Source organism: Spinacia oleracea, chromosome 5 (genome assembly GCF_020520425.1).
Source record: "Spinacia oleracea cultivar Varoflay chromosome 5, BTI_SOV_V1, whole genome shotgun sequence".
Lineage (NCBI taxonomy): Eukaryota > Viridiplantae > Streptophyta > Magnoliopsida > Caryophyllales > Amaranthaceae > Spinacia > Spinacia oleracea.
This window is the reverse complement of record NC_079491.1, coordinates 18,027,902-18,093,223: the sequence shown is the minus strand read 5'-3', so window position 1 is coordinate 18,093,223 and position 65,322 is coordinate 18,027,902. Positions and strand designations below refer to the sequence as shown.

The following is a 65,322-nucleotide window of genomic DNA, read 5'->3' as shown; positions in this document are numbered from 1 at the left end:
TGCTAATTGGCAAATTTCTAACACAACCATTTATTAGTTTCCCTGAAATTTTCATCTTTTTATCTTTGTTCTCTTTCTTAATCTCTATTTTTATTTTTTATATCACAGTTATCTGTTCTATTACATAGTACTGGAATGTATTACCTAGAGTAGGATCTCGGCTTCTAAGAAGTCCATTCAATCAGTGGCTCTAGTGATGCGCTTGCTTAATTCCCGGGGTTAAGGGATCAACTATACCGCATTACAGTCTTATTAGACCTTGATTTGGATGGGGGCCCATGAGGCATACTAATTCTTTAAAATGCTTTTATAGTCTATCACTTCCAGGTTTGTTAGTATGCTCCCTAATTATTTTACTGTTGCATAGAAAATTTACGGTGGATTGAAATAATGTGTTTTGTTTCTCTCATATCATATGATTAGCATTATTAGGGTGGGGGGTGGGGAGAGGGTAAATTTTAAGGGTTAGGAATTCCTGGAGGATATGTATAGTGGAGTAGAATTTTCTTACTTCAAGTTTGCAGTAATTTTTCCTTGACCTCCTCGCTCCATTTCCCTCTGTCTTCTCTCACCTCCCTCAGTCCCTCCTTTTCCCATGCAAAACTAGGTGGCACTGGTGATTGGTGAGGCGGTATCATGAGCTCATTGCTGACGGGGGCTCTATATGATGAGAGGGGAGAGTAAAAAGATAGCGCTAGCACATTTGGGAAGCAGATGCAAATATAATAACGATAGTTGACAACGAACAATTGGTGAGCTGTTCTGATAACTGCTGGTGGCAAATCCGAGAGTGAGTCATGTTTGACAGAGAGAGAGAGAAGAGAGAGAGAGAGTAAGGGGAACTTTTGGGGGAGGGGTTTATGAGTATCTATTATCCTCAATTTCAATTTATTATTTATTCCATTTCCACCCACTAAAATAATATCCAGAATTTTGAACCCCATAACTCCCGCCAGATCCCTCATTCAGTCATTCCAGGCACCCCTTAAAGTAGCAAGATTTTGGTTGTCTCCTTTTGCAGGAAGATTGCTGGGCTGGCGACCAGCTCTCTTCCAGAGTTGCTGATATTTTTATTTTTTTGAGGGATAGTTACGGATTACTTAGGAATAGACCAAAATAGTACTTTTGGCATTGATATCATGTCTCATTAGAGCTCTTTTGGTCTGAACAATGTGCTTTGTGCAATGTTTTCAGCAGACTCGTCTAAAATCGAATTGCTCTAATTTTAAGTAAGAAATGTACTAGTAGCAAAGGACGATTTGATTGAGCTTGAAGATGCTAGGGACTGGGAGATAACAATGTAGTTGAGGTTGCTAATAAAGAGTTTACTACTCTCATTCTTTTGCTGGATTTTGCTTTGGGTCGACTTGCTTGTGGAAAGAAATTCCTGTTTGCTGGTTGAGTTAGTGACATTTGGTGTACGAGTAATAGAATAATGAAATCCTTTCTGAGAGGGAAAAACACATGCTTGTTGGTGAGGAGTTGCAAAAGCTGGTTTTTTCATTTCTTCTGAATTCTAATGGCCTGGTTGATTGATCATTGTTCTGATATTTTTTTTTGTATGTTATTGTAGGGTTGAAGATGCTGTTATCCGTCACTTGAATCGCAAAAATGCCAGCGCGGGTGATGTTGCAGGAACTACATGATAATTAGACCTCTATTTTTGGTGTAAAAAGGTTAACTTGAGATGCTTTTTGTTCAAATTTACAAGCACCTTAGAGTAGTTTCTACTTTCTAGTTAATTTGTCAATATTTATCACAGGCATGAAACTTTTAGGACAACAACTAGCAGAGAAAGTTGAGTATGACTAGCACATTAGCACATCCAAAGCCCTAATATCTTTTACCAGCTCTGGTTAGGATAGAAGTTTAGTGTTAGTATTTATCATAGGCCTCATTCTGATGATGCCGTTGTCAAAGAACTATCTAGTTTATTTTTTGCCGTTTCACATCTTGGATGTGACGAGCCTCTTAATGGTGTTGGATTGTAGGAATTGTGATTCTTTTGCTATCAATGGAAGAGGTACAACCGTACAAGTGCTTTGTTTCACCTCCGAGTTCACTGTATTGATTCTCGTTTTTCTTTTTCCTAAAACATTTTTGTTGTCTAGTATAAGGTTCAACCTCTAGGGAAATGAAAGTAAGCCCTTGTTCTTTTTAATTTATTGGACCTTATTTTCAGATCCTATAAGTTGAGATAAGTTCAGACATGATCATATAAGTTAAATAAGTTTCAATAAGGTCAATAAGTTTTAATAAGGTCATATTAGTTTCAATAAGGACCTATAAGTTCCAATAAAGTTCTATAAATTCTAATAAGGTTGTATAAGCTTCAATAAGATCTTAAATAAAATATGTAATATTATGATTTTTTTTTTGCGTTGTTATATTGAATAAATCATATTTAAGTTATTATATTAAAATAATGTGTGATTATTAAGTTGAATTTAATAATTATCAATGATATGTAAGTATTAATTAATATGTTATTATTAATTATTATCAATATATGAGTAATTATAAGGTAAAAACTTAATGAACACTTTTAAAATTACCTGTACATCACAAATATTTTTTACAAACGGGTCGAATTCATACTTGGATTTTATAATTTGATAATTATTTTCCATAATTAAAAGTTTAGTAATGGTTAAAAGTTTAGTAATAATCTAATAAACTTTAAATAAAGTCTGATAAGATCTTATAAGCTCCTGTAAGTTAAATAAGGTATTGTAAGTTAAATTTCCTCAAAAAAAAAAGGTCTTGTAAGTTAAATAATGTCATATAAGTTCAGATAAGTTCAGGTTTTATAAGCTGAAAAGAACACACCCTTAGATTAGGTTTAAACGCAACAGAGAGGTTAACTCAAGAATTAATTAAAAGGTAATTTTCATTGTTGACACTATATAAACCATTGCATGTTTTATTTGAGGTTTTTTTTTAAAAAAAAAACTCTTTTCGTTTTTTATGTGCTTCACAAAACATATATTTCGTTTTTCAGTATGCTTCACGTTTATTTGTGTACTCGTGTTTGGGACTTTGGGTGAATGTATGTACGTAAAGTGTTGATAGAGTAAGAGAGACGGAATACTAAGGGAGTTTGGATTTTATGAAATAATAATGATAAAGTAACAAACTACTCCATAACAACTCATAAATACTTCCTCCATTTCTATATAGTTGCAACACTTCCCTTATATGGAAATGTCATAATAGTTGCAACACACCTAAAATGAAAACATTTATTACCCAAAGTTACAATTTTAACCTAAGATGAAGTAAGTAATGTGGCTAAAGTAGTTGTGGCCCCACTCAAATACCACTTTATTAAATATCGTGTAGAGGAGTATGTTGCAACAATAAAGAATCGAAAGAAGTATAAAAGTAAAGCTCTTGCTTATGTTTTTCCGCTTTAATATACAAGCTTACCTTTTATAGAAAAAAGTATAAATGTATAAAACTCATATGTCATGACTTTGAGGGCATTTGTGTCTCACCTGCATGTTCCGTTTAAATCTCTAAATCTAGATAGCAAGCTCATCAACTTAGAAAACTCAATTATCTGCAAATAAAAATTCAAACCACACACTAATACATCACAAATTATCCAATTCAAATATTATTAAAATATTAAATTAGTTCGAAACGTGAGCAACTTTCACCCAAAAAAAAATGTAAATATGTTTTTTGGGTGAAAAAGGGGTGCATCCCTAAAGAACGAAAAGAGTACAATAAGCACACAACGAAAACAACAAATAAAAACTACTAAGCCTAAGCTTAGCCACCACAAGATTTTTTTTAAAACACGAATCACAAAAGATAGACAAACTAAAATACGTGAATCGTGAAAAAGTGTAAGCGTGTTAAGTAAAAAGTGGAGGAAGTAATTTTAGTTTAGCCTCATCTTGTACAACAGTGTGATTCGATACACAAAAGATGAAGGGGGTGTTTATTTGTAACAATATTGTTACTATGATGACCCTGTTCATCTTCACTTTTGTTCATAATCTAAATTATGGTATACATATGTTGTCTAAAACAATGACTATGAATTGTTGTATCATGAAATCGGCAGTGAAATTATTTTGATGGAAAAAACATTTATTATAAACCAAACCGTAACATAAGTTTTCCTCCCCTGATCGCCGGTCGCCGACCCTCTGCTTCTATTTAGGTCATCGGTGAGCTTCATAGCTTTAAAGCTTCAACAACGCGAGGTAACACAAGGCAACAAGTCAGTAAAGTCTCCTTCCCGGGTTAAGTAAAGGAGATTAGTTCGCCGGACTTTCGACGGAGTTAATACTGTGTCAGATCCGTACTACCCAAGGCTAACTCTAGCGCCGCCACTTAGTGTTTGTTGGAAAGGTAAATTTAGGGTTAGGGTTTTAATTTCAATGTGGGGATTACTTTGGTCTTCAATTGGAAGGGGTTCGGATCTTGAATTAGGGGATTTCCAGCGTTGGATTCATCAAAGCCAACCTCGTCGCTGCTGTCTACTAGGTTTTGGTAAAGGTAAAGGTGTACCGTCGCTGTTATCTAGTTCTCGGTAAAGGTAAATGCCTGGATTGGGGCTTATGTTTTGGTGTTCACGTAAACGGTTGTGTCACATCATTTACCACTATGACCGTGCTTGAATTGTGTAAGTGGTTGATCCTTATCCTCTTTTTCCGCCTCTCTCTGATTTGTATTGTTAGTTGTTGTTATGTGTTTAAGGTCTTGAGTAAGTTTGCCTCGCTTTGCTGCTCAGATTTCAGATTTTGCTAGTTTTAGTTTTAGCTTTGTCCTCCTGTTATAGTTTGCTTGATGGGAAAGAATGATCTTTCCAATAAACGATGGTTTAACTTTTTTTTTTTTTGAGGTCGTTCGTTAGTTTTTTATGTGTTGATAGCTTAATATTCGGTTTTTGGGATGGTTGTCTCAATTTTGAATCTGTTTGTTCTTATGCTTCTTTGAGAAACTTCCATATGGAGCTAGTGTTTGGATGCCCAATATTGGTATTTCCGAAACATGTTATTTTGTAGGGGGAGTATTGTTAGGTTCATGCTCTAGAAATAGGGTGGTAAAGGGAGGAGCTGTCATGCCTTCTCCAACGCAGGATGCCTAGTTTTGCGAGAAGCTGTTACCCTGATTGTAGTTGTCAAAAGCTTAATTAACCTTATAAGTGGTTATATGTTGAAGGATGAAGTTTTGAGTGGTCTATTTGTTATAGCACTTCCAGTTGTGACTCTTGTAAGTGTAGGAGTATGGGGGGTGGGGGGGGGGGGGGGGGGGGGGTTAGATTTTCACTGGGATTGAGTGTTGTCTCTGATTTGGGTAATCAGAGGTCACTGGGATTAACTTTTGTTAAGTTCCAGTTTAGGTTTGCGATGAGTTTCGTTCTCATTGCATTCAAAATTGAAGATTTGAGTGTTGCTCCCCTTTTTTGGGGGTTTCATAGCATATGCTCTCTGGTAGGTGTTTCTTTCTTTTTTTGGGAAGATTTCGAGTTCTAGTCCTCCGTGAAGTTACTTTCTTCCCTTGTTTGGCTGTCTTTCAAGCTCCAAAGGTTGTCAGGGAATCATCTCAGTAACTTTTACCCAAGTGTAGAAGTGGAAAAGGAAATACAGAAAGCATATGTATTGTTGGATTTGACATTGTGGAATCAAAGCGGTGCTATCTACGAAATGGGTCCAACATTCAAAGGCTAACAACTGAAGCAGCAACCTTTATTTGGACTATTGTTTTGTTTGTAAAAGCAAGTAGGTCTCGGTTTGTTAGTTTGGTTTTTGCCAATGACTCGGTAGTAGTTGTGTATTAGCTTGAAATTTTTAAATTATGTACGCTAAGCGTATGTGAAAAAAAAAATCTATTTTGATGGTGTCGAAATGACCAGCTGAATTCTACGTACACAATCATCCGAAGAAGATAATACTAACCGGTTTACACATTGAACAAAAAATTGCTCGCATCTACAATCTGTATTTCATAAAATGTAAAATTCATGTACGTAAGTAATGTTCATTTGCGTACATATAGTTAGGGACAAATGAAACAATAGTTATTGTGTCAGACGAAACTAATTGTGCAAAGATTAACAGGCAACAATGGACAAGAGACTAAACCTTAAAGGTAGCAGCACCACTAGATGGCTTTGAAGTGAAAACATAAAGACCGAGTTCATTCTCGCCAATCACTCCTTTGTCAATAATTTATTTGTACAAATTATCCTGAAAGAGACACACAAAGATAAAATCAGTCAGATAATATTCATTGGATTGTCCAGATCGAAAAATTACTTATATCCTGGATTGTTTGTTTGAACTTTGAATCACTTTCAAATCAAAGATAAAATGTGGCATTGTACTCTCTTAACCAAAGAAACTATGCAGCCACCTCATCATGCACCTGTTAGCCTTGATCCAAAAACACCTTAGTCGCGAGCCTTGATCCAAACGCACCTTAGTTGCGAGCAACTTCCACAAGTTCTTTTAACTCTAGATAGCTAGAACCACCACCAAGGAATTCAAAAATGTTTGTTAAACAAGAAGCCTCAAAGAAAACTATGTTCAATACGAGTCATAACCTAGACTCAAATTATATTTTAATATTATATATGTTCTAAAGAAATATTTACGTATCTAATTCGAGATCAAAGTGAAAATTAATGTTGAAAATAACATGGTCTATTCTTGTTTTGTACGTACATAGTAAAACATATCATGCTTAATTGTCCAATTTAAACTAATTATGTTTTATACAAATTTAAAACTTTACTATGTCGTTATTTTTAATTTGTATCTCATATGTTGTCAACCACACATAAAAAATAAAAATAAATTTTATTTCATTAAAAATATTTCTCAATTATAAATTATTGTTTACGAGTAATTAATAATACATCGTAAACAAATTTAGCAACATCTGTGTCCGGTTATTAAGCTACTTCTCTTATTTCTCAAACATCAGTTCATTGATTGCCTTCCTTTTTCCACCTTCATCTTCTTCCGAAAAGCAGTTTGATTATCATATGACGACGTCATAACGAGGAAAGAGAAAAAGAGGTGATGATCGTGTAGTAGCGCTGCCTACATAAATGGTAATGAAAGTTGTAAGTAGCTTAGACTGCCTGCGAATACCATTCTTTGATGTTGTCGTCCCCGACCTCCTTATCGTCATCATCATTATCATTATGGTCTGCTAAATATGATGAGTTAAACAATATTAGACCCTCACTTTGCTAACTTATTCTAATCACGAGATCTGTGTGGTGCTTCTACTCAACGCATCATACTTGGTTTCAATTGCGATAAAGTTGGTTTCCTGCGAGATGAGGTTGTTATAAGTTGGTTAGGATTGTTAACAAGGTTTTTGAGGTGGTTGATGTATTAGATGTAAGATCGAAATTTGGACAAAGATTAATGATTTTGATTATGATCAAGATGATGGTGATCCAGTTATGTTTAATGGGGCTATGTATACATTGGCGACTAGGGAGTGAGAAATCGATCTTAAGATTTGACATTGACAAGGAAAAGTTCGAGTTACTTTCTACACTTTCTCAGCAGAGATGTATATAGACCACCTCGCCGAGATTGCTGGATTATGATAAACTCCCCGGGTCATACACAAGTCCGTATATGAGAAGAGATTGACCACGTATAAGTCTGACAGGGTTCCATACTAAAACCAATTGGTGATGGGTGGAGTAACCCACCAATCTTATCTGTTAGTAAATATATTACTATTTCTTTAATGTGGGATTACTAGTATAATACTCACATGTGGATTATACCTTTAACACTCCACCTCACATGTGAGGCACCTTTAAGCATGCAGTTTGGATAGGTCACCCAACATTCTTACTGGACCCTCTTGGCTTGAGGTTAATCCCCTACTTTGGCTCACTTCTATTAGGCTACTTGCTCTCTCCGACTCTTCTCCATATTGCAAATTATTCAACATTGATGTCCCCTCCCTTTTTGGGACAAACATTGGGCCAAGACCGTTGGTTCTGATACCATGATAAACTCATCGGGCCTAACACGAGCCCAGACAAGAGAAGAAATTGACCACCTATAATTTGGCGGGGTTATATCCTAAAATCAATCGGTGATAGGTGGAGTAGCCCCTCACATGTGGATCATATATAGGTCACAACAATGTCCTTACTAGATCCTCTTAACTTGAGGTTAAACCCCTAGTTGGGGAATGCACTTCTGTTGGGCTACTTGCTCCATACAGATTTTCGACTCTTCTCCATATTGCAAATTCTTCAACATCGGCGGACCCTTCCTTTATGGGATAAATAGTGGCCTAAGACCGTTAGCTCTAAAACCATGATAAACTCATTAGGCATACACAAGCTCGTATGAGAAGAGATTAACTATGTATTATATCTTAAAAAATTGTATTATGTAGGAGAATATAAATTAATGGACTCCTCAGAGGGACTTGAAATTTGGGTGATGAAAGACTCATCATGGAGTTATGTTTGGTGATGCGTGACTTTCATCCTTATGAACACTTGGAGTTTGTACAAGTTTTCGGTGGAGGGAAGATGATGCTGATGATGTCGCACAAGAAAAAGAATTTACAATTGTATGATATGGAAACAGGAAAGAGGACGACAATCATAAAACGAGGAATCAATCCAAATATGAAGAAAAGGATCACATTGCTGCTTTTTCATCCTAGTTTCTTGTCTTTGAAAAGTACATGGTTGTAATACATGATCAAATATCATTTTATTAGAAACTTAATGTAAATTGAGTTTATAAAATAGTTTTGGCCATTTTTGTTGCATATTATCCGTCTAATAGGTACGGTAATACGAATTTCAAGTACAATTATGAAGTGAGTATAGACTAATTACACATAAATCAAACCCAACATAATATATCAACAATTTCAAACCCGACCCACCCTATCAGAAAAATCGAATCAGTAATCCTAATCAATTTTATGATAGTCCTATCAAAACAAAATCCAACAGATTATTACAATTACAAATATTACATTTTTGATTCAATAGAATTACAAAATAACATCAGTATTGCTACACATGAGAAACCGAAGAAGAATACTGAAAACAATGTGCTCACTGTCCTAAATGAGTGAATGACTAGCTGCTTCACTATCTCTCTTGATGTATCCTTCTTGCCATGCATCCACCCAATAACCACCCAACCATACGGTCCTCGCGAGTTTTCGCTCTGTTAGTTTAGATGAACAACACAAGAGGGGGGTGAATTAGTGTTTGTAGATATTGGATATACATTCTCGCGGAATTAAAAACATTAAGAGAGTGCAAGAGAGATTTTAGTGTGGTGTCAAAGGACCAACTCAACCAAAAAATTTAAGCTGATGGTTGAAGTCCCAAGATTTGTTTTATACTCTATCACACCCCCTCACATAAAAGTCCTTTGGGATTGAAGTGTGGATGCAATGCAACATAGGTCTCCTCACACCTAGCGCTAAACATTCCACTTTAAAAAGGAGTGGTAGATGAGATTTGAACCCGTGACATTTTGCGTCACGCTAGCTCCGAGACCATGTCAGTTTTTGGTTAAGTTGGTCATTTGACATGGTATCAGAACCGACGTTCCTGGCCCATTATCAACACCCAAGAACGGAGGGCCTATTGAACTGAAGAATGCAAGATGGAGAGGATCATTGTCCCACATGGAAGAAATAGAGAGAGATTGACTAATATATAAGATTGGTGGGATACTTCATCTATCACCAATTAGTTTTATGATGGAATCCCGTCAAACTTATATGTGGTTAATCTCTTCTCATGTACGGGCTTGTGTTAGGTCTAGTGAGTTTATCACATGAAAACCCTCTTTACCCTAATAGAGAGGATAAACCACGGCCTCGTAGGGACTTAGATTCAAACTGTAATCCCCGTAAATTTATAAAGTTATTAATATATTTTAACGTTTAATTATTTATATTTAAATGAAATTTGTGAATTTTAGAAATAAATATATATTAAATGTATATTTATTTTATTTAAATGCATTTCAAATATTTTAATGATTTATGAAATCAAACATTTTTGGAATCATAATTCAAAAAAGAAAGATTTGAAACATAGAAACAATTCGGTTTTAGAAAAGTATTCCTATTCGGGTTTGACTCGAACACTATTAAAGTTAGAAAAAGAATCCTAATTCTAGCCCAATTAAAATAGCCAAGCCCAACTCTCTTCTCCTTGCTCTTCACGTGAAACAGAAAAGAAAAAAAAAAAAAACACCCTCATAAACTCTCAAACCTGCTCTTCCTCCCTTTCACGTGAAGCAGTAACTAAATCTCCTCCTTGCTGCGCCGCCACCTCCGTTGGCCAACCACCCCCCAACCGCCGGCGCTAGCCTCCTCAACCGTCCGGTCAGTTCCTTCTGGTACTCCTCTTTCGTTCTTCTTTTTCTTTATTTTGTTTTTCTCTCCTCCTTAATGCTTGTTTTATGTTCACTCAACTAGACACCTCCGGCCACCGCCGTTCGCACCACCGTCTCGCGCTGTGCCACCGACCACCCGTGCGCAAGCCATCGTTGTTGCCTTCGACCAGCGTTCTTCTTGCTTCCCTTTTCTTTGCTTTCTTCTTTCGCAAGCTACACCACCATTCGCGCCACCACCGTTGGCTGTACCCGCTAATCGTGCCGCCCAGCCAGCGACCACCGTACCTGCTACCGCCGTGCCTTGCCTGCTGGCAGCCTTGCTCTCTCCCTCTTTTGGTTAATTCCTTTTAAACCCTAAGCTAATTTAATTATTTAATTACGTTTTATTAATTCAATTTATATTTTTCCTGAGTTAAGTTTATGATTTTATGATTTAATTACGAATTTAAGACTTACTTGTTTGCATAATTAAATTATCAAATTTCAGATTACATAATTCGATTGAAACAAGAATTTGAATTATTTAAGGCATGAATTTTAATGTTTTAATGGTTTTAAATCATGGTAGAATGAGTATGAATTATTGAAACTATTATTTTTATGTTCTAAGCATGATAAGTTGGTTTTGGGAAGTTTGTAAACGAATTTATATTGCTGAAAATTTAAGTATGATATTTGCAAAGAGTTTTCAACGAAATTCAATCTTTAATTCAATAATTGTTATGCTAGGAAATCAAATATTCAATTTTTGTTATTGGAGAAAAGTTCTAAATATGTTTAGGATGTAGTTAGAATGTGTTAGTATAGTTGTGAATGATTAGAAGTTGATTGGGAATATTTGTTGGTTGTTTTAGGCGGAGAATTCTCTGTAGGCGACTTTTGAATTATTAAGTGGTCTTGCAGTTTGTTTACACAAGGTACGTACATACCTGTGTGCTTGGAATGTGTGCTAATTGTTGAAACCATGTTGAATTGTTGATGAACTTGGTTATGTTGATATCGTTGATGAATTTAGTCAGGTTGAATATTGCATGTTTAATACTGTTGGTTAGACATATTGAACCTATATTGCATTTTGAGGATTATAGCATGTTAGTATGGATGATTGATACAAACATGTTTGATTGGGAATACTAGATTACTTTGTATATAATTCAGATCAGTGGATTGTTGTTCCCCTTTAGCTTTTCACTACTTTATGAGGGCCGAGGACCTCATTTAGTAAGTTGAAACCTTATACCCATATACAGGGTTGATCAGTATTAAAGGAAGGATTGGAGTTAATTGGAATGAGTCTTGTTTGATGCCTTTGTGATCACTTACTTAATTCCAAGATAAAAACAGTTGTAAATAAATGTGGATTGTATGCCTTATGTGATTGTTGAGTCATAACAGAGTGTCAATTTGTAAATCATGTAAAGTGAAACTGAGTAGCAATAGCTTTAGACTGTGCACGTCTAAAGTGACGGACAAACATGAGTTGGGGTTCATGGTGGTAGCCCATGACCTTTAATTCGGACCGGATTGATCACCGTGTCCTATTTTTTTATTCAAACGTTCCTCGATATCGCAGGTCACTGAGGTTACGGAGTCGCGCCCGTACCTCGTCTTCCTTAGTGAAGCCTCTAGCTAGAAAACTCGGTCCATTGTCTATTTCAACTAAAATAATATTATTGTTATTAAAGTCCAGTCTAGCCTAGTCTAGTTAAGTATGGTCGTCAAATTATCATGTTTGTCTGCCCTTATTTATGTTCATTAGTATCATGTTAGGATGGTTCGTTGATAGTATCATGTTAGGATTATTATTGCTTTTAGTATGTAGTACTCAGCTTTGCTGATTACGTGCCTTGTTTGTGTGTGTTGATCATGGCTATGCCTTTTTGATCCTGTGATGACCCATCTTTGGTGAGCAGTCTCTAAGGATCAATAAGCGTTGTCCATCTACAGGTTTGAAGATGATGCATCATTGGGATCGGGATTAGAGAGCTTGTAGTTATATTTGTTTTATTAAGTGATTTGGTTTGTTAACTTGGATTTGAAAGTTGTCGTACTATTCGTATTTCCTTATTTCCGTTAATTGGTTTTGGACTTAATATGTAATCGATTATTTATGAACCTAAAAGTTAGTTTTATGTTTTCCGCTGCAAAATTCTGAATAAGCCGTTACGTTTTCACACGGGTGATAATGCCTTGATAATTATCTACGTTTTATATTAAAAGGTTATTTTAGAAAAGAGAGAATTGCCGGGGTGTTACACAAACCCTTTTACTGATTAGGAAAAACAACTCCGGTTACAATCATAATTATACACTGGCCCACTTCCTGTGTTCCTTACTCTAAACACAGTTCCCGTAGGACAATCCCTCTACTGCTCCTTCTCACCGATCTGTCTAGAGATCTTCTCTCTCAAATCTTCATCCCGACTCAAGCTGATTCTCTATGGTACTGACATGGTTATAAATTTATAATGTTGATTTAACTTAAGCATGTAACACAACTAAGTAAGACAATTTTCCTAGAATTATGAATTCATTATATATAGTGATGCATGATACCTACTAAGTTACTAACCCTAGGAGATATATTTTATGTTTATCTTTTATTTAGGACTCTTAGACCTCATAAAACTCTATCATGATAGACTCTTATCCTAAGACTCTAACAAACATAGGATAGAATAATAACTCTGATGCAGTAGATATGTTAACGAAACTATATCCTAACAACATTGCAATCTTATCATATCTCTTGAATAAGATAAACATTATTTACCAATTAACTAATGCAATCTTAATTATTATCAAACACATACTCCTAACTATACTAAAACTCCTTAGTACATGACTTAGTATTATTATGTTTAGACTTCTATTAGGACGCAAACTCGAAGGTAAAGTGATCTAACAACTATACTCATGCAATACTATATACGCGAAGACTAGGACAAGTAATCTCGTTCCTTAACACTGTTCCACGTACATTGTTACACTAGTTCCGAACTTTCAGTTTCTACAACAAATCTATCAAGCACACTAATGCTACTAGAATTTCTCTCTTCTCTTGCTCTGTATTTGTATTCTTGATTCCCCACGAGTCTAGTTTCCTCTTTTCTTGTAAGTCTTTTGGTCTTCTTCTAAGTCTTTCTACACATGTAATTTATCATTTTTGAACACTTAATAAACCATGTTAGATATTAAGTCAAGTATGATAAATATGCATAAATCATAAATGGTAATATTTTCTTAACTAAAATACACATAGGATAATATAGAATATAATATATTAATGCATAAATAATATTCCTACCCTAATATGAACTTAATATGTATGGCAAATATTGTGTAACTCAAATACCTAAAATACATTGAAACTAGATAATCATATATTGTGAATAATACTGATTATGAAAGCTTAAACTCTAAGCATTTAATCTTTCCTAAAATGCTTATGTAAACTAAAACTGTTAGACTCCTAACTTGTCTACTAATACATTATATATGATAAATGCGATCAACTATGATATTCATTCCTAGAAGACTCCTAAATCAATGCATATCTATGAAGAGTGCGAAGCACATACAACTATACGTGCTTATGATATGATAATATAAGAGACCTAGACTAATGCAAATAAAGTTCTAAGTCTAATAAACAACTTATCCTAGTATGGACTCTTAATTACACATGTAACAAACATATTAGGATGCAAATATGAAAGTATTATATGCACTACAAAACTCTATCAATGCACGCATGTGTATACCGTACATGTGACTAGGAACATGAACAATCAGAGAACTAGGAGCTATGTTAAACTGTTTTTGATATCTTTTTGGTTGTACCTGCTGGACCATATAAAATAGCTTTTCGTTCGTCCTTTGTCACAGTACTTACCACATGAAGATTGAATGTAAATGCTCATTTACATAATAAACATGTATAACTATTGAGGATAACGTAGTTATCCTAGATGATAGAATATCGTATGTGGTAGAGTTGTGTTATACTTTAGCTATATGATATAAGATAGAAATCCATATGACTTAGGAAACCTACGAAGTGTAGGATATCTAGCTTGTATCATAAATAGAGGAGTATTCCCACGAATAAATACAAGACCATGCAACATTATATTTTTCCATCAATAATATATATCATGGTATCAAAAATAAGTTAGATCTTGAGATCTTTTACACAAATTTCTCCCCTGTCGGTGGGTTAGAAAATTTAACTCACCGGCGTAATTTGCAAAAACTTTTATTGATTTTTTTCTCATTAATTATTTCGGATGTGCAACATATATTAGTTTGATTTCTATTTTCTCATTCAACAAAAAAAAAATATTTCTATTCCGTATTTGGTTCGTGTGTGTTGGGAGTATTAATTGGTGGTTCGGCACTTCTAGACAATTCGTGTGTGTTGGGAGTGTTGATACTATTGGCCTAATTGACTTGACTAGTAATAAATTTTGAGTGATGATCGATTGGTGATATGTGGATCTCACGCCAAGAATTACTGGACTCCTTGAAATAACAGTAACGGCATGACTCATTGACACGACAAGATAGACATATGATATTTTTTCCTTATACGAAATGACATGATTGTTTGAAACGACAACAACGACAGGACTCCTTGACACGACAAGATAGGCATATTACATTTTTCTCCTTGTACGAATGACATGACTCCTTGAAACGCCAGTAACGACACGACTCCTTGACACGACAAGACACATGCATATGACATATTTTTTTCTTCAATCGCAAGGTTTGTGAAACTATCGTTCCGATTGCGGGAGGGTAATGAGGATAGCGTAGTTATCCTAGATGATATAATGTCGTATGTGTTAGAGTTGTGTTATATATATATCTTAGTTATATGATACTTCCAACATAGTCATGTGGGATCTTGGTAGATTCGTCTCAATATGTATTTTCAAAATATCAGCTTTTTATAATTTTTTTTTGAAGAGAGTTTAAGATATTGACGATCTAAATTGTGCGTTGACATGCGTGAAATTGACAAACGTTGTGAGTATTTATGAACGGAGGAAATATAAGATAGTAGTCTTATGACTTAGGAAACGTATGAAGCGTATAATATCTAACTTGTATTATAAATAGAGGCGTATGTCCACGAATAAATACAGACAACACAACATTTTTTTTTTCCATCAATAATATTTATCAACAACTTAGCCATCTCCGCTCTAGTCAACCATAGCTTATCATTACTTATGTTCCTTGTCTCTTGGTTCAACCATAACTTGTTCTTCCTATGCACATCTTAATACACATTTTAAATATATAATCATCATTAGTTTATAATCATTAAAACCTTATTACTCAACACGCTCTTAAATATAACCTTTGTGCCAGTATAAATGGAAATCTCTTGTCATCTGATATGGTCTACTCTACTCTCGTGGATCTATAGAACCTTATAGAATAATACAACGAATTCAAAAGATAATGGAGTAGGAAGCAAACACTTCCTCATTAAAAAAGGAATGTAGTTTACGAACTTATCCTACACGGGGTCCTAGTACTCCTTTCGTTCTTAAATAAGTGTCTTATTCCTATTTATAGTGTTCTCTAAATAAGCGTTCACTTTCCATTTTTGGACATACATTTTTTCTACTTTTTCATAAATCTTGATTGCTTTTTTTTCTTACACATTCTATACTTTTCTCATTCTATACTTTTCCCACTTTTTCATCCGCAAAATAAAAAAAAGATGCGTAGTACATAGTAAATACTATGTAATTTATTTATTTTTTGGTGAAGGAGGGGTGCATCCCCTAAAAGAACGAAAAGGGTACACTAAGCCCACAATGAAAACAAAAAATTAAAGGCGAGTTGAAACAACGATAAAAACTACTAAACCTAAGCTTAGACTACATATGATTTTCTTTTTCTTAAATACAAATCACAAAAGAAAGTCAAAATAAAATATGTGAACGGTGTCAAAAGTGTAAGCGTGTCATCTAAAAAGTGAAAGTGTTTTTTGTTTAGCCTCATCTTGTACAGCAATGTGATTAAAATGTACAAAAGATGAAGGGAATGTTTGTTAATAGGATCACCTTGATCATTTTCACTTTGGTTCATAATCCATATTCTGTGATACATATGTTGTCTAAAACACAGTGTTTATGAATTGTTGTATCATTTAATCGACAATGAAATTATTTTGATGGTGTCGAGATAACCTGCAGAATTCTACGTATACAATTATCCGAAAAAGATAACACTAATCGGTTCACACAAAATTGCTCACACCTACATTTCGAATTTCATAAAATGTAAATTTCAACTGATGTTCACTTGCGTACATATATATATAGTTAGGGACATATGAAACAACAATTACTGTAGGAGACGAAACTAGATTAACAAACAACAATGGAAAACATGCTAAAACTTAAAAATAGCAGCACCACTAGATGGCTTTGAAGCAAAAACATAAAGACCAAGGTCATTCTCCGCGATCACACCCTTGTCAGTTCTTGATTTGTAGAAATGCTCCTGAAAAATACACATACAAACATAAAATTGGTCAGATAATATTCAATTGGGTTATCTAGATCGAAAAACTAAAACTACATATACCCTTGATTGTTTAGTTTGAACTTTAAACTTACTTTCAAATTAAGGATAAAATGTGGCACTGCACTTTCTTTTACCAAAGAAACTGTGCAGCCACCCCATCCTGCACCTGTTAGCCTTGACCCAAGAGCACCTTTGTCGCGAGCAATTTTCACAAGTTCTTCTAATTCCGGACAACTAGAATCACCACCAAAAGAATTCAAAATGTTAGTTAACCAAGAAGCATCAAAGAAAACTATGTTCATAACATTCTACTGTTTTGCAACTAGTAATCAAAGGATCTATATATTGCAAAAAGATACTGGAGGATGGTGAAGGTCTAAAGGGAAAGGAAAACCAAGAAGGGAAACCAAGTGGGCTTGTAACAGCCAAAATATCCATCGTTTTCAACTCAATCTCAAATCTCAATACAGATTGAATAAATAAAATTTAAAAAAGAAAGATAAGTTACTCAGTAACTCTTTGGTCAACCTAAAACAGCCAGGCACATGCAGTATAGTAAACAGGAAGACATCATCAAATAAGTAATTTGAACTTAACATAGCATCACTAGTAGTGAACGCCTCCATACCTGCATTCATAGAGAACACTGCAACTATAATGACTCTCGTTCATAAGGTCACCAAGCTTCTTAAGCATATCCTCCTCACTGCAAAAGACAAATTGTTTAGCATAAGAATCAAAAGGACAATTAATTGTGTAGAACTGCTGCGGGTCTCTGACTCTCTTCATGTGTTTAGTCCATAACTCACTGCATATGAGTATATGAAACACACACAAAAGTGGAAGAGAAGGACTTGATGGTCAGCTAATAACTAAATTAACTTACCTCAAATCTGACGACACTGTATCCTTGAAAGCATGTACCCTCTTGGCTTCAGAGTACACATGAGCGGCTCTCTGGAAAACGGAGATTAGGGGGTTAAGGAGTACTTTCGATAGGGAAAATGATAAACTAAACATGAGATGACAAATATGATATAGCCTAAATATCTTATTTAAGGTTTATTTTTAAACCATCCTGACAGCAGAATTTTATTTGAACCCAAAACAGCAAAAGAGAGATTCACGATCTAGAAAACAGTAAAAAATCCTCTCCACCACCCCCAAGGATAAAAGAAAGAAATTCCTTTGTCTTTCTTCATACAATGGCAGCTTGAGCAGATTGCACAATAAAAGTCGATTGTAATTTATCTATCGTGGATACGACAAAAGAAGTATCAAAGTTTCCGAAAATGAGATAACACTCTTGATGAAGCACGTTAAGGTAGAGAAAGAAGATATGACAAGAAAAGATGTACAAACTTAATGATGACAAAGTCAAATAGCCACTCCGTACTTATTGATGAATTGTCAAATACCCACCCTTGACATCTGATAAAATGCAACCATAAAGCTACATCTATATTATTTTAGCATCAATGCTAACAGTTCATGAATATGCAACAACCAGCATGGTATACAAATAGGATGTATAACAGTCACATATAAAATAAAAAACCGATGTCTGAGTGTCTGACAACTATGACAAAATCTGAGATATGAACATAGTTGCATTAGTAGTTATTTTACCTGATGCAATTTATAGTGTTGGGCTGCCTTCAAAACATCTAAAGATGTTGGGGAGTTGCTAAAGATTTGCTGCAGACTTTCATTAGTAATCTTCTCAATATCTTCAGCAGTATATGGTTCCTCTTTTAGATACTCCTGGAATAAAAGGGAGGGGTTGCATCATCATATAGTGTGGCAAAACGAGGTGATTATGCCAAGTAAAAAGTAGAATTAGTTTCACACTAGGTAATTCATAGTTCATACAAACGCATAATGTGACACCAAATTTGCCCAAATATAAATTTATCTCTACACCAAGTGTGTTCCAATTCATGGTAATTAAGCATATTCCACAAAATCCGGATCCCAGAAACAGAAATTAACTAAACCTTGGGTCATACTCATGGCTGTCATGCACTAGATATAAAAATACAACTACTGTTAGCAAGGATATGCACGGGTACATACCTTGACAGCTAGAACGGGGTCAGTGGAGCCATGAGTGCCAGCAAAGGACATACAGAGGCCCTCAACATCAGAAAGTGTTTTGACATTGGATGCTGCCTCTTTTGGGTTCATTCCAAGTTTGATACCCAACACAATCTGCAGATGTCAAACAAGCAAATTTCTTAGAATAACTCAAACATATGCATAAAACAATATTGCACCATTCAAGTAGGAAACTATTTAGCAAATTCATTAACAACCCTCAGCTAATTTGGGTTGCTCATCTTGCTCCTATCTCATCATAATTCATAACTGCCTTGCAGAACATAGAACTGACGCCGAATAAATAGTTTTACAACCATCACTAATCAGATCAATAAGTCAACTTTAAAATTAACTTACAGCAGCAAGTCTGCATTCAACAACACGATTGTTGTAATTTGTAGCAGCAGTTACAGCTTTCTGAGACTCTGCCAATGAATGTGCTATTACAAATGACCCTCCTTCTGGAAGTTTCACGTCAGTTGCACGAATAGGATTAAAATCTATCAACTCCGCAAATCCAGTCTGGGCCATGACAGATATTGCCTACAAAGTCAAGAAACCAAAGTCAGAAGACCCAGAAATTGAAAATTATAATTCAGAGTTCTAGATGCAGTGACATATAAGTATATGAAGGTTTATATGGCATCCCAATTCTCTATCATAAACATCACTTGGGTTGTTGAGTGGTAAGATTATAATAAATCAATTTCCAGCATGAAGAAAACAACAGGAGTACATTCGCATGTCATAAGCCAACAAAGTTCAACACTTGAATACTGTTTATTTTGCAAAGAGCTGGTCTCAAAAACTACCACAGACAAGAAATCTCCACAAACAAATTATTTCAACAATATTGAGAAACAACATATTGTTAGTAAATTCTGTTCAGTAAGTATAACTACCAAAACTTAATGTTCCTATCATAATCTTTCAAAATTTAGAAAATATCCTAAATAATAACAAGCTAATCTCACCTGATCCATTCCACCAGACTGTGTCCCTATGTGCCGCTCACATTCACAAGTGAGTTGTGCAATTTCTTTCTGCAAAAAAGGGATCAAATTTGGATTAAGGGGAATATATTAGAAACTAGAATGCAACCAAGACACAAGTAGACATGAAACAACACGTCACTATAAAATAATAAAATATAAGCATTTGCTGTAGCAGCATTTTGTTCCATCCCATGAAAATAATCCCACCTTGTGATGATAACAGAACTAAGAAAGAAAATCAATATTCTGGAACATCAGTCCTATATAAATTTCTTTGGAAAAACTAGAAGCAAATTCAAGTAGCATACATAATAGTTATATTCAAATGATTAGATACACGTTCTCTTGTCAAGAGCTTCACTCAAGTCAAACAGTTACTTTTTAGTGGTCTTAGAGAACTCAAAGAAGTAGAAAGAGAATGACTTGGGATTTTGGGTAGAAAAAAATAAAACCCTCAAAATTTTCACTCAACGGATGGTCCGTATGGAAAGAACAGCAACCCTTGGTCTCCTTGGATCACTACAGTCACTAGATTATGAATCTAGCAAGTTACATCATATGCGGTTCCCTAAGTGCTGAAGTTTAGCACATCTATAGAAAATGTATTTTCTGAAATTATTTGCTCTCATTAATGACACACAATGTAAAGAGTAACTATAGAGGTGATAATCACTTAATCAGCAATAGAAGTGTAATTAAGTACACAGGGTAGAGGATACCTTGGGGAAGTTCACCCCAAAAGCAGCCATTATAGCAATTGTAGAAGAGCAAACAAATGCCGCCGAACTTGATAATCCAGAACCTACATAACGGAGAAGGGCCAATTCAACTCACAGTAAGCACTACAGTAATCAGCTGATCATAAAAAGATTGCTTCTTTGCAGTTATTGTACCATTAATACAAATCACAGTTACAAAATTACTTAAGATAAGACATATACCAGTTGGAACTGTTCCATCTACCAGGATATCCAGGCCTACAGGTTCACCAACATTTACACCTTTGGATTTGGCATATTCATAGTAGCCTTTATATCTGCATATTCAGAAAACATTACTGACAGACTTATATAAAAATGTTACAGCAGTTGAACTAGAAGATTAGCATTCCATTGTGAACTAATTAAGTAAACTCTGAATCCGCTCTCATAAATGCTTCAGCGAAAAAAAAGATGATCCAAGAGAACTGATAGTCTTACCCACAAATGAAATAATGACCCCATTTGAGATTCTTCAAGTCAAGTTCCTGCGTAAAAGAATAGACTAAAGTCATTACATTACCTGCTACTCTGCTAGTTAAACCAAAAAAAAAACGGCTTGGACTAATGTGATAATAGTAGTATATTTGCACACACAATACAACAAAAGCGTAATAAGGTAAACAAAGTAAAATATGCACTATTGCACACCTTCATATTCATATTGACATAATCCCTCCGGTCCAGACAAAATTGACACATTGTCCCAAATCCCAACCCCTTATAATTAAGGATTCACCATATTCACTTCAATACAATAGTTATGCCCTTGTTACCTTCTCATCAAGATCTATTTCTATTGGACGAATTTGACAAATTCTTCCAAACGGCCCAAATAATATATCTCGTACCCAAAGAAAACTTAGCAAGTACGATAAACTAACCTGGTTAGGATCAGCAGGAAAAGTACACATAGTATACTTATCGTCGTTAAGATTTGCAATTCGAAGCAATTTCTCTTCATCTGTGCCTCTCCTCCGAATAGCAACGATTGTATCCGGTCGAATTGCCATTGGTAACACCGAATATCCCTCATAATCGATATGCTCTCCGATCAAATTAACTCTTCCTAATAAAAAAAATTAACAATAAACAACCGGATTACAGAAAAAAAAATCCGATTACAGAAATTGCACAAATTAGCATGTAATTGAGGAAGAGATAATGATTTAAAAAAACCTGGAGATCGCGCAAAAATATCAGGAGGATGAGAGAAAAATTGTTGAAATTTTGATTTGATTTTGTCAAAACGAAGCTTGGCTTCTTCGAGAAGGGAACCATCGCCGTACACAGGTTCTAGGGAAGAGTAGATTGGGACTGGTTGATCTTCGTGTTTCGCCATCAAATTTTTTTACTTTTTTTGAAGAAATCTACAAGTGTTGGACTAAAATAATCAGTTCACAAGATCACAATCTTTCTCATGAGTTGAATATCATGTTATAATTACATTGATGTGTTTCCAACTTCTCTTCAAAGAAACAAGTGTGCCAATTATCAGCCTAAACTTAACTGAGCAAGTGCTGGTAGAGTGGTAGCCATGTCTTACTAATGTGTGATTTTCAAGCAAGAGCACTTCAAAGGTTAATCATGAAGTCCACCCAACAAAAACTTCATTGAACTCACTACTCAGTATAAAAGTTGCACCTCCTTCCTAAACAAACACTTATAAGGAAATTCATGAACTGCTAATCAAGAAGTCCACCTAACATAAACTGCTAAAACTGTTACTGCATATCCCCATTACCCACTTGGATTTAACACTAAAATACCGAGTACTTCGTACTTCTAATTAGTTTATTAATCTTCGTACTTCTAATTAGTTTATTAATCTAACTCGAACATGATACAGCTGAAGGATATTCGGGTGAAATCTTTGTAATGTTCCGGACTAAAAAGATTTATTTATTTGAATTGTCATGTCATTAAATCCAGCAAATGGGATGAATATTCAAGTTTTTATCAATTGATATTCCATCCTATTCGTAACAAAGAGCTTTTCAGTTTGTTAGGTGGTGATTAGAGTAAAATTCCAGCCTCTTTTCGAATAGCAATGAAGCTCAGTGTTGGAGATCATTCTTTACCGATAAAACATCAATCTTTTATTTAAGTCCCAATTTCCCTTTTTTTCACCTAACCAAGTAGAATTTTGATAACTATCTAAACAAAACCCAGAATTTCTCCCCTACGTTGTTCATTTGCTTATACATAAGAGAACAACATTAAATAAATAATCCAAACAAAACTATAATTATCTGATTAATCCGAGGATACCCACTATCTGATGATAATTATCAGGTTATTATACAAAAACCAATAAAAATAGGAACTTTTATCATAGAATGGGAAGAAAAAAACAGAGAAATTTGAATTGAAATAAAAAATAATACTATTCTGTTCTAAATTATTTATGATAATTCATATGAGATTCAATTTATACAACAGACATAGTAATTATTTCAAAAAAACGCCCAATCTGATGTAGAAACTTACAAATTCAGTAGAGTAAACCTTCAATTTGGTAGAAACTTGACAGATTAATCTTCTTCTGTATCGCTTTTCGTATATAGGGAGATTGATGAAAGAGCTGATTTGATTGTTTGTTCTCAAAATTTGTGAAATTCATATTGTATATATAACGTCACAGAGTTTATCTTAATCCTAACCAAACTCTGCTAATACTTCGAACTAAACTCCTACCTTAACTAAAACTAGAACTCCGACGGACTAATTTGTGGACTATTCCCTTAAAAAATAAAAACTCCTACAGACACCCGGAAATACAGATTTCCGCTTTCATTGGTATTTGGTAGTAGAAAGTTGGCCCATGATCCGACCCTCAAATCCTGGTACCTACTAACCGGGTATCTGGATTAATTGGGTTAGATTATAAGATACCGGATATTTATATTTTCTGATAAAAAATAAAAAAATAAAAAATTGATTGGAATAAGTCAACATTTAGACTGTCCGTTAAAAATAAGTCTATCTTTTGATTAAACATAAATAAATCAACATTTATATCCTATCACTTTTAAACAAGTTAGATGACCGATGACTTGTTGTAATTTCGGTCAACATGTCAATTTTCATTCTTTTTGTTATTTAAATTTTTTAAGTTGATACTTCGTATTTTTTGTTTTGTTAACTTTAATAAAGCATATTTTTTATATTCATCGGTACGATATTTGAGTAATCATCTTAACCAATTTTTCGAGTTATTTCACACATTTTTTTAGCAAGGCCGATATTTAACAAGTTTTTCAATGCACGTCTTTCGAGATGATTTTTAATACACGTGGCACGTTTTTCGATTCGATATTTCGACTTTCAATGCAATTTTTCGACGTCATATTTAGGCGTATTAACCACTTTACGGGGCCGCAAAACATGAAATAAAAATCACCTTAAAAAATTAAATGCGGAAATAAAGAAAATCAAAATAAATGGATTTTTGGATTATTTTTTTTTTGCCACGGAAAACGGGCCCAACTAGTTTATTTTTAAAATAAAAGAAGAAAATAAAATAATATACAAAAAGAAAAAAAAATCAGTAATTACCCTGCTACGTTAACATCCTACCTCCTATACAGGTCAAAATAAAAAGGGACTTGTTTAAAATTGATGGATATAAATATTGACTTATTCAGGTATAATTAAATGTTGACTTATTTTGTGCTAATGACTCAGAGGTTAGCCTATTCTGATCATTTTTTCAAAAAAAATAAATAAAATCCAAACATTAAAATGAAATGCATGTAAATGTAACATGTTTTTAGTGTTCTACTTGCAAACATTTTGTATTCTTTATGTTCATGGATTGATTCACTAGTATTTGTTCTTCTATTTCATTGCCTTTTAAGATCCAAAAGGCACTTTAAGATTGATAAAAGCTGCCCAAAGGAAACATTTAAAACCTAATAGTTGCTCAAATCAATTTGTGATCAGAGGAATATATGGTGAACACGACGAAGCTCTGCTGTTCTTCGAGCTTCTTAATTGCTAGGTCAACAGGTAATGTAAAAATTGAGATAGATGTAATAAGATGACATTGTCATCTCTAGGTTCCTAGCTTCGCTTGGATCTAGGGCCGGCCCAAACAAATCGGAGGCACTGTTCTAAAATTAAAAATAGGCCCTTAAAAATATTAAAGACCATACTTTCTCAAAAATATGCAAAAACAAATACAAAGTATACCCTAGAGTATTTCTAATGAAAACTGACCCTTAAAAACAAAATCTAAAACTGTTAATAAAAAATAAAAATAAAAGATAGATGTCAAATGATAAAGGGAAATAAAAAACTAAAAGTACAATTTCTGACTTTCTCTGTATTGGGAAGGTAAAAGGAAGAGAGGATGGTAAGAAACTAGTGGAGGGCCACATACAATCATATACTATCACGTGATTGTGTGTTTAATTTTTTTTCATCTTTTTTTAATTTTTTTAACTGGCAGTACCGGTTTTAGCAAAGTTTGGGGCCTTTTTTCATTAGGGGCCCTGTTCTGTGTCCCACTTTGGGCCGGTTCAGGGCCGGGCCTGCTTGGATCGAGCAAACGCTTGGTATGCTACTAAAGCATAATATTGATATTGAGCATCGACCCTGCATGCAATCTCCTTGATTGACATAATTCATCAATCAAAGGACATTATCGTAAATGAATTAAAATTACATATACAATCGTTTTGTTTCTGTTGAAACCCAATGTTAACCACATATGAGTTGTCCTACATTGGAGAAAATACCACCTTATAATCTTGTAGAGTTACTCCTGCTATTGTCAATTGGGTTATTGTGGAACCTCTTTTGAATTTATAAGTGGATCAAACTCTACTCCGTAGAGTGTACCCAGCGTTTAGTTGGGGTGCTGCCAGTGGCGGAGCCACGGACCACTTTGTGGGGTCCTTGACCCTACTTGAATTTTTTTTCCTCTTTTATAGTTAAAATTTCAATTTTTTTTTTAAAAAAACATAATTTTAGTGAAAGTTTCATCAACTTTTAAATAGTGACCCCACTATCTCGAATTTCTGGATCCGCTACTGGGTGCTGCGTGAGGTGAGAGAAAGGGAGGAAAATTAATTAAGAATGAAGAGAGAGGTAAAATAGGGAGAAGAGAAGATAATACTCGGTCGTGTTCACGACCTAAACAACATTTGTGGATTATCACTTCGGCATGACACGTGTAATTGATATTGGAGAAAAAACCAAGAATGCTGACACTGCTCCTAAACTTTTGCACATACCAACGACTATGATCTCAAAACATCAATGGCTCTAAATTCATTTGATTTTTTTGAATAATATTAAGGTTATAAATATTTCAAACATAAAATATCTCAAAAAATACTAAGTAAAAAATTACAAAATCTATACTAACGACTTTATTTTTTCTTGATGTATATAATGAGACAATATTGAGGTACTTTTATAAAACTTTTTTTGTTAACTTTTAATTAAATATGTATTTAATGTCAATTAGTGTTTAATTATAAGTCGTTAAATGTACTAACGAATAAGGTTTAAGATATTTTATACATTTATTAATAAATATTTTAAGTTATATGAAGAAATATAAGAGAGAATTTATGATGGAAAAGGCTAAAAGTAAGAGATATAAAATGGTGACCAAAATAGATTGGGCAACCATTGAAGAGGTTTGGACATTAATCATTATTGGTCATAGGTTTGGTCATAGTTGAATTGGAAGAGTATACAATAGTTGTTTATTTACCAAAAAATTTGGGTCATCCATTGGTTACACTCTTATTGGGTTGCCTAGACCCTTCATATTTCTTTGCCCTCTAGTGGTCCCAAGTCCAGAGCACCCATAACCGAATAACTTAATTAATTACCATCTACTTTTTCAACAAGAAATTACAATGGTAGATTTGTGCGTAAGGCTACAACAATATATAGTGATGAATGATGATGCGGACAAGTTCTTGACAAAATTAGATTTTACTAATCTTTATTGATTCACTAATCACTTGCATTCTTTTTATTGAATTAGATCGTGTACTGATTATAACTTGTTCCGGGGTTGAAACGATGGAAGGAGCGTCCTTGATGTCTTGAGTTCCGATCACGTACGGTGCCTGCAAGATGAACTCCGGGCCAAGGGGGGGTCCCCGAGGCGGAGCCTCCGACGCTCAAGTCAGTACAATTGATGTATAAAATGAGGTGTTTAGGGGAGAGAGAGTAGGGTGGCTTCTCTAGGGTTAGAGAATGACCCCTTTTACCTTGCCCTTTGAGGGGTATATATAGTGCCTTGTTGGGCCTTTGAGGCCTTGTAAGTGATATTGGGCTCGAGTGAGTTTTATTGGCTTTTGGGTTAAAATGGTGAGCCCATTTTAACACCCCAACAAATGCCCCCCAGACCCAATTCTATTTGAAAAATGGGTTGGGTTTTGATTTTGATCACGGAATTTTTACCTTCGGCTCGGTTTTTACCTTCGGCTCGGATTGTAACATCGATTCGAGTTGTAATCTCGGAGCGATTTTTAACCTCGCTCTTCAAATCCGGAGATCTGTTTAAGAACGTGCTTCTAAAATCGGCTCGGATTGTAACATCGGTTCGAGTTGTAATCTCGGAGCGGTTTTTTACCTCGGCTCGGACTGTAACATCGATTCGAGTTGTAATCTCAGAGCGATTTTTAACCTCGCTCTTCAAATCCGGAGATCTGTTTAAGAACGTGCTTCTAAAATCGGCTCGGATTGTAACATCGATTCGAGTTGGAATCTCGGAGCGGTTTTTTTTACCTCGGCTCGGACTGTAACATCGATTCGAGTTGTAATCTCGGAGCGATTTTTAACCTCGCTCTTCAAATCCGGAGATCAGTTTAAGAACGTGCTTCTAAAATCGGCTCGGATTGTAACATCGGTTCGAGTTGTAATCTTGGCTCGGATTTTACCTTCGGATTTTACCTTCGGATTTTACCTTCGGGTTTTACCTTCGGATTTTACCTTCGGATTTATCCTTCGGGTTTTACCTTCGGATTTATCCTTCGGATCGGTTTTTGTCCAAGTTTCTTCAAATCCGTAGATTTTGCTAAGAGACTCGGTAGCTTTTGGACCTTTAAGGTCTGTAGATTTGTTTAGTCTGCTTTTGAGCTCTTCAGATCCGTGGATCTGTTAAGAGGCTGCTTTTGAGCTCTTTAAAGTGTTTGGACATGTTTAGAGTCTGCTTCTGAGCTCTTCAGATCCGTGGATCTGTTAAGAGTCTACTTTTGAGCTCTTTAACGTCTACTTCCGTTCTTCCGAGTTCTTGTGGTTCGAAAACCTGGGCAAGAAATCGCAAGTCTCTCTTAGTTATGAGCTTCGGGGATTCGTGGATCTGAGCCGAACTCTTTATAACTGCATTCGAGAGACTTTGTTGCGAACGGAATTTTCCAAGTTATGGTGACCCGGAGATCGCTCCATAACTTGCTTGTTTATCCAAGGGACTTGTTTGGTTTCTGTTCTTCCGATTTCTTGTGGTTCGGAAACCTGGGCAAGAAATCGCTAGTCTGACTCTTAGTTATGAGCTTCGGGGATCCGTGGATCTAAGCCGAACTCTTTATAACTTGATTTGAGCGACTTTTGTTGCGAACAGAATTTTCCAAAACTTTCTCCAAGTTATGGTGACCCGGAGATCGCTCCATAACTTGCTCGCTCCAAGCTCTTCAAATCTGAGGATCTGGGCAAGAGTTTGCTGAATATCCGACCGGATGAACCTTGGTTAGGTGAGATGCTTCTCCGATACATATTCTCATCATGCCCCCCACTCATGAGTTGAGTTTTGGTTGACTTATGAGTAGTATTGGATAAGGTAGGTATTGACCGAACTTGACATTGCCGGCAAATGAGATTTGGCTTGCTGCATGTACGGAGCTTTGAGCAATTTGAAATGCTTATTTAGATCGTGGGACCAGCTTTACCAAGAATTACATTTGTGTGCATATTTTGGAACAAGTTAATTTGGGTGTCCCACCTCACAAAAGAAGCAGACTCTTTATTTCCTTTACAACCCATCACTGTTGCTCCCACAGACTGCAATTCGTTTCTAGTGGATCTAGGTGACCACTAGTCCACTTGGGGGACAAAATACAAAGCATGTTTTGTTGTCTTGTGTTTGGGCAACACAAATAACTTCAGTTGGTCAACCGAAATGAAACAACGCTTCTTTCTCACGAACTAGTTTTGCTTAATTTGACATCAAAGCTTCGACTCCGTATATCACTGGGTCAACTTCGGGAGTTAGGACCTTGGGCCAAACTTCGGGAGCCATGGCTGAACTTTGGGAGTTTGGACCGGACCTTGGTCGGCCTTTGGTCAGCTTATCACCATGTTCGGCTCGGGAGCTTTGGCACTACTTACTGAGTTAGCTTGCTGCTTGGTCATTCTTGGCAATTAGCTTTACTTATTTGTGACTGATTATGTCACCAAATAACCCATCACCTTCATTCATTTTATGGGATAAAGATGACAAAGGTATCAAGATGCTCGGCCCTGACCTCAGCAGCTTTGAAACTGTTCGAACTGAATTTTGGTCCTGAGCTAGGGAGCTGCTGACCCTGTAACTAACCTTCAGGTATTGAGTTTAGCCTCGGCGGGTCAACTTCGTATCCCTGAGTACTTGCCTCGTGTGAGTTAACCTCGAAAGCGAAGTTGGCCTTGGGAGCGCGGGTTTGGACCGTGGCCCCACCTTCGGACCGTTAAGTATTTACCTCAGCAAGTTGTTCGGACCTCAGGAAGCTCTTCGGGAGGTCACCTGCAGCTGTAGTCATGACGTCTCCTCCGTAGTAGATTGACATCTAGCTCGTGGTTCATACGCTCAGAGTTTTTCCGGTGAAGGTGGCTCTCGTACCTCGGAAGGACGTTAGGCCGTTTGTACTTCGGCGTTTGAACTCGGCTTTGAGCTTTGGAGTTGTTGTTCTTGGCAGTGAGCTTCAACAATGAGCTACGGCCATAAGCTTCAGTAATGAGCTTCAGGAGCTCTGCCTTGGCTTTCTTTTGCTTACCCAATTTGCTTCGGCGTCGATTTGCTGACGGCACTCGATACGGAGCTCGGGAACCTCCATGCTCGACACCAAGCTTCGGCGCCCAGCTTCGGGATCTTTCCTTTGCAAGATAATAGTAGCTGCTTTGTTACTTTGCTCGGCATACTCTCTTGCATTTATGCTCGGTCATGCTCTTCGGTAATGAGCTTCAGTAATGAGCTTCGGGAGCTTCGTTTCAGACCTTGGGAGGTCAGCTTGACACCATGCTTGGTAGCCATTGATTTTGCTTTGTTGGTTTTATATTATCATCACTATCCACCAAGACTAGGCGGCTGTATTCGGCCCTGAGCACTGATCTTCGGTACTCATTTGAGTACGAAGTGAGAAATATGGACTAGATTGAGCTCGTGCTATCAGCTTGTGCTATCAGCAATATCAAGGCTCGGTTCACCTCGTGAAGTCCTGTCTAGGCCTTCGGGAGGCTATGGTGGACCTTGGAGGCCATCTTCGGGAGATTGTCATGACCTCGGCATTGAGCTCGGCTCTGAGCTAGAGAGCTGTTATGCACAATCAGTGAGCCTTGGATAGGTCACCATGTTCGGCTCTTGGCTCGGTGCATACTGTCTCGCGACTGCTTACTTCGGCACCAAGCTTCAGGGATCCTTGCGGACTTTGCGAATGTAGCTTTTATCTACCTTGAAGGTCCTCGAGACCCTGCTCGGTGATGAGACTCATTCCATGCACAGTCGAAGCGGCTGTTGAGCTTCATTCAAGCATTTTCACAAGCACCTTGTAGGCATCAGTTGGAGTTGTAGTCATAAAGTTCCCTTTGTAGTGGCTTTCACGACCAAGTTGGTTAATATGAACTCAACTATGAGGTCTGCCAAACAACAGTGTATAAATGACAAACAACATAAATGTACTAGTTTTCTAGCAAACCAAATTAGTTATGGTATAAGAAAGAATGATGATTTCATAAATATCGCATTAATTTATAGAGAAACTTAGCTTTGAGCTTGCAACTGGGCCATGGAAATGAGCTTCGATGCTCTGCCTCTGTTTGCTTTTGCTTACCCAGTTTACCTCGGCACTGACTTGCTTTTGCTTTTGCTAGGCTGAGCTTCGGCCAAGAGCTTCGGGAAGTTTCTAAACTCGACACCGAGCTTCGGAGCTGCTGTGCTCGGCATTATACTTATATGCTCTGCACTGGGCTCTGTTCTGAGAGCTGGTGTTCTCGGCGCTGCCCTCGACATTGGGCTTCGTACCGAACTCGGTTATGAGTTACAGAATTATGCCTCCACATGGTTTGGTGGCTTTTCCTCTTTGCCGAGTTTTGAGTCCATGAATTGCAGTAATACCAACTTCTTCATTTGCGAATTGAGTTTTGCCTCTCATCTTGTTGGAAAGTATTGACCGCTTTAGTGCTATTGTCGGCAAATGTGACTAATTGCTTGATTCAGCTTGCTGCTTGGATACAACTTTGCTTTAATCATTTGTGACTAATTATGTCAACAAATAATCAATCACTTGTGCAGTACTACTCGCCCATTGGGCCGCACAACACTGCAACACTGCAACAATTAACATTTATTATTTGTTGAGTCAAATGATATGTGCTTGGTACTTTATCCCATTAGTTTTGCGGTTTTGGCCGATCTAAGACCTCAGCTTCCTTTGAGATGCAGTGCACGAGATGGCTAGATCTTGGCCCAACAAAATTGGGTTTTTATTTTTACTTTCGTGTGGTTGAACACAGTGGCCATGTAAGAGTGGATCTTCATGGGTTATTGTATTATCTCCCCACAGACGGCGCCAAATTGTTCCGGTGTTGTAAAGATGGAAACAATGGGCTTCGAATGAAGGCCCTTTCGTATGTGTTGAAGATCTTGCTTGCTTGAATGAGTCGAGTCCGAATTCACCTGCACAAGAGCAAAGTCACTAGCCTTGGGGGTGTTTCCGAGGAAAGCCCCTCCGATGCCTAAGTAAGAACGATGCTCGGATTCTAGAGAGAAGTTCTCTAGAAGAGTAGTCTTAAGGCGATAAATTGGACGTACCTTGAGGTGTGAGCCTTGGTGGCCTATTTATAGTGTTTGCATAATAAATGCCCATAGGTCATTTATTGCTATTGGGCCTTGGGCCTTAATGGATGGCTGAATAGCCATAGTGGTAGGTTTGATGCTGTTGTTTAGAGCCATTGGGCTTTGGACTTAGTGACCCAATTGAATATCAATTGGGAGCCCAAACATAACTGATATGATTTACACGGAGTACTAATTAGAACCGATGGATAATATTCGTCCTACGTGTTATGGCAATAAAAAACTCCCTATGTATGAGTTGTGAACAATATTCCAAGGGAGAAAACGCCATATATGATATATCTAAAGTCTAAACACCAAGTTGACATATATACCACATGCAAAATTACATATATATTACAATATATTGACATGCTTTTGAAGTGACAATGATATTTTTCAATTTGATGTAGACATTGTGTAGGTCATATACTACGTACTTGATCATTTCTTGTTCATGATTTCCTTCACCCTCACTCTCAACCCCCCGAGCATATGAGCCGTTAGAAGGGGCACGAACACCGGCGGCTCAGAACTAACCGGCTCGAAATCGAAACGGCTTATGATAGAAGCCATGACATACTTCATCTGAATAAATGCCATTTCTTTCCCTAGACATACCCTAGGTCCGGCTTGGAAAATTGGGTATTCGTATGGACTTACCATTTTTAACTTTCTTGTATCATCATTGTTTCCATCTGATAAAGATGGTTCTCTTTCAAACCAACGATCTGGTCTGAAGTTAGAACAGTCTTCTCCCCATATAGTCTCCATCCTACCCATACCGTAAGGGAAGTACGTAACACGGTCCCCTTTCCTCACTGTTGTCCCGTCCGGTAAAACGTCGTCGTTTACGGCATGTTTTGAGTCCCACGGTACCGGAGGATACAACCTCATTCCCTCACATAGACAAGCATGCAAGTATCTCATTTCTTTCTTCACCACCTCAAACCCGAGTGGGCCCGACCTCGAGTCGGTCCCACTTGCCAACTCAGACCTTATAGTCTCTCGAGCAGCCGTGTCCACAGACGATAAAAGCCAAAAGAGCCAGGTCATTGCAGCTGCGGTAGTATCACGGCCCGCCATAATAAAACTGATCACCATGTCCCTTGCTAGATCGCCGCCGTAGCCGGCGGAGAGGAAGCGGGAGAGAAGGTCATGATCATTTTCTGTCTCTTTTGAATCAGCAAGAGATTGTTGCTTACTCGAAATTATGTTACTTACGACATCATGGAGTTTAGTGATGGAATTCTTTAGTTGTTTCTCGGAGCCGAAGTTAAGAGCTCGCTTGAGCTTCCAGATGATATAGATTGGGTTGGTGGCTCGCTTGGCGCAGATCTCGGCCGCGCTCTCGAAGGCGGCGATAAGCGGCGGGATTGGAGCAGAGAGGTCTAGACAGTTTGGATCGATCCCTAAGGAGACTTTGCATATTGAATCGTACGTGAATCTTTTCAGTACGTCCTGTAAAATTAACAAAACTAGGCTAAAGATTTAGCAAGTTCAACAATTATACGGTTGCAAATTTGATTTCACTCTATTTAGTAAACCGCAATCAAGTAATGTTTTGGACTATTTAGAAAATATTTCACTTTTCATCTAAAAGGTTGAGTTTCAATTCCCACTAGGAGAACATTAATCGAGAGAGGTTTTCCTTATCATTCTCCTCACTCTCAAAGTGTCTAAGCCGCTAACTCGAACCTGATTAACCCGTGCAGAATTTCGACCGGTATGACATTTCAACTTACCTTCAAAAATAATGTATTGCACGTGTACTCCGTACAACGTAACAAGTTAACACTAGGCAGTGTCTACTCGAGAAATACTATGCTAGCTTAAATTATCCAATAGGACACATAAACACCAAGCTATAGATAGGATAGATAATAAGGTATTCGATCATTTGACTAATCTAGAAGTCGTACATCCAAGATGAGAATAAGGTTAACTAGATTGTCTCATAGTCATTTGTATTCCGTATAAATTATCTAATCTCCCATTTAAAGACATTATGTGTTTTACACCTCGTTTTGCAATTTAATTTTTTCTTGTAGATTGTTTCATACTAATCCGTACTTTAAGAATTATCTAATCTCCCGTTCGAGGACATTAGATGCTACTACACGTCTACACCACGTTTTATAATTTATTTTTTTTCTCGTTATCAGGCTATCTAGATGATTTTGATGGAGTCAAAGATTCATTTGTTCTTTTGGCGTGGGATGTAATGGACTAAATCAAAATGGCTCTTGATACCTCTTCGTTTCCTTTCCATGAAGAGAAGATAGTCGACCCGTTGTCACTTTCGCGTCAATTGGAAACAACTTCTCTGCAATTGTAGAGGTAAGGTTGCGTATGTCCGACCCCCCTTAAACCGTGTCTTGCGGGAGTCTCTTTAAGGCAATGGGGTAATGACAATGATGATGATCAGGCTATCTAAATGATATTGATACCCCTCAAAATAGAAAATAAAGATAAAGAGAATATCGTGAAATCTAGTCCTAGATCCGCCGCGATAGTTCACACTTCCCTCCATATGTATGACATCTTTCGATCTGTTTTTCTATGTCAATTGACTTGGGTCTTTGAATCAGAGTTTTGTTTGTTTGTTGTGTGTTTGATTGTTAGATACGTCAAATCAATAACGTTACACAACTTTATTTCAATGTGATTAATCGAACTCTTTATTTTTGGTTTGTGTCTTTGTGATCAAATTAGTAAGTAAAGAGGTGAAAGTACGTGGCATTATTATCAAAATGCTGAACTCCGTCATATCCCATTTTTTTTAGATCATTTCTTAAAGCTTTACTAATTACGTTAATTGATATCTACTCGAACTTTCACTTGATTGTCACCAAATACTAAACGTAGAAGTCTAACTCAATGGATAACCAAATAAAATCATCTCCGTAATTTGAGGCTGATTAGACCAGACCTACTACACGTCATGTTGATATTTTCAAAAGAAAAGCTTCCCGCACAACTATTTCGTCGGGTTGTGTATATACCAAATTTAACTTATCTTACATGATAACACTTGTGCGGAGTATTAATTAGCGGTTTAAACGTGGGGAGTGCGTTAAACATTAAAATTAACCAAAAAAAAGGTTGAAAAAAAGAAAAGAAAACAAATTCCCTTTATATTAATATAATATGTAGTTGACGAATCATGATCATTAATAAAAAAAAATTAATGCAGAGCGTTGAAATTAATGTTCATTTAACCAGTCTAGATGCATGCCTTTGTTGACATGCATGTTATGCAAATTGTACAAAAGTAGTCAATTGAGTACAAAAATGGAATTTCCCAAGAACTTAAAACATTATTCATTTTATAATAAGAAAGTGGTAGGTACACAAAAATTATATATCCTGATTTAGATAAAACTAATTTGAATCATTCAGCACCGTCTTTTTCACTTTACCACAACTCAAAAGCAAATTCACTAAGAATCACTTACACTAATGGAGTAGAGGAGTAAAACTCTGCACCTACTTCTTTCTTTACTTGAAAATTTTCACACTTATTGATCATAGGGTCGAATATTGAAAAAGAAAATTAAAAAATTATTTTATTTGAATAAGTCAAAATAAGTCGATTAATGCATAAAGTTAAGATATAATTAAACGATTAAAATTTTCAATTCAAAGCCTCAAAATGTGTAATTAGACACACGTAAAAGACAAATGGGAATAACTTCATGTAATAGAGGTGAAATTGAATTGGATAGTAATTAACCAATTTCTACCATTAATCTTTGCAACTAACTCCTACCTGTGCTTTTGACAATATGGCTTTGATATGATTTAATTCTTAAACTTGTTGATGATAAAGTGTTAAAAGAGATTAATTGGGTGGTGGAGGTTTAAAATTTCCAACCGTAAATTAAACTATTTGGACAGTAACTAAATCATTCTCCGTACATCTTTACGACGCACGTTTTCTATTTTGTTGAACAATACCAAATTCCTGCCTTCGGATCCTCTAGAGTCGTAGATTAACTCTACGTACACTAACATGACGAACCACGGGTATATGTTTGTGATTTTGCTAATTCGATAGCACATTCGGCTGTAGGGGTGAGCATAAAGTTAGTGTATCCTAAATTGAAATTGGAATCTGTTAGAGTGGTAGCAACCTGCAGTTCGTAAACCGAAATGGGAACCTAAACAATAAAATTGGGAACCTGTTGCAACAGGTTCTGGTTCTAGTTTCAATTTTTTGGAACGGGTACCCTGTTGGATACTCTATACACACCCGTTCTTATAAGAAGTACCTAAAATCAAAGACCCGGACCATATAAAAATTCTTCATAGGCTCAACCTATAAAACAATCCAAGATAATTTTTAGAAAACATAAATTTAGAATTACAATTTAAGCCTAAAATATAAAAAAGCTGGCAAAAGCCGAAACCATAAATGAGATTTGTCTTTTAATAAATTAGCAATAATTTAATTATTTAAATTTTAAAAATGATAGGATACAACCGGTTCCGACCCGGTTCTCATTTTATGAACTTGTTGCAACAAGTTTCGATTTCTATTTTAAAAACATGTTAGCAACAGGTTTCGATTCCGATTCCAATTCCAATTTCTAAAATTTTGACATGATACCTTATTGTGTTCATACCTACTCGGCCATATAAAACACAAGATACAAAACCCGATCTCAGGATAGCATACCCTGAGAAGCAAATCTTCAGGATAGCATACCCTGAGAAGCAAATCTTCCAGGCTAGCAAAATCTTACCTTATTAGTTATTACATTTTTATATTCTGATTTATTTGACAAATTTAGTGTCCTCATGGTGAAACCCCAGATTTCTGACGCTATTATTAAATATTTACATTTAATAATTCAATAATTTTTAATAGAAGCATCAAGTCATCAACTAGGAACGTACATGACGTACGAAAATCTCAAAGTATCAACATAAAATAATTGCAGCAGTATCATTTTACTACTGAAGAGCTCCACTAGGCACCAGCAACTAGCCAACTAATAACACGTTTAATTACTTGCTCCCTCCGTCCCAAAATTATATTCCTATTTTCTAAATCGGACGTCTTAAAATTAAAATTATAATCATATTTCTAATTTTGGCTATTAAGGTCATCATTTTCCCATGTACTATATTAATTAAATATATTGAAAACTCTACACATGTACTATATTCCATTTTCCTATGTACTATATTCTCTTTCTCATGTACTTTATTCCACTTTTCCAAGCAACTCAATCATAATTTGTACTTTATTCCATTTTTCTTAAAATCTGTTTTTGATCAAACGGGACTATAATTATGAAACGGAGGGACTCATTAATTGAGTAGGTTTCCTGACAACAGCCTGACCGAAAGATTTGGTCCGATCGATTGACTTTTTAGTTTCAGCGTTTCGGTTTAATTAACACTCCTGATTTGACAAAAACTGATTAGGTTTTAGTCTAATGATTAAAACTAAATGTCTGTACATAATAAGCCTAATATTCATTATTCAAATCTCTTGTCCCCAATTATAATTTGTATTATAATCATGACTCATTTCCACCGAAGAAAAATACGAAGTACTCCGTATCTAATTTGACTGAATAAAAAGATGTTGGATCGTCTTTAATTAAGAAATAATTAGAATAAACTAACCTGCAAATCAATGATTTGATTTTGTTGAGCAGCGAGTTGAAGCAAAGGAATGAGTCGACCTTCAACTTCTTCCTCCAAAGTTTGAACAACAAATTCTCTCAAAGATTTCGTCGTAAACTCGTGACTCGCTAACTTCCGTTGAGTCGCCCATAACTCGCCGTCGACGTTAAATATGCCATGGCCTAAAAGATCGCCTAAAATCTCAGCTAAGGGTTCACCCTTTGGGAAGTTGGGGAAGTTTGTCTTAAGAATGTACTCAACGTTTTCAGGGTTAGCCGTTACGATCACCTTTCCCGCTCCGATTCGACTAACTACGATGGTTTGAGTTGGCGAGTTAGAGAGCAACTCGGTGTACCAGTTTAGGAGCCTCCCTCTGTTGTTGTAGAAGGAAATGAGGCACCCAATAAAAGGGTATGATGGAGGACCATGTGATGAAATGGTAGGTTGTTTTTGTGAGAATAATGGTGTTATAATTTTGTGGAAGAGAGAGATAAAGAAAACAATTAGAGAAATAAAGAGGAAGAGATCAAAGGGGTTGAAACACATTTTGATGGGAGTTTTTTTTTGTTTTTATGATTATCAAATTCAAAGTGTAGTAAGAAAAATGAGGTCATGTCTTTAAGGAATGAATGGTTATTTATAGGATGAGAACAAAGGTCTGAGATGTGGTTTTTGAGTCGGATTTTTAGCCAAATAAGGTAACTCGTGGGAGGGTGGGACACCATATGCTAGAGCTGTCAAACTGATCGGATCTGAGAACCCAACCTAAATATCCGTAGTGACCACCTAATTCACTCATACTTGGAAATTAAACATTCGAGTTTGATGTAATGATACTGTTTGATCTATCTAAATTCGGACCGACACCTAACTCGAATGACCAGACTCGTGGTGACACCCTACCTAATAATAACCCGACATGAGCTATCACTAACACTGGCCCATGATGACATCATTGACATGTAACTGATTTAAACTGTCATATTGTCAACTTGATATTTTATTCATCATTACTCTACTTTTATCTTATTTTAATAAATTCAACTTACTCTCCCAAAACTATATGCCGCTCAAAGTGTATTTCTTTTTAAAATACGTAGGAAATATTATGTTATTTGTAAAAGTTGACATTAAAAGTGGTGAAAATATATTTGTCTTGACAACATATGTGAATTGTGATGCAACTGCGGAAGGCGCCGCTGATTTGGGTAGACTTGATTCAACTTCTGATACAGAGAACCCACGAGGCCACGACTTAATAAACCCATAATCAGAAATCACGTACAGTCCAAGTAAACAATAAGATACTAACAACTACCAATTTTTAAACAATTCTGGTCCAACTAGAAATGCTCAATTAACCACTTCAAAATAATACCAAATGATGTAATGTTAGAAGTTTTGGTTTAGTGAAAAAGATTAATGTCACACGTTCAAATCTCTCAACGACATCCTATTTTGTAATGAGCGAATACAAGTCACGAGGTTGCAAGAAAGACAATTAAATTTACGGTACCTCGTCACTCATGATATAACTTGTTGCACCAGATTAATTGTATCTTAGCCTGTTAGTTTAATTAATTACAAGCCGATGTAATAAAGTTTATTTTCTTATATTTCTTTAGTACTTTATTCCAACTTCTTTTATATATAACCCATTCATTTTAGAGCATATTCATTGAGGCTTTTAGAATTGTTATGTGATAACTCTTTAAAGAGAAAGAAAATCAAAGTCAACTATATCCCAACTATAGGGATCTTGAGTATGTAGCTCTCCACAAAGGGATACTTGAAGATGATTATTTTAGTATATATGTTGTGTTATTTCTTCCGTGTTCACCAAATATATATATATATAAATATAATCTGATAATGACCCAATTTCTATTGTGATATGAACTCAAAATATCAGGGGATTTACTCATCTCATTTATGTACTAATGAGATGAGTAAATTAAATGGCTCCATCCAATTAAGTTAACCTCATACAAAGTCTATAAAACCTGCCTAACTCGTTTACAACATGAAATAAATTGACTAGAATCAAACATGATCTTACTCAGGTAAAACTTAACCCAAAATCCAACTGAACCAAATCAAACAAATAATTAACCAATTTGATATGGCCCTATATATAGTGGTGGATCCAGAATAATACAGTAGTGGGTGCAAAATATTTTCTCTCTTTTTAAGTGGATGCAAATGGACAAAATTATATAAGAAAAACTACAAGTTCTCTAATTTTATAGCAAAAAATTTCAAAATTCTAAATTCAATGAACAAATTGACGCGTTTTGACCGGACCGGAGTGGCTCAACTCGTAACCAATTAATCTGAAGGCCCTAATTGACACCACTACCTACACATATTAACATACAAAATTCAATTCCATTTCATTTCATCATATGACATTATTGCTTTTATTAGTGAGGAAGACTTTGGAAAATGACTATGCAAGTAGGGTATAGGGAAAATGATGCGAAATAAAAATGGTGACTATACAATCGTATACAACACAAACTAAACATACAAAAACGTGAGGCATACACCACTTAAATACAAGCCTTGCAAATATCGGCGTTACTGTATATGCATGCTTAAATTGAAACCAACAATTCAAACACGTTTTATATGTGCTTTATTTATTTTATTTTATTTTATTATCTACTTTCCATTTTTACGCATGATTTTTTTCACTTGGAGAACAGAAACTTTTCAATTTTCACAATACCGGGTTTACATTAAGTCATTAACTTTTTGAATTTTACCCAAAGCAAACGTGGTGGGTTGGGACTCAAAAATTGGAAAATCTTTGACTTACACAATCGGTCACCAGTAAAAAAGGTCCATCCAAAGTCAACACCCTCCTTAGTTTGGATCTTCCAGTAATAATCCATACTATGGACCTTTTAAAAACGAATGCCCATAGTTTAGACTGTCTTTGTCAATTTTTCATTTTTTTTTTGTTAGAAAAGATAAGTATGACTACTCCTTTCTCCCTCTTCTCCCTCGTCTTCTACGGTTTAGTTTTCTTGGCCGTTTAGACAATTTTCGACCCTTCGTCTTGCGTTTCCATTGTTTTTTCTTCAGGTTCTGACTTTATTTTCATTTCTTTTCCGTTGGGTTGTTCCCAATTTCAGAGTTGTTTCCAATTTATTCTTAGGTTTTTTTTCCTAAATTTATTTAAGTTTTTCTTTCTCATCCATGGATGAAAAACCATTATATATATATATATATATATATATATATATATATATATATATATATATATATATATATATGTATTAAAAAAAACTATGCATTACTATATTCAGCAAAAGTAAAGAATGATGATGAACACCAGAACATGTCCAAAGTTGCTAAAGTTGTGGGATCAAACCTAGTGTTATAAATCGAGTCATCATATCAGTTTCAGATCGGTTATAAACGATTCGGATCAACTCGAAATCGGATAATGTAAATATTTTTTCTAGGTCGATTCAATCAGTTCAGATAACTTTGAATTCGGATGAAGTCGAGCGATTCGAGTAGGTTTCAGTTCGGGTAATTTCGATTCGGGTCAATCTCGGATTCGATTTGAACGAATTTGGGTGTAAGATGGTTTTATACCGGTTTGATTGGTTTTGGGTCGAGTTTGGTTCATTTTTCGGATTTAGATACAATTTGGTCGATTTACTGCTGGTACGGGTCATGTTCGGATCAGATAAGTTTCGGGTTTGAGTCTTGTTTGGATCGATGAGTCGCATGTTCTAGTCAAGTACAGATCGAACTAATTCGGATTCGAGTCAGTTGTGGTTCGAGTTTAGTTCGGGTTCTACTTGGATTCTTGTGTTTCTGTAGATCGAGTGAATCTCAAGTACGTTCACAATCAAAAGGATCACTTTAGTATTTCTTAAACTTCATGCCAAATAAAGACTTTTTAGGCTTCTATTACATTGTTTCCAAAATATTTAATAAAAAAAAACATAGAATAACTATTTATATATAGAACCGAATTTACATGGTTAATAGTTTAATTTGGTTAAGTTGAGTCATACTAATAACGAGTAAATTAATTGAATCAGGTGTAGGTTAAATCGTGTATGTTTTATCCCGAGTGGCGTTAGGTTAACGGGTCAATTTGGGTCGAATAATTATTTCAGATTTCAGATATAATTAGGTCGGATAGACAATAATTCAGTTTGATTCGGATTTTGACATTGGCCTGGTGAAGTTGGGTATCGGGTTTAATCAGTTCGGGTCAACTAAAATTGTTATTGGGTAGAATCGATTTTCAGATTGCTATCTGATCAGATGCAGGTCCAGTTCGGTTAAAGGTTATCGGATGTAAATCGGATTACGGGCCCCCTCGGATTGCTAGATGGCTCAGTTTTGGCTGCATGGTTAACGAGTTAAATCAGATTTTGAGCCTACATCGAATCGGATCAGGTCAATTTTGAGATCCTTATTTCTCAAATTCATTCGATTCGAATATCAGTTGATTTTGGTCGATTTCTCATAACGGGTCACTTTTTTCAGGCCCTAATCAGCCCCAATACATGATTTATAGTCCATGGGTTCCGTTGAACTTGTAACACTGTTTTTTACGGGGATTTTTTTATTATTGTTGGCTTGGAGATTGACTATTTTTAATGATTGTCCGTAATCTCCAAGTCCGAATAAACCAAACCATCTCATAATTTACAACTGAAGTAAATAGTACTCCCTCCATTCCTTTTTGTTCTTCCCATTTCCTTTTTTAGCATTTCTTTTTGTTCTTCCCCTACTGAATCTTTATTATTTTTGGCCATAGTTTTTTTACCAAATTACCCTAAAATTCCCTACTATTTACCAAAAAACCCTAAGATTCTACCCTTTTCCCAACCTAAATTTCACCACTTTCATTATTTTATTCATTCCCTCCTCCCAATTCACCCGTCCCTATCTTCATCTCTCTCTTCTTTTCATTATTTTATTCGGACCTCTCTCCTCCTTCCTCTCTCTGTTTCTCTGAAGAACATCTTCATTTTCCATCTTCCTCCTCTCACTTCTCCCTCTCTCCTCCTTCCTCTCTCACTTTTCTCTCTCTATTTCTCCCAAGAACACTAAAATGTTCTTCATTTTCCATCTTTCTCTCACATTTCTTTCAAGAACACTGAAATTCTAGATCGCCGCTGAAGGAAATAATGCCCTTGGTCCAAGTATGCATTCAATGTTAAGTCTAATAAATGCGGTTCAGTATTAATTAACAAGTTAATAATTCAGTGAGATCAAGTGAGCTGAATGCCTAGCTAGAGGCCGCTTCAGTTCAAGTGGAATTAATGATATTAATCCACAGCTTACTCTTGACTGAACCCGTAGGGTCACACAAATAGTACGTAAACGGATCAAGTATTTAATGGCATTAAATACTCCATCTATGGATATTCGGAATCGACGGATCTTGGTTTCAGTGGGAGCTGAGATCGTCACAGGCAAGAAATGAATACTCCGGAAACGATGATATTGCCGGAAACGGAAATATGGATCGTATCGGAAATATAAATATTATCCAAGTCGTAGATGTTGCCGGAAACGGAAACATGGTACGTATCGGGAAATATTATCGGAAATAGAAATATTGCCGGAATCGGAAATATTGCCGGAAACGGAAGTATTGTCTGAATCGGAAATATTATCGGAATCGGAAAATAATTCCGGAAACGGAAATATTAAATATTTGTTCGAAACGGAAATTAATTCTGGAATCGGAAATGTTAAATATTGTTCGTATCAAAATGAATTCCGGAATCGGAAAATTAATCGGAAGCGCGTCGTACGAATTAGCATCGGACGAGCTTGCTAGACGAAGGCCCAGCACGAAGCCAGGCCCACGTCCAGCAAGGGAAACGCGCGCCACAACACGTACGCCAGCCCAAGGCTGCGCCAGGCCCACCGCAAGGCAGGCCCAGCGCGCGCCCAAGGCTGCGGCAGTCGTGGGCTGCGTTGCTCGGGCTGTGCGCGCGCGCGCATGGGGCCCCTCGTGGGCTGCTGTGCGTGCGTGTGTGTTTGTGTTCACATACGAAACCTAAAACGTACAGGATTCGTTTAATGATTAAATTCCTAATCCTATTTGATAAATTAATTAAATAAGAGTTTCACTAGGATTCTAATTTAATTAATTCGTATCCTAGTAGGATTCCAATTCTCTTTCCATACCCCTATAAATATGTGGCCTGGGTTCACAATTTATAATGAGTTTTCAAGTATTCAAAGTGAGTTTTTGAGAGAAAAATTCAGTCACATATCTTGCCTAAAAGTGCCGAAAATTATTAGTACCTTAAGGGCGATTCTAGTTGGTCAATCTTAAGGCGGATCCGGACGTGCTGTGGACTATCTACGGAGGGACGACACTTGGAGTCCTAAAGACTTGTTCTTGTTCGGTTCGGGCGCAGCTAGGGAAGGCACGCAACAAAGAGTATGCATCTAAACTATGCTATATGATTATGTGTAAATAATATGTATTCCTGGCTAAATGGTTTTTCCGCATGATTTATGAATTATCATATGTATTATAACCTAACAGTGGTATCACGAGCCTCTTATTATTTTCATAATCTAAATTGCATGAACATGGTTAAATATTACAAATTTGCAAGAATTAAAAGGGGTGATTAATTTTCGTAATTGTTAATTAATTGCAAATTGCGTTTATTTAATTATACGTACGCAGTTTTTCGGCAGTTTCTTCGTTACTCATCCAAATCGAGTGATTTTTGTGTCAATTCCGCATGTAAAAGGCATTCTAAAATTTTGACAAAAAGAGTATTTTTCTGCCGAACCCAGAATTCTCAAATTCGAAGCCTAACTATGACTTTTCGAAGGTTTTAGTTTTTCGAATGCAAAATTTCGTAAATTTAAGATGTTAAATTAAATATTTGCGATTCTTGTTGATAAATCTTGAATTTTTGATTGACCTACTGTATATGTTTAACAAGTTTGAATGCCTAGCCTTGTTAATTATGCAATCTAATTTGTAATTATGATTAATTTGTTGAAAATTAGAATAATTTAGAATTAATTTGATTTTCATAATTAATTATAATTTAATTAGATACCTATGATTAAAAACCACCATAAAAATTGTAAATTTATGATAAATTTTAAATTTTTATGACCTAGACTTGAATCCATGTTAATCGGAAATCAATTGAATAATAAATTTTCGATTTTTTCGCCCTAAAATTATGAAATTAATATTAATTTATTAATTTGTCATTAATTTTAAATATAAATTTTTTAAATTTTATGCGATTCGTTCATATAACTTGCACGCACAAAGCAATGGACGCTACGTGTTACCCTTAAGGGGTGTTGTATAGTGCGGGCATGCGACGACGAGCAAGGGAGCTCGTCGCCCATGCGGCACGAATGCAATGAGCAAGGGCATGGTGCACGAGCACAAGGCAGCAGCCCTGCCTTGTGTCGTGGGCTATGAGCAATGGACGAATGGGCATGGGCGATGGGCAGCAAGCGAGCTGCGCCACAACGCGCACTGCCTCGCGCAAGCGCGCGCAGCCTCACGCGCAGCGAGCGCAAGCTCGCGTGCCACGAGTGCTGCGCCCAGCGTCGATGCCGCGCGCAGCGAGCGCTGGCTCGCACCAAGCGAGCGCTAGCGAGCGCGCACAGCATGCGCTGGCGAATGCACGAAGCGAGCGCTGGCTCGCTTGCAACGAGCGCTGGCGCGCGCGCAGCGAGCACTTGCTCGCGTGCAGCGAGCGCTGGCGCGCGCGCATCGAGCACCAGCTCGCGCGATGGCTTGCGAAGGGTAGAAGCAGCAGCTATGCGACGCAGCGCATGGGCTGCGCGCACATGGCCAGCGATGGCTATGTGCGTGTGGCCCATGGGCGTGCGATGCGTAGGGTGTTTGCGTTGCGATTAGATCGTTTTGAATGTTTAATTTGAAATTTTCAGTTTACGTAATTTTAATTAATTTTAAAATTAATAATTTAAATTATTTTCTTGGATTTTAATTTTGAATATTGTAATTATAATAGATTTTTATTTATTCTAATTATTTTACTAAAATTAAAATCATGAATTAATTTAAATACGACTGAAATTAAATTAAACTTTTGGATTCAATTATAAATTTATATGAGCTTTAAATTTTAATTAAATTTGTATGTTTCCGGTTAGACTAGAAATACATTTTTATGTTTAAAATTAGTAAAGCATATGAATTTATTGGTTTGAGTGGGAGCCCTTTTTAGTCATAAACTCTTGATTAGGTCTACAAATCCTTAAGGTTAAAACAACTTGATTAGAATTAATAAGGACTGAATAATTGGTAGATTATTGGTGCCCTTGATTAATTGCTGCAAATGTTTACGTGATGCATAATGTGTTTTACTAACCAGCTATGTGGGCCATTCATGATAATGAATGGGTGAATGGTATATATTGTATATGTACTGTTTTGCAGGTTATGAAGTGACTAGTATGGCCCAAATAGGATAGAAAATATGGTCTGCGTACCATTAATTTGAATGTAATTGGTCTAAAGTACCAAAGTCGTTTTTCAATTCAAATATGGTCTGCGTACCATCAAATAGTTGTAATTAGTTTTAATTATAGCTTATCCTATTTGAAGAAAATGGTGCCTCCCACGGAGATTTTCGAGACGGACTTTGAAGTTGAAGCTTCAAGATGAAGTCGGGCTATACTAGATCACATTTATCTTATGCATGTTTTAAGTTATTTATTGCTTTTAAATATGTCTTAAAATGCATGAGATCAAAAGCTTGATTATGTTGCATGATTAAGGATTTTAGTTCACTTAAAATCTAACCAACATAGTAAGAGCCTTAAGTTCCAAACTTAAAAATTGAGTTATAAGGTGCCATGCCAAAATATACACTTGCTTGGATATCCTTTACATCAATCTAGTAATAGTTTTCGCTCAGCGAGGTGTTACTTATTGCTCCTAAAGGGGCAAGGTACACAAATAATTGTGAGTACATGTTAGTTTTGGTGAAACTCAACGATATAAGTAAGGAGTCCTTTTATGTCGTGGCAAAATCGATAGGTTTACCTAATAAGTTCTTAGACGTACCTATCAACCAAGAATAGTTTCTAGACTATTAGCAAAAGGCTTTTGCTTACCTAAGATGTTCTAGGATTAAGTCGACAAACTGTGCTTAGTTCTTCAATGATTTTAGGATCTTGGAATCATTTTATTCACACCTGCCGGAACACATAAGTTGAATAAAATGCTTAATAAACATTGAATTATGCATGTATGCTAGAATTTAAGTTTATTAAGAGAAACTGTGAATGGTTATTTATTTGTTTATTCTTTTCAATTGTAGTTTTTAAAATGGCAAACAACAATTCATTCAACATTCGATCAATTCTCGAAAAGGAGAAGTTGAACGGGAAAAACTTCCTTGACTGGCAAAGGAACTTGCAAATAGTTCTTATGCAGGAAGAAAAGGAGTATGTCCTAGAAGAGGCGATGCCCGAAGCCGCAGGCGACGGGGTCACTCAGGCAGCCCTCAATCGTTGGATTGATGCCAACAAGGATGTGAAATGTCTAATGCTCGCCACCGTGAGTGCGGATCTGCAGAAAACGTTCATCAACTCAGATGCTTTCACAATCATCAGTGAGTTGAAGAGCATGTTCCAAGATCTGGCTCGAGTCGAAAGATTCGAGACTCATAGGCAAATTCTTGAGACCAAGCTTAAGAAAGGCGAGCCCGTAAGTCCACATGTTCTCAAAATGATTGGACTCATTGAGAATATGAGTCGGCTGGATCAGCAATTTTCTCAGGAAATGGCTATAGACACCATCCTCCATTCTCTTCATAGCGGGTATGATCAGTTCAAACTGAACTACAGTATGAATAGTCTGGACAAAACGCTCACTGAGCTTCACGGTATGCTGAAGACCGCTGAAAAGACGCTCAAAAGTGATAAGCAGGATGTGCTTATGGTGCGTGGGGGCAAGTTCAAGAAATCTGGAAAGAAGAGGAATGCTAAGAAAGGTGGCAACAAGGCCAGCCCAACTAAGCAAACTGGCGCCAAATCTGTAAAGAGGAAGGTCAGTCAACCCACTTCTGAATCCGAATGCTTCTACTTCAAGAAGAAGGGGCATTGGAAGAGAGATTGCTTGAAGCTAAAGGAAGATCAGAAGAACGGAACAGTCTTTCCATCTTCAGGTATTTTCGTTATAGACTGTATACTTGCTAATTCAACTTCTTGGGTATTAGATACAGGTTGTGGCTCACACTTATGTTCCAATCCACAGGGACTAAGAAGAAGTAGAAAGTTAAGCAAGGGTGAAGTCGACCTACGAGTGGGAAATGGAGCACGGATTGCTGCATTAGCTGTAGGAACTTACTATTTGTCGTTGCCCTCCGGGCTAGTTTTGGAACTGGAAGAATGTTTCCATGTTCTAAGTCTTACTAAAAACATCATTTCAGTTTCTTGCTTAGATGCTAAGGGATTTTTCTTTTTAATAAAAGACAATAGTTGTTCGTTTTATTTTAAAGAGATGTTTTATGGATCTGCTAGATTAGTCAATGGACTTTATTTATTAGATCACGACAAACAAGTATATAACATAAATACCAAAAAGGCCAAAAAGGATGATTCAGATCTCACCTATCTGTGGCATTGTCGATTAGGCCATATAAACTTGAAACGCTTAGAAAGACTTCAAAAGGAAGGAATTCTAGAACCATTTGACTTAGAGGATTATGGTAAATGCGAATCATGTTTACTTGGCAAAATGACAAAGCAACCTTTCTCTAAAGTTGGAGAAAGAGCAAATGAACTATTGGGTTTAATCCATACAGATGTATGTGGACCAATGAGTACAAATGCTAGAGGTGGTTTCAGCTACTTTATCACTTTCACTGATGACTTCAGTAGATATGGTTATGTCTACCTAATGAAGCATAAGTCTGAATCCTTTGACAAATTCAAGGAATTTCAGAGTGAAGTAGAGAATCAATTAGGCAAGAAGATTAAGGCACTGCGGTCTGATAGAGGCGGTGAATATCTGAGCTATGAATTTGATGACCATCTGAAAGAATGTGGAATTCTATCAGAATTGACTCCTCCTGGAACACCACAATGGAACGGTGTGTCAGAACGGAGGAACAGAACCTTGCTAGACATGGTCAGGTCAATGATGGGTCAGGCCAAACTTCCATTAGAATTTTGGGGACATGCACTAAATACAGCTGCACTCACTATAAATAGAGCTCCGTCTAAAGCTGTCGAAAAGACTCCATATGAATTATGGTTTGGAAAGCCTCCAAATGTGTCTTTTCTTAAGATTTGGGGATGTGAAGTATACGTCAAACGATTAATTTCAGACAAACTTCATCCAAAATCTGACAAATGTATCCTTGTGGGCTATCCAAAGGAAACAAAGGGGTATTACTTCTACAATACATCTGAGAACAAGGTATTTGTTGCTCGAGATGGTGTCTTTTTGGAGAAAGATCACATTTCCAAAATGAAAAGTGGGAGAAAAGTAGACCTCGAAGAAATTCGAGTCGAACAACAAACTCTAGAGAATGCTCAAGATGACATTCAGGATGAAACTCAGAGATCTTTAGAAGAATCTGGTGAGAATCATGGTCAAACTAGAAATGTTACCCCGCGTAGATCGCAAAGATATAGATCTCAACCGGAAAGGTACTTAGGTATTTTGACGAACGAGAGCTATGACGTTCTATTACTTGAAAGTGATGAACCTGCGACTTACAAACAAGCTATGACGATCCCTAGCTCCAAGCAGTGGCAAGAAGCCATGCAATCTGAATTAGACTCCATGTCTGAAAACCAAGTATGGGATTTGGTCGATTTGCCAGATGGCTACCTGAAGGAAATAATGCCCTTGGTCCAAGTATGCATTCTATGTTAAGTCTAATAAATGCGGTTCAGTATTAATTAACAAGTTAATAATTCAGTGAGATCAAGTGAGCTGAATGCCTAGCTAGAGGCCGCTTCAGTTCAAGTGGAATTAATGATATTAATCCACAGCTTACTCTTGACTGAACCCGTAGGGTCACACAAATAGTACGTAAACGGATCAAGTATTTAATGGCATTAAATACTCCATCTATGAATATTCGGAACCGACGGATCTTGGTTTCAGTGGGAGCTGAGATCGTCACAGGCAAGAAATGAATACTCCGGAAACGATGATATTGCCGGAAACGGAAATATGGATCGTATCGGAAATATGAATATTATCCAAGTCGTAGATGTTGCCGGAAACGGAAACATGGTACGTATCGGAAAACATTATTGGAAATGGAAATATTACCAGAATCGGAAATATTGCCGGAAACGGAAATATTGTCAGAATCGGAAATATTGCCGGAATCGGAAAATAATTCCGGAAACGGAAATATTAAATATTTGTTCGAAACGGAAATTAATTCCGGAATCGGAAATATTAAATATTGTTCGTATCGGAAATAGATTCCGGAAATGGAAATTTAATCGGAAGCGTATCGTACGAATTAGCATCGGACGAGGCCTGCCGGACGAAGGCCCAGCACGAAGCCAGGCCGTCGCCCAGCAAGCACGCACGCCACAAGCCCAGCGCGCGCCAAGGCCACGGATGCGTGGGCCTTGCTGCGTGGGCTGCAGCTCGCACGCATGGGCAGTCCTTGTGGCTGCCGTGTGTGTGTGAGTTTGTGCTCATGCGTGATTCCTGAATCTGCAAGAGTCAGTGTATGATTAAATGTCTATTCCTAATTGGATAAATTAATTAAATAGAATTCATGTAGGATTCTAATTCCAATTAATTCGCATCCTACTAGGATTACGATTCCTTTTCCATAACTCTATAAATAAAGGCCTAGGGGTCATAATTTATACACAAGTTTCAAAGTATTCAAAAGTGAGTTTTTGAGAGAAAATTAAAACACATCTTGCTCATAAAAGTGCCGAATTTTCTAGTACCTTAAGGGCGGTTCTAGTTGGTCAATCTTAAGGCGGATCCGGACGTGCTGTGGACTATCTACGGAGGGACGACATTTGGAGTCCTAAAAGACTTGTTCTTGTTCGGTTCGGGCGCAGCTAGGGAGGGCACGCAACAAAGAGTATGCATCTAATTATGCTATATGATTATGTGTAAATAATATGATTCCTGGGTTAATGGTTGTTTCCGCATGATTTATGTAAATGTCATATGTATCATAACCTAACAGTGGTATCACGAGCCCCTTATTATTTTCATAATCTAAATTGCATGAACATGGTTAAATATTACAAATTTGCAAGAATTAAAAGGGGTGATTAATTTTCGTAATTGTTAATTAATTGCAAATTGCGTTTATTTAATTATATGTACGCAGTTTTTCGGCAGTTTCTTCATTACTCATCCGAATTGAGTGATTTTTGTGTCAATTCCGCATGTAAAAGGCATTCTAAAATTTTGACAAAACTAGTATTTTTCTGCCGAACCCAGAATTCTCAAATTCGAAGCCTAACTATGACTTTTCGAAGGTTTTAGTTTTTCGGATGCAAAATTTCGTAAATTTAAGATGTTAAATTAAATATTTGCGATTCCTGTTGATAAATCTTGAATTTTTGATTGACCTACTGCATATGTTTAACAAGTTTGAATGCCTAGTCTTGTTAATTATGCAATCTAATTTGTAATTATGATTAATTTGTTGAAAATTAGAATAATTTAGAATTAATTTGATTTTCATAATTAATTGTAATTTAATTAGAAACCTATGATTAAAAACCACCATAAAAGTTGTAAATTTACGATAAATTTTAAATTTTTATGACCTAGACTTGAATCCATATCAATCGGAAATCAATTGGATAATAAATTTTCGATTTTTTCGCCCTAAAATTATGAAATTAATAATATTTATTAATTTGTCATTAATTTTAAATATAAATTTTAAAATTTTATGCGATTCGTTCAATTAACTTGCACGCACGAAGCAATGGACGCTTCGTGTTACCCTTAAGGGGTGTTGTATAATGCGGGCATGCGACGACGAGCAAGGGAGCTCGTCGCCCGTGCGGCACGAATGCAATGAGCAAGGGCGTAGTGCACGAGCACAAGGCAGCAGCCCTGCCTTGTGTCGTGTGCCACGAGCAATGAACGAATGGGCATGGGCGAAGGGCGAGCCAAGGCAGTCGCGTGTGGGCAGCAAGCGAGCTGCGCCACAACGCGCGCTGCCTCGCACAAGTGCGCGCAGCCTCGCGCGCAGCGAGCGCAAGCTCGCGTGCCACGAGCGCTGCGCCCAGCACTGCTCGCGCGCGCAGCGCGCGATGTCGCTCGCCCAGCGAGCGATGTCGTGCACCAGCGAGCGATGGCTCGCGCCAGCGAGCGATGGCTCGCGCGCGCAGCGCGCGATGTCGCTCGCCCAGCGAGCGATGTCGCGCCCCAGCGAGCGATGGCTCGCGCGCGCAGCGAGCGAGCCAGCGCGCCCAGCGAGCGATCTCGCGCGCGCACTGCGAGCGATAGCTCGCGTGCGATGGGGCGCTGTGCGGAGGCTTGCGATGAGACAGCAGCAGCTATGCGACGAGCGCATGGGCTGCGCGCACATGGCCAGCAATGGCTGTGTGCGTACGGCCCATGGGCGTGCAACGCGTAGGGTGTTTGCGTTACGATTAGATCGTTTTGAATGTTTAATTTGAAAATTTCAGTTCACGTAATTTTAATTAATTTTAAAATTAATAATTTGAATTAATTTCTTGGATTTTAATTTTGAATATTATAATTATAATAAATGGAATTTATTCTAATTATTTTACTAAAATTAAAATCATGAATTAATTTAAATGCGACTGAAATTAAATTAAATTTTTGGATTCAATTATAAATTTATATGAGCTTTAAATTTTAATTAAATTTGTATGTTTCCGGTTAGACTAGAAATACAATTTTATGTTTAAAATTAGTAAAGCATATGAATTTATTGGTTTGAGTAGGAGCGTTTTTAGTCATAAACTCTTGATTAGGTCTACAAATCCTTAAGGTTAAAACAACTCGATTAGAATTAATAAGGACTGAATAATTGGTAGATTATTGGTGACCTTGATTAATTGCTGCAAATGTTTACGTGATGCATAATGTGTTTTACTAACCAGCTATGTGGGCCATTCATGATAATGAATGGGTGAATGGTATATATTGTATATGTACTGTTTTGCAGGTTATGAAGTGACTAGTATGGCCCAAATAGGATAGAAAATATGGTCTGCGTACCATTAATTTGAATGTAATTGGTCTAAAGCACCAAAGTTATTTTTTTTCAAAATGGTCTGCGTGCCATCAAATAGTTGTAATTAGTTATAGCTTATCCTATTTGAAGAAAATGGTGCCTCCCACGGAGATTTTCAAGACGGACTTTGAAGTCAAAGCTTCAAGATGAAGTCGGGCCATACTAGATCACAAATATCTTATGCATGTTTTAAGTTATTTATTGCTTTAAATATGTCTTAAAATGCATGAGATCAAAAGCTTGATTATGTTGCATGATTAAGGATTTTAGTTCACTTAAAATCTAACCAACATAGTAAGAGCCTTAAGTTCCAAACTTAAAAATTGAGTTAAAAGGTGCCATGCCAAAATATACACTTGCTTGGATATCCTTTACATCAATCTAGTAATAGTTTTCGCTCAGCGAGGTGTTACTTATTGGTCCTAAAGGGGCAAGGTACACAAATAATTGTGAGTACATGTTAGTTTTGGTGAAACTCAACGATATAAGTAAGGAGTCCTTTTATGTCGTGGCAAATTCGATAGGTTTACCTAATAAGTTCTTAGACGTACCTATCAACCAAGAATAGTTTCTAGACTATTAGCAAAAGGCTTTTGCTTACCTAAGATGTTCTAGGATTAAGTCGACAAACTGTGCTTAGTTCTTCAATGATTTTAGGATCTTGGAATCATTTTATTCACACCTGCCGGAACACATAACTTGAATAAAATGCTTAATAAACATTGAATTATGCATGTATGCTAGAATTTAAGTTTATTAAGAGAAACTGTGAATGGTTATTTATTTGTTTATTCTTTTCAATTGTAGTTTTTAATATGGCAAACAACAATCAAAACATCATCATGGGTTCTGAGCTTATGGTCAAGCTGAACCTGACAAATTTTCTTGAATGGGAAGCTAAGCTAGTTGAGATAGTCAAACTCAATGGACTTGAGTATGTACTATCACATCCCATGCCAAGCTACTATGCCAGAGACATGACCCCTGAGAGATTTTACGCCTGGGATGCGGATCTCAAAAAGGTTATGAGTCTCATGCTGAACAATATCCCTGATGATTGGGCTAGAAGGTTTGTAGCCTATGAACCTTTTACGCTCATCAAGAATCTGAGGGATATCTGTCGTGGAAGTACGGAGGACAGGGACCTGAACGTCCATGAGTTGATTGAATCAATGTCTGGGCTAAAGGTTAGTTCTCCCAACAGGTGTTATAGGATGGAGGTCCAAGAAACACATGTTCAGCTCCTTCGCACTAAACAGAGGGTAGGCATCCCACTGAGGTTCCATGTGGATCTTATGTGTTCATATTTTGATCGCCTAAGTCTACTAGGAACACCAATAAGCGAAAGGATGGCAGTCTCTGTCTTGCTCAATTCACTACACAGTGGGTTTGGTCGCTTCAAGCAACAATACCTAAGTGAACCAAGAGAAGAAACAGTTGCAGAATTTATTCACCTTGTCAGAAAGGCTGAAATAGTACTGGACTGTGAAGCCAAAGATTTACTCAAGGCTAGAAAGAGACCATTCAAGAAAGGTGGAAAGTCCAAGGGCAATGCTAAATCAAAGCAGGACAAGTCCACATCAAGCTGTCTTTATTGTGATGGAATAGGCCATTACAAAAGAGAATGTCCAAAGCTAAAGGAAGATCAGAAGAACAGAACAGTCGTTCCATCTTCAGGTATTTTCGTTATAGACTGTATACTTGCTAATTCAACTTCTTGGGTATTAGATACAGGTTGTGGCTCACACTTATGTTCCAATCCACAGGGACTAAGAAGAAGTAGAAAGTTAAGCAAGGGAGAAGTCGACCTACGAGTGGGAAATGGAGCACGGATTGCTGCATTAGCCGTAGGAACTTACTATTTGTCGTTGCCCTCCGGGCTAGTTTTGGAACTGGAAGAATGTTTCCATGTTCCAAGTCTTACTAAAAACATCATTTCAGTTTCTTGCTTAGATGCTAAGGGATTTTCCTTTATAATAAAAGACAATAGTTGTTCGTTTTATTTTAAAGAGATGTTTTATGGATCTGCTAGATTAGTCAATGGACTTTATTTATTAGATCACGGCAAACAAGTATATAACATAAATACCAAAAAGGCCAAAAAGGATGATTCAGATCTCACCTATCTGTGGCATTGTCGATTAGGCCATATAAACTTGAAACGCTTAGAAAGACTTCAAAGGGAAGGAATTCTAGAACCATTTGACTTAGAGGATTATGGTAAATGCGAATCATGTTTACTTGGCAAAATGACAAAGCAACCTTTCTCTAAAAACGGAGAAAGAGCAAATGAACTATTGGGTTTAATCCATACAGATGTATGTGGGCCAATGAGTACAAATGCTAGAGGTGGTTTCAGCTACTTTATCACTTTCACTGATGACTTCAGTAGGTATGGTTATGTCTACCTAATGAAGCATAAGTCTGAATCCTTTGACAAATTCAAGGAATTTCAGAGTGAAGTAGAGAATCAATTAGGCAAGAAGATTAAGGCACTGCGGTCTGATAGAGGCGGTGAATATCTGAGCTATGAATTTGATGACCATCTGAAAGAATGTGGAATTCTATCAGAATTGACTCCTCCTGGAACACCACAATGGAACGGTGTGTCAGAACGGAGGAACAGAACCTTGCTAGACATGGTCAGGTCAATGATAGGTCAGGCCGAACTTCCATTAGAATTTTGGGGACATGCACTAAATACAGCTGCACTCACTATAAATAGAGCTCCGTCTAAAGCTGTCGAAAAGACTCCATACGAATTATGGTTTGGAAAACCTCCAAATGTGTCTTTTCTTAAGATTTGGGGATGTGAAGTATACGTCAAACGATTAATTTCAGACAAACTTCATCCAAAATCTGACAAATGTATCCTTGTGGGCTATCCAAAGGAAACAAAGGGGTATTACTTCTACAATACATCTGAGAACAAAGTGTTTGTTGCTCGAGATGGTGTCTTTTTGGAGAAGGATCACATTTCCAAAATGACAAGTGGGAGAAAAGTAGACCTCGGAGAAATTCGAGTCGAACAACAAACTCTAGAGAATGCTCAAGATGACATTCAGGATGAAACTCAGAGATCTTTAGAAGAATCTGGTGAGAATCATGGTCAATCTAGAAATGTTACCCCGCGTAGATCGCAAAGATATAGATCTCAACCGGAAAGGTACTTAGGTATTTTGACGAACGAGAGCTATGACGTTCTATTACTTGAAAGTGATGAACCTGCGACTTACAAGCAAGCTATGACGAGCCCTAGCTCCAAGCAATGGCAAGAAGCCATGCAATCTGAATTAGACTCCATGTCTGAAAACCAAGTATGGGATTTGGTCGATTTGCCAGATGGCTACCAAGCCATTGGAAGCAAATGGGTTTTCAAACTGAAAAAGGACAAGGATGGGAAACTTGAAGTTTTCAAAGCTAGATTGGTTGCAAAAGGTTACAGGCAAGTCCACGGTGTGGATTACGATGAAACCTTTTCACCAGTTGCAATGCTAAAGTCTATTCGAATAATGTTAGCAATCGCTGCATATTACGATTACGAAATATGGCAGATGGATGTCAAAACTGCTTTCTTAAACGGCGTTTTAACAGAAACTGTGTTTATGACACAGCCTGAAGGTTTTGAGGATCCAAAGAATGCTAAAAAGGTATGCAAGCTAAAGAAATCAATCTACGGATTGAAGCAGGCATCCAGGAGCTGGAATATACGTTTTGATGAAGCGGTCAGTGACTTTGGTTTCATCAAGAACGCAGACGAATCTTGTGTATACAAGAAGGTCAGTGGGAGCAAAATTGCTTTCCTAGTATTATATGTCGACGACATATTGCTTATCGGAAATGACATTCCTATGTTGAACTCTGTCAAGATTTGGCTTGGGAAATGTTTTTCGATGAAGGATCTAGGAGAAGCACAGTACATATTGGGCATCAAGATTTACAGAGATAGATCTAAAAGGATGATTGGACTTAGTCAAAGCACTTATATCAATAAGGTACTTGATAGGTTCAAGATGGCGGACTCCAAGCGAGGCTACCTACCCATGTCTCATGGAATGACTCTAAGCAAGACTCAGTGCCCAAAAACACTTGATGAGCGTAGACGAATGAATGGGATTCCATATGCATCATTGATTGGTTCAATAATGTATGCTATGATATGTACACGCCCGGATGTTGCGTACGCACTCAGTGCTACGAGCAGATACCAGTCAGACCCAGGAGAGGCGCATTGGACTGCTGCCAAGAACATTCTGAAGTACCTGAAAAGGCACAAAGATGACTTCCTGGTCTATGGTGGAGATGATGAATTAATTGTTAAAGGCTATACGGACGCAAGTTTCCAAACCGACAAAGATGATTTCAGATCACAGTCTGGGTTTGTCTTCTGCCTCAACGGAGGAGCAGTAAGCTGGAAAAGTGCTAAGCAAAGCACCATTGCGGATTCTACAACTGAAGCGGAGTACATTGCTGCACATGAAGCAGCAAAGGAAGCTATATGGCTAAGGAAGTTCATAGGAGAACTTGGTGTAGTCCCCTCCATTAAAGGACCAATAGCCCTGTATTGTGATAATAACGGAGCTATTGCACAGGCAAAAGAGCCTAGACACCACCAGAGAGTCAAGCATGTACTTCGTAGATTTCACCTTCTACGAGAGTTCGTTGAAAGAAAAGAAGTCGAGATAAGCAAAATTGGAACTGATGACAACATATCAGATCCATTAACTAAACCTCTGCCGCAAGCGAAGCACAACTCGCACACTGCAGCTATGGGAATCAAGCATATTGGAGAATGGCTTTGATGTCTCTGTTTAATGTTTTAAAGTTTTAGAGTTTAAATCTTTGTAAAACATTATTGGTTAATCATTCACAATAAATGAAAGGAATTCATTTTTCCATTTAATTCGTGGTTTATTAAATGATGAGTCCCTTCAACTTGACGATATATTCAAGATAGACTGTCAGGACCAGTCCTGTGACTAAGAAATGTCTATCAAGTGAACTTGAATGTCAAAGGTTGAAAATGGTCCCTAATCGGAGTTTTCTATAAAATTGGACGCATAGAAAACGTTAGACGATTAGAGTGCAAGATGACTAGTAGTTCTGTTTCTTGAACTATGTGGACATGGCAATGTCATAATCATTTGCATAGATACTTACTTTGGGAAGACTAGTATCGGACAAGACCTATGAAACTTTACTGTAAGAGATGAAAGTCTGTCATAAGTAAATTTCATTAAATTATTAGACACTAAATCCTCAATACCTGAGTGATTTGAGATTACTTGTTTGAGAACTGGTTGCTTTGACGTTGACCAACCGTCGCACCGTAAAAGGAGGCTATAAAGGCAACGCTCAGGTAATCACCTATCAAACGAAGTCTAATCTCAAGATCGCAAGATTGGGATTGTCCTCCCATAAATCGGGATGAGATGCTTAAAAGTTGTACAAGGCCACTCGGAGAGCTAGAAACTGTGAAATGCATGGCCGTGCTCGGATGAATCATAGGCTATGATTATCTGTTTATTTGATCAGTTGAACTCTGAAACCGAGGAACACCTCTGGACATAATAAGGATGACAACTCTTACCTTATGTTCAAGAGCAAGCATCGAGCGACAAAGGAATTAGGAAATGCACACTTGTCCCTAAGGACAAGTGGGAGACTGAAGGAAATAATGCCCTTGGTCCAAGTATGCATTCTATGTTAAGTCTAATAAATGCGGTTCAGTATTAATTAACAAGTTAATAATTCAGTGAGATCAAGTGAGCTGAATGCCTAGCTAGAGGCCGCTTCAGTTCAAGTGGAATTAATGATATTAATCCACAGCTTACTCTTGACTGAACCCGTAGGGTCACACAAATAGTACGTAAACGGATCAAGTATTTAATGGCATTAAATACTCCATCTATGAATATTCGGAACCGACGGATCTTGGTTTCAGTGGGAGCTGAGATCGTCACAGGCAAGAAATGAATACTCCGGAAACGAGGATATTGCCGGAAACGGAAATATGGATCGTATCGGAAATATGAATATTATCCAAGTCGTAGATGTTGCCGGAAACGGAAACATGGTACGTATCGGAAAATATTATTGGAAATGGAAATATTACCAGAATCGGAAATATTGCCGGAAACGGAAATATTGTCAGAATCGGAAATATTGCCGGAATCGGAAAATAATTCCGGAAACGGAAATATTAAATATTTGTTCGAAACGGAAATTAATTCCGGAATCGGAAATATTAAATATTGTTCGTATCGGAAATAGATTCCGGAAATGGAAATTTAATCGGAAGCGTATCGTACGAATTAGCATCGGACGAGGCCTGCCGGACGAAGGCCCAGCACGAAGCCAGGCCGTCGCCCAGCAAGCACGCACGCCACAAGCCCAGCGCGCGCCAAGGCCACGGATGCGTGGGCCTTGCTGCGTGGGCTGCAGCTCGCACGCATGGGCAGTCCTTGTGGCTGCCGTGTGTGTGTGAGTTTGTGCTCATGCGTGATTCCTGAATCTGCAAGAGTCAGTGTATGATTAAATGTCTATTCCTAATTGGATAAATTAATTAAATAGAATTCATGTAGGATTCTAATTCCAATTAATTCGCATCCTACTAGGATTACGATTCCTTTTCCATAACTCTATAAATAAAGGCCTAGGGGTCATAATTTATACACAAGTTTCAAAGTATTCAAAAGTGAGTTTTTGAGAGAAAATTAAAACACATCTTGCTCATAAAAGTGCCGAATTTTCTAGTACCTTAAGGGCGGTTCTAGTTGGTCAATCTTAAGGCGGATCCGGACGTGCTGTGGACTATCTACGGAGGGACGACATTTGGAGTCCTAAAAGACTTGTTCTTGTTCGGTTCGGGCGCAGCTAGGGAGGGCACGCAACAAAGAGTATGCATCTAATTATGCTATATGATTATGTGTAAATAATATGATTCCTGGGTTAATGGTTGTTTCCGCATGATTTATGTAAATGTCATATGTATCATAACCTAACACTACCAAGCCATTGGAAGCAAATGGGTTTTCAAACTGAAAAAGGACAAGGATGGGAAACTTGAAGTTTTCAAAGCTAGATTGGTTGCAAAAGGTTACAGGCAAGTCCACGGTGTGGATTACGATGAAACCTTTTCACCAGTTGCAATGCTAAAGTCTATTCGGATAATGTTAGCAATCGCTGCATATTACGATTACGAAATATGGCAGATGGATGTCAAAACTGCTTTCTTAAACGGCGTTTTAACAGAAACTGTGTTTATGACACAGCCTGAAGGTTTTGAGGATCCAAAGAATGCTAAAAAGGTATGCAAGCTAAAGAAGTCAATCTACGGATTGAAGCAGGCATCCAGGAGCTGGAATATACGTTTTGATGAAGCCGTCAGTGACTTTGGTTTCATCAAGAACGCAGACGAATCTTGTGTATACAAGAAGGTCAGTGGGAGCAAAATTGAAGGAAATAATGCCCTTGGTCCAAGTATGCATTCTATGTTAAGTCTAATAAATGCGGTTCAGTATTAATTAACAAGTTAATAATTCAGTGAGATCAAGTGAGCTGAATGCCTAGCTAGAGGCCGCTTCAGTTCAAGTGGAATTAATGATATTAATCCACAGCTTACTCTTGACTGAACCCGTAGGGTCACACAAATAGTACGTAAACGGATCAAGTATTTAATGGCATTAAATACTCCATCTATGGATATTCAGAATCGACGGATCTTGGTTTCAGTGGGAGCTGAGATCGTCACAGGCAAGAAATGAATACTCCGGAAACGATGATATTGCCGGAAACGGAAATATGGATATCGTATCGGAAATATAAATATTATCCAAGTCGTAGATGTTGCCGGAAACGGAAACATGGTACGTATCGGAAAATATTATCGGAAATGGAAATATTACCAGAATCGGAAATATTGCCGGAAACGGAAATATTGTCAGAATCGGAAATATTATCGGAATCGGAAAATAATTCCGGAAACGGAAATATTAAATATTTGTTCGAAACGGAAATTGATTCCGGAATCGGAAATATTAAATATTGTTCGTATCGGAAATGAATTCCGGAACCGGGAATTTAATCGGAAGCGTATCGTACGAATTAGCATCGGACGAGGCCTGCCGGACGAAGGCCCAGCACGAAGTCGGGCCATCGCCCAGCAAGCCAAACGCGCGCCCAGCCAAGGCAGCGCCCAGGCCCACCGCAAGGCAGGCCCAGCGCGCGCCTAAGGCCATGGGCCTCGCTGCGTGGGCTGCTGCTCGCACGCACGCATGGGCGGCCCTCTTGGCTGCCGTGTGTGTGTGTGAGTTTGTGTTCATGCACGTTTCCTAAAACTATTAGAATTAGTATATGATTAAATTCCTATTCCTAAAAGGATAAATTAATTAATTAGAGTTCTTGTAGGATTCTAAGTTTAAATTAATTCGTATCCTACTAGGATTCCAATTCCCTTTCCATAACTCTATAAATACTTGCCTAGGGTCACATATTTTCAGAGATTAATTCAAGTATTCAAAGTGAGTTTTGAGAGAAAAATTCAGTCATATTTCTTACCTAAGAGTGCCGAAAATTCTAGTACCTTAAGGGCGATTCTAGTTGGTCAATCTTAAGGCGGATCCGGACGTGCTGTGGACTATCTACGGAGGGACGACACTTGGAGTCCTAAAGACTTGTTCTTGTTCGGTTCGGGCGCAGCTAGGGAAGGCACGCAACAAAGAGTATGCATCTAAATTATGCTATATGATTATGTGTAAATAATATGTATTCCTGGCTAAATGGTTGTTTCCGCATGATTTATGAATTGTCATATGTATCATAACCTAACAGTGGTATCACGAGCCCCTTATTGTTTTCATAATCTAAATTGCATGAACATGGTTAAATATTACAAATTTGCATGAATTAAAAGGGGTGATTAATTTTCGTAATTGTTAATTAATTGCAAATTGCGTTTATTTAATTATACGTACGCAGTTTTTCGGCAGTTTCTTCGTTACTCATCCAAATCGAGTGATTTTTGTGTCAATTCCGCATGTAAAAGGCATTCTAAAATTTTGACAAAAAGAGTATTTTTCTGCCGAACCCAGAATTCTCAAATTCGAAGCCTAACTATGACTTTTCGAAGGTTTTAGTTTTTCGAATGCAAAATTTCGTAAATTTAAGATGTTAAATTAAATATTTGCGATTCTTGTTGATAAATCTTGAATTTTTGATTGACCTACTGTATATGTTTAACAAGTTTGAATGCCTAGCCTTGTTAATTATGCAATCTAATTTGTAATTATGATTAATTTGTTGAAAATTAGAATAATTTAGAATTAATTTGATTTTCATAATTAATTATAATTTAATTAGAAACCTATGATTAAAAACCACCATAAAAATTGTAAATTTATGATAAATTTTAAATTTTTATGACCTAGAATTGAATCCAAGACAATCGGAAATCAATTGAATAATAAATTTTCGATTTTTTCGCCCTAAAATTATGAAATTAATATTATTTATTAATTTGTCATTAATTTTAAATATAAATTTTAAATTTTTATGCGATTCGTTCATAAAACTTGCACGCACAAAGCAATGGACGCTTCGTGTTACCCTTAAGGGGTGTTGTATAGTGCGGGCATGCGACGACGAGCAAGGGAGCTCGTCGCCCGTGCGGCACGAATGCAATGAGCAAGGCATGGTGCACGAGCACAAGGCAGCAGCCCTGCCTTGTGTCGTGGACCACGAGCTATGGACGAATGGGAATGGGCGAAAGGCGAGCCATGGCAGTCGCGTGTGGGCAGCAAGCGAGCTGCGCCACGACGCGCACTGCCTCGCGCGCAACGAGCGCAAGCTCGCGTGCCACGAGCGCTGCGCCCAGCGTTGATCGCGCGCGATGGCTCGCGCGCACAGCGAGCGATGTCGCGCGCACAGCGAGCGATGGCTCGCGCGCGCAGCAAGCACCACAGCGTGCGATGGCTTGCGATGGAGATGCAGCAGCTATGCGACGAGCGCATGGGCTGCGCGCACATGGCCAGCGATGGCTGTGTGCGTGCGGCCCATGGGCGTGCGATGCGTAGGGTGTTTGCGTTGCGATTAGATCGTTTTGAATGTTTAATTTGAAATTTTTCAGTTTACGTAATTTTAATTAATTTTAAAATTAATAATGTAAATTATTTTCTAGGATTTTAATTTTGAATATTGTAATTATAATAAATTTTATTTATTCTAATTATTTTACTAAAATTAAAATCATGAATTAATTTAAATACGACTGAAATTAAATTAAACTTTTGGATTCAATTATAAATTTATATGAGCTTTAAATTTTAATTAATTTGTATGTTTCCGGTTAGACTAGAAATACATTTTTATGTTTAAAATTAGTAAAGCATATGAATTTATTGGTTTAAGTGGGAGCCCTTTTAGTCATAAACTCTTGATTAGGTCTACAAATCCTTAAGGTTAAAACAACTTGATTAGAATTAATAAGGACTGAATAATTGGTAGATTATTGGTGCCCTTGATTAATTGCTGCAAATGTTTACGTGATGCATAATGTGTTTTACTAACCAGCTATGTGGGCCATTCATGATAATGAATGGGTGAATGGTATATATTGTATATGTACTGTTTTTGCAGGTTATGAAGTGACTAGTATGGCCCAAATAGGATAGAAAATATGGTCTGCGTACCATTAATTTGAATGTAATTGGTCTAAAGTACCAAAGTTGTTTTTCAATTCAAATATGGTCTGCGTACCATCAAATAGTTGTAATTAGTTATAGCTTATCCTATTTGAAGAAAATGGTGCCTCCCACGGAGATTTTCAAGACGGACTTTGAAGTCAAAGCTTCAAGATGAAGTCGGGCCATACTAGATCACATTTATCTTATGCATGTTTTAAGTTATTTATTGCTTTTAAATATGTTTTAAAATGCATGAGATCAAAAGCTTGATTATGTTGCATGATTAAGGATTTTAGTTCACTTAAAATCTAACCAACATAGTAAGAGCCTTAAGTTCCAAACTTAAAAATTGAGTTATAAGGTGCCATGCCAAAATATACACTTGCTTGGATATCCTTTACATCAATCTAGTAATAGTTTTCGCTCAGCGAGGTGTTACTTATTGCTCCTAAAGGGGCAAGGTACACAAATAATTGTGAGTACATGTTAGTTTTGGTGAAACTCAACGATATAAGTAAGGAGTCCTTTTATGTCGTGGCAAAATCGATAGGTTTACCTAATAAGTTTTTAGACGTACCTATCAACCAAGAATAGTTTCTAGACTATTAGCAAATGGCTTTTGCTTACCTAAGATGTTCTAGGATTAAGTCGACAAACTGTGCTTAGTTCTTCAATGATTTTAGGATCTTGGAATCATTTTATTCACACCTGCCGGAACACATAACTTGAATAAAATGCTTAATAAACATTGAATTATGCATGTATGCTAGAATTTAAGTTTATTAAGAGAAACTGTGAATGGTTATTTATTTGTTTATTCTTTTCAATTGTAGTTTTTAATATGGCAAACAACAATTCATTCAACATTCGATCAATTCTCGAAAAGGAGAAGTTGAACGGGAAAAACTTCCTTGACTGGCAAAGGAACTTGCAAATAGTTCTTATGCAGGAAGAAAAGGAGTATGTCCTAGAAGAGGCGATGCCCGAAGCCGCAGGCGACGGGGTCACTCAGGCAGCCCTCAATCGTTGGATTGATGCCAACAAGGATGTGAAATGTCTAATGCTCTCCACCATGAGTGCGGATCTGCAGAAAACGTTCATCAACTCAGATGCTTTCACAATCATCAGTGAGTTGAAGAACATGTTCCAAGATCTGGCTCGAGTCGAAAGATTCGAGACTCATAGGCAAATTCTTGAGACCAAGCTTAAGAAAGGCGAGCCCGTAAGTCCACATGTTCTCAAAATGATTGGACTCATTGAGAATATGAGTCGGCTGGATCAGCAATTTTCTCAGGAAATGGCTATAGACACCATCCTCCATTCTCTTCATAGCGGGTATGATCAGTTCAAACTGAACTACAGTATGAATAGTCTGGACAAAACGCTCACTGAGCTTCACGGTATGCTGAAGACCGCTGAAAAGACGCTCAAAAGTGATAAGCAGGATGTGCTTATGGTGCGTGGGGGCAAGTTCAAGAAATCTGAAAAGAAGAGGAATGCTAAGAAAGGTGGCAACAAGACCAGCCCAACTAAGCAAACTGGCGCCAAATCTGTAAAGAGGAAGGTCAGTCAACCCACTTCTGAATCCGAATGCTTCTACTGCAAGAAGAAGGGGCATTGGAAGAGAGATTGCTTGAAGCTAAAGGAAGATCAGAAGAACGGAACAGTCTTTCCATCTTCAGGTATTTTCGTTATAGACTGTACACTTGCTAATTCAACTTCTTGGGTATTAGATACAGGTTGTGGCTCACACTTATGTTCCAATCCACAGGGACTAAGAAGAAGTAGAAAGTTAAGCAAGGGTGAAGTCGACCTACGAGTGGGAAATGGAGCACGGATTGCTGCATTAGCTGTAGGAACTTACTATTTGTCGTTGCCCTCCGGGCTAGTTTTGGAACTGGAAGATTGTTTCCATGTTCCAAGTCTT

General features: G+C 37.1%; 3 protein-coding genes across 5 annotated transcripts in view; 1 reads left to right on the top strand and 2 right to left on the bottom strand.

The window, feature by feature from the left end:
• The window catches only part of LOC110787296 (SWI/SNF complex component SNF12 homolog), an 8,786-nt gene extending 6,736 nt beyond the window's left edge, over positions 1 to 2,050 (top strand). For all 3 annotated transcript variants that reach the window (XM_021991908.2, XM_021991905.2, XM_056828258.1), the window contains exon 3: positions 1,574 to 2,050. In XM_021991908.2, the coding sequence (XP_021847600.1) occupies positions 1,574 to 1,646 (73 nt within the window). In that variant the 3' untranslated portion in view covers positions 1,647 to 2,050. The remainder of the gene's footprint in view (positions 1 to 1,573) is intronic.
• Positions 2,051 to 16,640: 14,590 nt separating this feature from the next.
• Positions 16,641 to 23,554, bottom strand: LOC110787295 (galactokinase). The gene is made up of 14 exons (XM_021991903.2): positions 23,275 to 23,554; positions 21,964 to 22,154; positions 21,669 to 21,853; positions 21,226 to 21,272; positions 20,968 to 21,062; positions 20,746 to 20,828; positions 20,006 to 20,074; positions 19,389 to 19,574; positions 19,008 to 19,142; positions 18,561 to 18,695; positions 17,818 to 17,888; positions 17,560 to 17,637; positions 17,024 to 17,165; positions 16,641 to 16,907 (listed from the first exon to the last, which is right to left on the bottom strand). The coding sequence occupies exons 2-14, from the start codon at positions 22,124 to 22,126 to the stop codon at positions 16,797 to 16,799; spliced, it is 1,500 nt and encodes a 499-aa protein (XP_021847595.1). The 5' UTR covers positions 22,127 to 22,154; positions 23,275 to 23,554; the 3' UTR covers positions 16,641 to 16,796.
• An 8,615-nt stretch (positions 23,555 to 32,169) lies between these two features.
• LOC110787294 (cytochrome P450 94B3) lies at positions 32,170 to 38,120 on the bottom strand. Its single transcript, XM_021991902.2, has 2 exons — positions 37,478 to 38,120; positions 32,170 to 33,298 (listed from the first exon to the last, which is right to left on the bottom strand). Exons 1-2 carry the CDS (start codon positions 38,021 to 38,023, stop codon positions 32,282 to 32,284), a joined length of 1,563 nt encoding a protein of 520 aa, XP_021847594.1. The 5' UTR covers positions 38,024 to 38,120; the 3' UTR covers positions 32,170 to 32,281.
• Positions 38,121 to 65,322: the final 27,202 nt, after the last annotated feature.

Bases quoted from the DNA above. Each gene is read 5' to 3' on its own strand.
- LOC110787295 (XM_021991903.2), bottom strand. From the start codon at position 22,126: ATGGCGAAACACGAAGATCAACCAGTCCCAATCTACTCTTCCCTAGAA. The intron at 21,854-21,963 runs GTTTTTTTAAAT...TTTTTTTATTAG, and splicing joins TATTTTTGCGCGATCTCCAG to GAAGAGTTAATTTGATCGGA. The intron at 18,696-19,007 runs GTATGTACCCGT...CTTTTATTCCAG, and splicing joins ACCCCGTTCTAGCTGTCAAG to GAGTATCTAAAAGAGGAACC.
- LOC110787294 (XM_021991902.2), bottom strand. From the start codon at position 38,023: ATGTGTTTCAACCCCTTTGATCTCTTCCTCTTTATTTCTCTAATTGTT. The intron at 33,299-37,477 runs GTTAGTTTATTC...TTAATTTTACAG, and splicing joins ATCAAATCATTGATTTGCAG to GACGTACTGAAAAGATTCAC.